The sequence below is a fragment of the Emys orbicularis genome, chromosome 7, assembly GCF_028017835.1.
Source record: "Emys orbicularis isolate rEmyOrb1 chromosome 7, rEmyOrb1.hap1, whole genome shotgun sequence".
Taxonomy (NCBI): Eukaryota; Metazoa; Chordata; order Testudines; family Emydidae; genus Emys; species Emys orbicularis.
This window is the reverse complement of record NC_088689.1, coordinates 81,527,587-81,597,227: the sequence shown is the minus strand read 5'-3', so window position 1 is coordinate 81,597,227 and position 69,641 is coordinate 81,527,587. Positions and strand designations below refer to the sequence as shown.

At 58.8% G+C, this 69,641-nt stretch overlaps 1 protein-coding gene across 1 annotated transcript; it reads left to right on the top strand.

The window, feature by feature from the left end:
- The first annotated feature begins 36,520 nt into the window (after positions 1-36,520).
- On the top strand, positions 36,521-69,400 carry SLC38A3 (solute carrier family 38 member 3). The gene is made up of 15 exons (XM_065407679.1): positions 36,521-36,624; positions 38,311-38,395; positions 40,989-41,104; positions 51,573-51,646; positions 53,601-53,693; positions 53,950-54,031; positions 57,780-57,862; positions 58,658-58,716; positions 62,114-62,290; positions 62,897-62,976; positions 63,995-64,095; positions 64,592-64,716; positions 65,438-65,582; positions 67,528-67,631; positions 69,296-69,400. The coding sequence occupies exons 1-15, from the start codon at positions 36,521-36,523 to the stop codon at positions 69,398-69,400; spliced, it is 1,533 nt and encodes a 510-aa protein (XP_065263751.1).
- The last annotated feature ends 241 nt before the right edge of the window (positions 69,401-69,641 follow it).

The window sequence follows — 69,641 nt, the reverse complement described above, 5'->3', positions numbered from 1 at the left end:
GGGGTAGGCACCACATAGCCCCCCAGTGCTCCCTGGGCATGGGGAGGAGGTGCTGGGACAGCCCCTGCTGTCCCGGGTGCTGGAACGCCATGGCTGTCTTTGCAGCTCGCCTAAGAAGGAAGTCGCCATCTGTCCATGTTCTCCCAGCCTTCGCTTCCCCTGCCCCATGGCTTCTGCGTGGCACGGGGCCCCCGCCCTCCTTCCCTCATCCTCACACTTCCGAGTCCCCCTCGCAGCCAGGCTGCGCCATCGACTAACACAGCTTTCTTCCCTGTCGGGTGGGTTTAGTGCCTTGCGGAGGAGTGGCACTAGGTTAGTGAGGGCTGGCGCTTAGAGCAGGGGGGCCTGGGGCCCAGGCTGCCAGGGTTCAATTTCCCACTCTGCTACTGATTCACCATGTGATCGTGGACCAGTTGCTGCCCTGCTCTGTGCCTCAGTTTCCCTATCTGTAACATGGGGTGATGGCTTCTCCTGCCTTTGCCCGTGGTCCAGGGTGGGGCCTGCGGAGGAATACAGAAAAGCCCCGCCCATAACCTACCTGGATGGTACTGCGATCCTGGGCATGGGCTGGAGGGAGCGTTCTTGTCGGACCCCTGCCAGGGTGGGCTCAGGCACTGAAGCATCACAGCAGGTTACCCCTCTCCTAGCATGTATCTCTGCAGAGCTGGGAGGGTCTCGGAGGGCTCTTCTTCCCTGGGAGATTGGGGCATGGCCCAGGGCTGGTTCTGGAGGCCAGCCTCTCTCCCCCCCCCCCCCCGAGAATCCCATTGCTGGAGTGGGTAGGGTTAGGACCTGCACCAATGGTGGGGGCTGGCTGGAGTGTGACATGTCCCATGGAATGGGGGGGCTCTGCCCTGCTTCCAAATAGGCCAGTGTGGCGAGATGCCAAGGGAGCTCCAGCGGCTGGGAGACCCGGCTCGTCGGCTGGACCGGGTGTGGGATGCACGGGAGCCCCACAGCCTGGCTGGGCAGTGAGGGGTTCAATCCACCCCCCAACACACCTGCTCCGCACTCAGGCTTTCTGTGACACTGGTAGCAAAGCCCTGGCGGGTTTGCCCGTGTGGGTGCTTTGCCGCGCAGATCACCACGTACGAACCCCGTGCGCTGGGCTGGCCTCGTCTCTTGTTCAGCGGCTGCAGCCACGCGTGCACGTCCCTGCTCATCAGCGCACCCTCGCTGATTATCCAGAGCAGCTGTGAGCTCTTTTGCGGCTCCCTCCTCCCCCTCACTAGGATTAGATTTCCTCCCCAAGGGCAGCTCAGGACACTGGGAGTGAGGCTGTGCATCCAGCCCTTCCCCAGGCGGGGGGCCAGCCCTTGGCCACGGCTCCTTCCTTTGCTCAAGCATGGGGGAGAGGTTGGGACACTGGCCCCCGCCCCAACGAAACTCAGTGGCTGCGAATGGGTTCGCTATTAATCCCCTGGTGGGGAAGCTGGGCAGAGACATCCAGTGTCATGGCAGGGTGACAGTTGGGGGCTGGGAGCCAGGACTCCTGGGTTCTCTCCCCAGCTCTGGGAGGGGAGTGGGAGCTAGTGGTTAGAGCAGGGAGGGGAAGAGGGGGGGGCTGGGAGCCAGGACTCCTGGGTTCTCTCCCAGCTCTGCTACTAGCTCACTGTGAGATGGGACGTTGCAAACTCCAGTGGAGGCAAATGGTCAGGCAAAGCTCTGTAGCGTTCTCTGCATCAGGGCTTGGGCCCGTAGCTGTGGAAGCTGCTTGGGGCAGGGACTATATCTTGGTGTGTGTTTCACACAGCACTGAGTGCACAGTAGCAGAAAAAGCCCCTACCCGCTGCGTGGCTCAGTGGAACAGCTCCACTGCCATCTCTCAGGGATGGGGAGGCGTGGGTAGTGGGCGATTGGGGGAAGCGCGGCACACCCTTCTGGGGAAGGGCCTGTTAGTTCAAGTGGTGCCTGTGTTCCGTGTCCCCCTCCATGCCCGGCCTCCAGAGGAGATGGAGCTGTCACAGCTCAAGCTGTAGCAGCTCCTTCTTTGTGCTCTGGAGGTCTCAGGGTGCTGGCCAGGTGGGTGGCTGTCGCCCAGAGGAAGGATGGTGGCTGATCAGGGAATGAGGTGAGCTGGCTGTGCCACTGACTCCATTAGACCTTGAGCAAGAAACACACAGGCTCAGCTCCCTGTCTGGGCAAGGGGGGGCAGAGCGCTGCCTGGCTCCCAGGAGTGTGGGGCAGACATGCTGCAGAGGAACATGCCCAAGGTAGAGGCGGGGGGAGTTCCACCCACAGTGGATAAGGGGGACAAATTTTGTCTGCACCGAACAGCTGTTTGCAATTGGAGCAACCATCCCCCAACCCAGCTGTGGGTCACTGTGCTTCTTACATGCCTAGTTTGGAGACCAAAGGTCCTCCCGTCCCACCCCTCTAGATCAGTCACCAAGGGCCAGGAGCAGCAGAATTTTTCCAGCCCCAGTGGGTGAGTGGAGGGCAGAGAGCCTGGCCCGGAGCAGCAGTGACTGGCTCGGAGCTGGCTCCAGACCAGTCAACCACACAGAACAACCCACACTCGGGCAGGATGGTCCGGTGGCAGGGAATGTGTGAGAGCGTTAGGCCCAGCGCGTGTGACAGTCACTTCCGACTGTGTCCTCACTGACTGGAACCCAACTCAGGCACAGCGGCTGGGGAAGGGCTGAGATGGGGGCGTTCCTGGGTCTTCGTTTCTGCTCTAAGGACACTTTGCAACCTACTCAGGCCAGGATCCCGGCCCCAGGGCATTCAGTCTAGATTAGCTGGAGAAGTTAATGGGGGACTTCTGACAGCCCTTGGGGGGAAGGCACCAGGAACCCCATGTGCTCATAGCTCTGGACAGGGACTCTGCAGACCTGGGTTTTGGCCCCAGCTCTGCCACAGGCTCCCGTGTGATGTCAGTGCCCATCTGTGCATGCGGTTATAGCCCCTCCGGTCTCCCAGCCTTCAGAGCACCTGGCATGGGAGCAGCTGGATGCTGATGGGGGCCTGTAATGCTACTGTAATGAAATAGTGATCAAGGGCCCTGGGGGAAAGGGAGCTCTGCATGATTTATAGAGGAGTTGGGCTTGACTGGCGCTGATACCCGGACAGCAGCTGCTGAGTCACCCTGGCTCTGCTGCAGCCTGCATGTGCTACCAAGCTAGGGACTGCATTCTTCCAGCAAAGCAGCATTTACCTTCTCCCTCCTATGGGGGGCGCGGGTACCTCGCCTCCCCCCATGCCCGATGGGCCCATGGGTGCCAAGGGGTGAGGGAGAGCTCCGTCCCATGAGCCAGCAGGGGGCGGGATGTCGGTGGGAAGAGGGGGACACTTTGTTGGAGAAGGCGTGTTGAGGACAGGGGCTGCAATTTGCCCTGGAGCAGTGGGACAAGGGCAAAGTTCATGACCCAGCTAGACCCCACTAAAGCTCTAGTTTGAGGAGAAAGGTGGGGGCCAGGCCTCAGCTGGTCCCTCTGCCCGGACTGGATTGCACCTGAGCATGTGGGCGAGGGCAGAGGGAGTGACCCGAGCAGCTGAAAAAACAGATTCAAGTCTTGGAAGACAAGAGAAACCCAGCCGGGTCTTAGCGCTGCACCGGGGGATGGCAGAGTCGCCGGGGAGCTGGGAACGCAGATGAAGGGATGAGTGTCCCAGTGCCTGCTGGAATGCGGAAGTGGATCTCTGAGCTGGTTCGCCAGCAAAGGGAGGCGTTAGGATGTGTAGATGCCAGGCGGGCTGCCAGGTAGATTGCAGCCCCAGGAGCAGGAGAGGCCTAAGCATAGGCGTGCGCACGGGGTGTGCTGGGTGTGCCCAGGCACACCCTAATGCAGGGGTGGGGAAATGGCCCCACTCTCCCGGTGCGGCAAGCCGCGGGGTCCGCACTCCCAGGCCAGAGTGCCCGGCCGAGCACAGCAAGCCACCGGCCCCTCCCCTGCCTTCCCCCCTCCCCTGGAACCATGTCGCCGTGCACGCAGCGCTCTGGGGGCTGGGGCTGCGCGCTCCCGCAGGGCAGTGTTTGGCTCCGCGGGGAGGCAGACATGCTCCCCACTCATCCGGAGCCATGCCGCCACGCACACAGCATTCTGAGGGGCGGGGCTGCCCGCTCCCATGGGGCAGCGTGTCTGGCTCTGCACGGAGCAGAACATGCTGCTAGGAGCCTCATGGTAAGGGGTCTGGGGTCGGGGGGGTTGGATAAGGGGTGGGGGCAGTCAGGGGACAGGGAGTAGGGTGGGTTGGATAGAGGGTGGGATCCCGGGGGAGTGGTTAGGGGCGGGGGTCTCTGGAGGGGGCAGTCAGGGAGCAGGGGGGGTTGGATGGGGCATGGGAGTCCCGGGGTCTGTCAGGGGGCGGGGGGTGGATAGGGGTCAGGGCAGTCAGGGGACAGGGAGCAAGGAGGGTCCTGGGGGGCAGTTAGGGTGGGGGGTCTCTGGAGGGGGTGGTCAGGGGACAAGGAGCTGGGGAGGGTTGGATGAGTCGGGAGTTCTGGGGGGGGCTGTCAGGAGGCAGGGGTGTGGAGAGGGGTTAGGGCAGGCAGGGAGCGGGGGGGTTGTATGGGTTGGGAGTTCTGGGGGTCCTGTCAGGGGGTGGGGAGCAGTTGGATAGGCGTGGGAGTCCTGGGGGTCTGTTTGGGGGCAGGGGTGTGGATAAGGGTCGGGGCAGTCAGGGGACAGGTAGGGGGTAGGGTCCTAGGGGGGCAGTCAGGGGACAAGGAGTAGGGAGGCTTAGATGGGGGTGGGGTCCTGGGGGGCAGTTAGGGGCAGGGGTCCCAGGAGGGGGTAGTGAGGGGACAAGGAGCAGGGGGGTTGGGGGTTCTGAGGGGGGCAGTCAGGGGGTGGGAAGTAGGAGGGAGTGGATGGGGGCAGAGCGGGGCTAGGGCGGGGCTCCCTGGGTGCACACCCTAATGAAATGTGCTGCACACGCCTATGGGCCTAAGGTACCAGCATTGGCCAGCTGAGCCGTGGTGCTGTGCAGTCCCAGTGCTATTTATCAAGGGCTCTGCTAACACAGGAGTCTAACTGGAGCAGAGCACTCGTGAAGGCCTGGAGTGCCCTGGGCCCAGCCTCTGAGCAGCTTCCCCCGTGGGGTTGGCCCCAGCGCCAGGGAGCTGGCAGCTCTAGGCTTCTCCACGGGGAGCTGTGGTCTCTTCCAGGCAAAGGGTGTTTGTGGCTCGAGCTGTCTGTGCACACTGAGTGCTTGGAATCCCCAGAGCTTTCAAACACAAGCTAGAAATCCCTTTAGCCTGGGTCCAGCACTTCCCCCAGTTCAGTCTTTGTTCCTCAGGTGTTTCCAGGAGTCCTGGTGTGGGGAGTGAAGAACAACAGATGATGTCACTCCCTGCCTTATATAGCTTTAGCATATGGCGGGAACCCTTTGTCCCAAAACTCAGTTTGTGGGGAAACACTGACATCCCAAGATGGAGTCCAGAGTCATGTGGTCTCCTCACATGTCCTTGCTGAGTCATAGCAGCCATTACTTACAGACTTTCTGGAGCATTCTCGTGAAGGCTCACCAGGCCGGGGATAAGCTTCTCCTAAGGCCTACTGTTTTTCCTAATGGCCCATTACCCTGAATACGCCCTTCCCCACCAGCTATCTAGACTGGAAGTATCCTGCGTAGTGGGCAGGTGTAACTACATGTGAAATACAGATACATAGTCAATCTTCATAACTTCAGATACAAAATAATACATGCATACAAATAGGATAATTGTATTCAGCAAATCATAACTTTTCCAATGACATCTTACATGAACCATCTTGCATAAAATGCATCATAATTATGCCATAATCATATAATAATATCACTATGAAGAATATGGGGTGCAGTGTCACAGCAGGGAGCAAAACAGCCTTGCTGATTTGGTGTCCCCCGTCCTCATCTTGTGCTGGTTTCACACCCATGGCTGTCATTGCACTGACTCCTGAATCACACCGGAATGAGCTCGTTATTGGCCTATTTGTTGGCTGGGTCTAACTGAGTAAAGCCGCTGCCCGACTCCCCTGATTTTATGGCCCATCTTGTAATATTTGGTGTTTCTTTTCCTCAAAGCCCCAACTCCTGGAGTCCTGGGATTAGGTCAGAATCTCAGCTGGTATTTTTATAAGTCAGTAAGCGACTGGCCCTAGTGGAGAAGAGCTAGAGAACGTGACCCCTAAAGGGTCAAAACTGGGAGGGGAATGGAAAAAGCCCAAAATGGATTAAATCTTTAAATTTCCTGGCGTTTAAGCCAATCTCGTAACTGTGGTAACAGAGATTCCCCCTCTCCCCCATCCAGATAACAACCTTTCAGAGCGAAGGCACTGATCAGTGTTTATGCTACTGCCCAGCTGGACTTTGCCTGAATCAGAGCCCAGCCCAGCTGCCCCCAGCGCAATGGAAAGACTCCCATTGACTGCACCGGGGGTGGGAGCAGGGCTATGGCTCACTGCTGGGTTACAGGCAAGACCCAGGATTAGGGGCTCTTGGGGGGCCAGCTGAGCCCTAGCTATGGACAGAACCAGCCAGTGAGGATAATCCCTTGCATTTCTCTAGCACCTGCCTGGCACGGCACATCTCAAAGAGCTCATAGCTCCTGGAGACCAGGATTGCTGACCCACCACCAAAATGCAGCCACCTCTGGGCAGCGACCCATCAGCTGGTTTGCAGCACTCAGCAATGCTGCTTGGCAGTCTAGGAAGAGAAGGGGAAGCCTGGTCCCACTTGAAGTTGCAGGGAGTGTAGGAGGCAGACAGGAATGGGCTGGAGTGGGACTTGGTGAACACAGCTTTGGGGGAAGGCCCCTTGAACGGGCGGGGTTGCCAGTCTGTACAGGAATGGGCAAATGGGCAGGGTGGGCCAATGGGGCTGCAGTCACACAGATCCAAGGGTTATAAATCCCAGTGCAGGGGCAACACACAGATTCCAGCCCCTGTGTCTGCCAGGGGCTGAATGAGCAGGGGAAGAGGGGCTGCCCAGCAGTTGGTGGGGCGGGTTCTGTGTTTACACTGGCTTCCTGCAGCAGGTGTGTGTGGCTGGGGGAGGGTGGGTGTGCAGCTTTCCCCCTCAGTCCTGTCGCACTGATCTAATTGCTTGCACATCAGACAAGAAATCACATGAGTTGGAGCTTTGGTTGTAGATGAAGCAACGTGTATTGCTACCACTTAGGAAAATTCTTCCCACGGTCCATCAAAGACGCGAGACCACCAGCTCACTCATCTGGTCCACACCAAGGTCACCATTGAAACTCAGACGCCCTGCGATCGATTTTTATTCACGTTTCCCTTTTCGTTCCCTTTCTGTTCCTGTGGCCTTCAGGTGCCAGGGGATCATTAATAAGCACTGGAGTTTTTCATTACAGATCTCAGAGTGCTTCTCGCAGGCAGCTAGGCCCACCAACTCCATTTTACAGATGGGGAAACCGAGGCACATAGGTGAAATTATTTGCCCAGGATCACTCACCTGGCCAGTGCAGAACCAGGAAGCTAACACAGCTCTCTGAGTCTCTGGCCACTCTGCCACGCTCCCTTTGGCTAGCTTGTCTCTAACCCTAACACATCTGCTAAGGGGACCGGGGAAGAAGGATCCCCCCCCCCCCCTTGTGCAATCACATTAGGGTGGCAGCGCCAGGGGAAAGCAGGGCTGTGACCGCTACTCCCCTGATGCCAGCCAGTGTCCCAGGATAGGGCTGGAAGTGCCCTGGTTCACCCCCTCTGATTATCCCCCCAGGGCCACAAGGGGGAGCCCACGGAAGATGGGCGTCTCAGAGGCACAGCGCCTCCTAGTGCACTGACTGCAAGCACTGCACCTGCACGCTGCCACTAACGGCACAGTGTAACAGCCTTCAGTAGCACTAGGGTGCATGTGGCAAGTGTTAGAGCCTAGAGGTTAAACAGCTGGGCTGTCTAAGCCATGAGGTCAGATGCTCCCGAAGCTTATTTCTCCATCCATGTGGCTGGCGATTCATTCTCAGGCCACTTTGACAGAAAAGAAGTAATGGAATATTAGCAAAGAAGCCAAGGTAGAAAACTGACCACGAGGAACATGGGGCTCTCTAGAGTGGCTCAAAGCCCAGATCAGTCTAGGACGCTGTCCTGTCTCTGATGGGGGCCAGCGCCAGCTGCTGCAGAGGAAGGTGCAAGAGACCCCCTCACGACAGCTATGGAAGAATCGGTTTCTTCCTAACCCCATTAGTTAGAAGTTGGCCTGAAGCATGAAGGCTGAAGGGAGGCCTCCAGTGCCTGGAGCCAGCTGGCTGAGGGGCCTCAGTTGTTTCTTTAGGAATGACTTAGACACCTACCTAACTCCAGGCGAGGTGGATGATCCCTTTAGGGCACTCAGGTGGGCACTCCAGGTTCAGTTTGCCCCTCTGCCAACTGAGAAGGGGTTTGACCAGGGACCTCCCCTTCCAAGACTCTAGCGTTTGGGCTACAGAGCGAGTCTAGGGTTGCCAGTTTCTGGTTTTTGACTGGAACACCCGGTCGAAAAGGGACCCTGGTGGCTCCAGTCAGCACTGCTGACTGGGCCATTAAAAGTTCAGTTGGCGGCACAGTGGGGAGCAGCCAGCATGTGCCTCAGGCTCCTAGGTGGAGGGGCGGCTGGGGGGCTCTGTGCTCTGCCCCCGCCTGCAGGCGCTGTCCCGAGCACTGGCTCCGCAGCTCCCATTGGCTGGGAACTGTGGCCAATGGGAGCTGCATGGGCAGTGCCTGCGGGCGGGGGCAGCGCCCAGAGCCCCCTGGCTGCCTCTCCACCTAGGAACCAGAGGGACATGTTGCCGCTTCTTGGGAGCCGCCTGAGGTCAGCGCCGCCCGGAGCCCGCACTGCAATTATCCCTCTGGCTCCAGTGTGGACGTACCTTCAGCTTCTCTCTTTCTGTCATTTCCTCTTGGTTCCCAGCAGCTTAGCTCTAACCTGGCCAGCATGGGACCCCTGGCTTTTCCCCCAATCCCTCTCCCTAGCCAGCCCCCTACCTCCCCATCCCATGGGAGCTCGCCCCGCGCTCCACAACCCGACGCTACTTCCTCCATGCTGTTTCTCAGATCCGGCTTTCTCTTCGGGTCCCAATGCCGGCTCTCCCGTCTGGATGCCACCCCTCCTCTCCTCATGCCCGTCTTCCCATGGTCTGTCCACATCACCCGCTCCATGCCGCCACTGGCTCCCGCCATCTCGTCTTGCCCTGCTGGCCCCTTGTCTCCGCCCGTGCTGCCAGCCTCACCCCCTGCCTGCTGTCTCGCCAGTGTCTCCAGGCTCCCTCTCCCACTTGGAGCTTTGAAAAGGTCCTCCGGAGCGCGGTCACTGAACTGATCCATAAAGCTCCAGCCCTCACCTCCTCCAGCCCCCTTGCCAAGACCCACTGCTGCCACCCCACCCACAAGAACTCAGACAGAGGTGAGGCTGCAAGGCAGCTGGGCAGGAGATCGGCAGGCAGCCAGTCGCAGCTTTATGGTAACTAAGTGTTTTGTTTGAGAATTGGGAAACATGGCCATAATATTTGGGGTCAGGAAGGAATTTCTCCCCGGGTCAGATTGGCAGAGACCCTGGGGACTTTTCGCCTTCTTCTGTAACATGGGTCACTTGCAGGTTTAAACTAGTGTAAATGGTGGATTCTCTGTCACTTGAAGTCTTTAAATCATGATTTGAGGACTTCAGTAACTCAGCCAGAGGTTAGGGGTCTGTTACAGGAGTGGGCGGGTGAGATTCTGTGGCCTGCAATGTGCAGGAGGTCAGACTAGATGATCATGATGGTCCCATCTGGCCTGAAAGTCTCTTTGTCTCTGAGAAACACTGGGTCTCTTCTTTGGAGGTAAAAATTCAGCTGGGGATATGAGATTTTTTTGGTTTGGGTTTGTTCTAATAGTTCCAGTTAGCACTCTTCAGCGGTAAATCTCAAAACACTTTACAAAGGAGTTCGGTGCCGTTATCCCTGTTTTACAGATGGGGAAACTGAGGCACAGGGTGGGGACATGATTTGCCCAAGGTCAGCCAGCAGGCCCTTGGCAGAGCCAGGGACGAGAACCTGGTCTCCTGAGTCCCAGTCCAGTGCTCTATCCACCTGGCCATGCTGCCTCCCTGCTGTAGACCATTTTTCTGCAATGTGAAATCAACTCTGCTCAATCTCTGACATGCAAACTCATCCTGTTTGATTGGGGCTGATTTGGCATCTTTGTAAGTTCTTCATTGTGGGGCTTGTGCAGTGGTGCTGGAACACTTTTAATAGTGGGGGTGCTGAAAGCCAGCCCCCTTACCCCGTCTGTGCCCTCCCCCCAGCTGGGGCTGGGAGCAGGGCCGTATCTCCAAGAGGGAGGGACCGAGACAAGGGTAAGGGGGCTGAGGCTGTGGCCACAGCTGGGGGCAGGCACAGGGCCAGCAGCCAGGACCCTGTGTGCCGGCATGCTGCGTAAAACCTGGGGGTGCTGCAGCACCCCCCGCGCCCATAGTTCCCATGCCTATGGGCTCGTGGTGTTTACCCGGTCGGCTAAGAGGCCTGTGGAACCGGTAATCGTCCCGAGTCGCGTTGTCTGAGCTCGTGACATTCGCAAGCCGGTCTAGCTGTGATAGGCAGAATTGGCAACCTGCAGCCACCTGACAAATCATGAGATTGGTGGAAAAATCATGAGACTTTTCAAAATCATGTTTTTAAATTCTTATTTTTCCCTTTTGGTTCTGAGCCCTTCAGGGGCAGGGGTCACGTTTTTGCACTTTTGCTCTGTAGCTGTGAGGGCTAGAAATATTTCCAAAAAAGAAAATGGAGATTTCCTCAGTCCGAGAATAACAAGAAGCAACGAGCTTAATCTGCAGCAAGGGCGATTTAGATTTGATATTAATCACATGACTCTGGGAGCTGGGGCTTTAAGAAAACCACACCAAGTAGCATGACTTGGGGTTAAATCCTGAGAGTTTGCAGCACTGAGTGGGCCAAGATTTCCAAACTGGAGTCCCTAAACTTCAACCCTGAGGGGGTGAATATTTCAAAAATCTGTAAGTCCCACTGAAGGGCAAAGTAACTAGGCATGTGAAGGCTTTTTGCTCTAAATCCAAAGGTAGGCACCTCAATGTCTTGCTTTTCAGAGGTCCTGAGGCCCCCACCTCACTAACTGCGCCCGTTTAACTCAGGGTCCGTTTAGCATGTTTGAAAATTGGGCCTCTTGCCTGGGTGTCTAAACCTGGATTTTGGACGGTACCCAACTTTTGGAACCCAGCGAGTCAACAATCAGCCATATTCTTCCACCTGTCGGAAGCACTGTCTAGTGGTTAGAGCACTGGGCGAGTCTGAACTCCTGGGTTCTTCCTGGCTCTGGGTGGGGACTGTGGCCCGTGGGTGAGAGTGCAGGACTGAGAGTCAGGGCTCTGGGAGGGAGTGTCAGCTAGTGGTTAGAGTAGGGGGGCTGGGAGCCAGAACTCCTGGGTTCTATTCCTTGCTGCTTGTGTGACCTCAGGCAAGTTCTGTTCAGCTCTCTGGGCCTTGCTGAGCTTCTGCCCAGCCACCTCCTTACGCCAGCGACAAGTAGGCACAATGCAGCCTCCCAGCCCGCCCGTTTGGGGAGACTGAGTCAGAGAGCAATAACTCCCAAACGAAGCAGTGGCAGAGACAAGAATAGAACCCAATGTCCTGGGCTCACTGCACACCCACGCAGCATGCCATGGTCAAACCCGGTCAGGTAATGAGAAGTTGCAGGCATTTCCTAGACTCTACTGACCACGTAGGCCAGCGCTTGGGTACCTGGCCAGCCACACGCAGCCCCCAGCAGCTGGGCAAGTGCCTGGTGCTAAAGCCGGATTACTGCCATTAATGTTTCTGCTTCCCGGGCCCCAGGGCAGACGGATTATCAGGGATTCAGCTGTGACGAGAAGGGAGATGAGTAAGTGGTTCTCCCTCCGCAAAGCTGCCCCTCCGCCTCCTCCTGAGCTCTGCCAGCCTCCGGGAAGGGGACCAGCCGGGGGCAATAGCATGGCTTGGCCAGCAGCGCCTACTACCGAGGCCAAACACTCCATCAGCTGCTTCTCTGCACCCCCCCGGTGAGCAGTCCAGATAGAGAGGCTGAAGGGTGCTGCCACCAAAAGCCAGATGCCACCTGTACCCTGTGCCACTTGTACCCTGTGCCACCCTCCCCAGCCCATGATCCCTCAAGGTAAAAACGACACTGCCTTGTCTCCTCTAGGCTTTCCTAGCCCCCACAGTGTAAAAACAGCCCTGGATTGGGCAGCAAGGAGGTGGCCTGTGTGTGTGTTAGATCTTGTCTACATGCTGCAGGCTGCACTGGTTTAGCTTAAATCAGTTCTCAAAGTAGTGCAACTCCCCCTCCCTTCTTCCCTCCCCCCCCCCCCCCATGTAGATGCTCTTGTTTCAGGTGGGCTGAAACAGGTTCCTGGCCAATTGCAGCTAAACTGCTATCGGCCTCGTTTAAACTGAAATCAGAGGCTGCGCCCAGCTCTTTGCAGCGACCAAAACCAGGGCCGGCTCTGGCTTTTTGGCCGCCCCAAGCAACAACAAAAAACGGGGTGGCCAGAATGGCAAAGCAAAAAAAAAAAAAAAAAAAACCTGCGGCGCGGCCGGAGCGCGGGTGCAGGGGGACAGGCTGGGGGGCGGGGGAGGGGGAGGGTGCGGGTGGGAGAGAGAGAGAAGGGGGCGGCCAGGGCTACAGCAGGGGCGCTGCCATGCGGCCCCTCCCGCTGCGCCGCCTCCTGCCGCCTGCCGCGAGGGCTCCGCTCTGGTCAGCGGAGAGGGAAGGAAGAGGACTGCCCTGCAGGGCACTCCGGTTCTCCGCGCCGCCACCCCCTACAGGGCGGCCGGAGCGGAACAAGAACAACAACAACAAAAAAGCGGCCGTGCCGCCCTAGGATTGGGCAGAATGCCGCCTCGAACAATCTGCCGCCCCAAGCACCAGCTTGCTCAGCTGGTGCCTGGAGCCGGCCCTGACCAAAATCCACCCCTGAAGCCAAGGCGCTGTGTGTGTAGACAAAGCCCAGGTGGGTGCGTCTGTCTGTCTGCGCGGGGCTGAAGGCGACTGCCCTGTGCTACTTACTGGCTGAGCAACCAAAAGCTGCTCTCTGGGATCCAGCGATTCCTGCTCCAGCTGCCAGCCCTGCCAGGTTCCAAGCCCAGCAAAACTCCGAGTTTTGTTGCTGCTCTCCAGCTGCTGAGGCAATGCCAGTGCCTGTGTTAGTGGGAGCAAGGCCCAGCACTGCAGGGGCTCTTGGGAGTTGCCCGTGCCCAGCTGCTCGCGGCGGCGAAAGAGCAGGGCAGGTGCTGAGCCAGCGGCCTGGAAGGGTTGGGCTTGTATAGATAGCTGGGGGTTAAGAGACACTGCCCTGATTAGCTTTAGGGTCCTTCTTCCTCGCTGCTCCCAGCGCATTTTACCAGGGGAGGGGCAGGTATCACCACCGGTGCTGCGGAGCAGGGTGGGGGCTTGGCCACAGCGCAGCTAGGAACCCAGGTGTCCTGGCTAGTGGCTTGGTGCCCTAGCCCCTGGCTGCTGCCACTCCACAGCAAGGAGTCCAGGCTGAGCTGGGCAGGGCGGGCACCACCTGGCTGGAGCCCAGCCTGAGCATCACATCAGAATCAAGGATTCTTTTAAAGCCAGCGATGAGGGTGGGATTTAAATATTCCAGCCGCACTCTCACCCCCCTCCGATGATAGAGCGCCTTCCCAAAGTGGGCCAGAGCCATCACCTCCATTTTATAGAAGGGGAAACTGAGGCACAGACGGGCCATGACTCTCCCAAGGTACCCCAGAAGGCCAGAGCTAAGGATAGACCCACAGTTTCCTGATTCCTAGCCTGGTGCTCTCTCCGCTAGGCTACACCCTCCCCTCTGCTGGAAGTGGAGGTTACTTTGATAGCCTGAGAGAAAGAGAGGGTGGCCTGGCACTGGCCTGGCACTGCTGTGCCCAGCGAGGCTGCCGTCACCCCAGCCTGGCCGGGGCACCCCGGCAAGACCCACTGCCCGCAAGAGCCAGATCCCTGAGCCTCGGGCTCCGCTCCCCCTTCGCTCCCACTGCCTCCCAGCTGAGGCAGGGCCCATTGAAGCATGGGGCAGTCACACCTAGGGGGACATTTAGGCCACACCTCCTCACCCCAAATGACCCGTCCCGGCAAGATCCCCAATCGACCCCCTTGTCCTGGCTCCTACGCCTGGGGCCGGGCTGCCTGGGCTGAGGCCTTCTCTGCCCAGTGGGCCATGCGGCACTGCCAAGCGGGTCACTGAGCCCTGCCAGGGCTTAGGGGAAATCATGGCTTTGTTTGTGGAGTCTTCCCTGCGAGATGCCACGCAGCCTCTGCCAACAGCAGCCTGGGAATCAGGGCTAGTGAGTAACCGCCCACGGGACGTGCTCTGACGGAAATCTTAGGGGGCCAGGAGCCCTGGGGAGCAATGAGGGATCCATCTGCCCACAGGCATGTAAGGACTAACAGCCACCCCAGCTCAGACCCATGGTCCTAGCCTGGTGTCCTGTCTCTGGCAAGTGGCTGGTGCCGGGTGTTTCAGAGGGAATGAACAGAACAGGGTGATTATCCAGTGACCCATCATCTGTCTTCCAGTCCCAGGTTCTGGCAGTCAGAGGCTCAGGGACACCCAGAGCATGGGGTTGCATCCCTGACTACCTTGGCTAATAGCCATTGATGGACCTATCCTCCAAGAACTCATCTCATTCTTTCTGAACTTAGTTATAGTTTTGGCCTTCACACCATCCCCTGGCAAGGAGTTCCACAGGTGACTCTGTGTGGTGTGAAGAAGTCCTTGCATCTGTTTGTTTTAAACCTGCTGCCTGTTAATTTCATTGGGCAACCCCTGGTTTGTGTGGGGAGTATCTAATTTAAGGCATTCCAGAGCCCTAGTTGCCCCCTGAAGCCCTCGTCCCAGGCCATGTCCCACATTCTTTAGGTTAAGATGAGAGGGGCAGTTCACCCATCTGGGAGCTATTGTTTCAGGCTCTCTGCAGACTCAGGCCTTCTCTATACCTAAAAGTTTTGCTGCTTTAACAGCCTTCCCATGGGAGTAGTGGGGGAAAGGAACCTACCTGGGGTGAAGGTGGAGCATAGTAAGTTTCTGGATGGGGTGATAGGGCAGGGTGGCCTGTGACACTAGCGGCTGGACTTGATCCCAGCTGCCCTAGAAGCACTGGGTCTGCCTTCATTGTAGCTGGCCTGGGCTTTTACCTAACCCCTTCCTGACCCCACACAGCCCCTCTGACCCGAGCCTGGTGGTGCTTTGAACCCAGGCTAGCTGGTCTGGCTGGGGGTGGGTTAGAGCCCAGGGGCTGCTTGCACTGGGGCAGTGAGGACGCAGGCTAGACCACTCCCATGCTGCTAGTCCTCCAGCGCCTCCCCCCCACCCCCATGTGCCCAGAGGAAGACAAGCTCTCCCGTGCGTCACTGGGAACAAACCCCAGAGCGGCTCAGCTCCCTGCAGCCCAGCAGTGCAGGCAACGTCCCCCAGAAATCCTAGCAACCCCCACACACAGGGTGCAGGGTGCAGGGCTTTGCCGGGGGGCTGCTCACACCTGGGTTGGGTTGAGCCAGGGTCTCAGACCTGGGCTAGGCTCAGATCCAGGCACCGATCAGCTAACTCTGCAGGGAAGACATCTCCCCTAGGAGCGCACTGAGCAGCTGGCCGGGCATACCAGCACTCAGCAGCGGTGTAGAGAGGGGAAGAATTATCCAGCACCAAGAACTAGAACATTAGCGCCATTGAGGGCCTGGCCAGCATCCAGAGAACCAAGGACTGGTCACCTTTAGCTCATTGGCTTAAATCCACTGGGCCCTCACAGAGGAACTGAGGCAGAAAGCAGGAGCTTTCCAGAGGTGCTAGGGGACAGCACCTGAGCCTGGTTCAGCAGGGAGAATGAAATGGGGGAGCTGGTACCGCCTGGGAACAAAGCGACAGCATGTGAAGTGCGAATGGAGGGCAAGCGAGCCAGGGCTAATGAGTTCAAACAACAAGCTTTGTGTGGGATTATCTCCCTGCTATGCACTGAAACAAACTGTCCGGGCCATGGTGCACGGTGTGAGTGTAGGTCCGGGAGGGGAAGCCAGGACGCCTGGGTTATATTCTTGGCTCAAACTCCCCATGTGACTTTGCTTGCTCTGTGCCTCAGTTTCCCCATCTCTGAATGGGGACCCAAACACTGCCCTGTCTCACGGTGGAGTTGTGAGGGTTAATGAAGCACTTTCCCCCAAAAACAACAAGGAGTCTGGTGGCACCTTAAAGACTAACAGACTATCTGTTAGTCTTTAAGGTGCCACCAGACTCCTTGTTGTTTTTGTAGATACAGACTAACACGGCTACCCCCTGATACTTTCCCCCAAAGATTCATTCATTTTAATGCCATTAGGAATCATTAAATCATCTAGTCTGACCTGTATCTCACTGACCTGAGAGTTTCACCAATTACTCCTACGCTGAAGCCAATAACCAGTGTTCTGCTAATGGGTGCCTACTACAAAACGATCTAGCCTTGATCAAAGAGATGGAGAATTCAGCATTTCTCATGGGATTAGTTCCACTGTTCAGCCACCTCCACTGTGAAAAAATTGTTCCTTATTTCTAAATTGAACTTGTCTGGCTTTAACTTCCCACCCTGGGTTCTTGTTCTATCTGTCTCCACTCGAGTGGAGAGCCCTTGAGTTTCTGGTATTTTCTCTTTGAGATCCTTGGGTGAGAAGTGCTAGGAAACAGGCAAAGCTTCTGAATTAGAACACGGTGAAGAATGTTTATGTGAACGTTTTATTTGGCTGAAAAATGGGGGCTTGTCCAAAGGGAAAACCTTCTCAAAAAATAAAAAAATCATTTTGGTAAAAAAAATAAAAAATTCAGCTGTAATATGTTTGATCCCATAGGCCATAATTCCCCCCCCACACACACACACACAGTCTCTCACTTTTTTGTCTTTTCCTCCCAGTGTGAAAAAAAGTGAGAAAATATGTGGGGTGTTTTATTCCCCATTAAAACTTTTCAAATTTCTTTGATGAGTGCAGAATAGTTTCATTTAAAGTTAGGTCACTGAAAAATGAAAAAAAAATCCCACCTCCCCCAGCAATGCATTTTCCAGGGTTTTTTTCTTACATTTTCCCCGAAACACAGTTACCATTTTTCTGCAACTTCCAGTTGAAATGAGTGGTCTGGGAGGGCCGTGTGTGCTGCCACTCTCTCGTGGATGGGAAAAGAACTGTTCCACCGTGTGACCTGGGCGCCGTGTCTGTCTATGAGGATGGGGTGTGGATAGTGCAGACTACAAAGAGAAAAGCCCTTTTGCCACTGGGGAAAGTCCCACATGTGGGGAGCTGGAGAACTTCTGAAAACCTGGCCCCGGCTGTGGGTTTGAGCATTTGAAAATCTGGCTCTTAGAGTTGAGTTCTGGCTTGGGCCGGCTCTCAGGGACCCTACAGACATTCAGGATAAATGTGGTGGTAAAAGGCACCTCTGGGCAGGGCTGGATACAACTTGTTGCATCTGCTTATACCTGCGCCTAATGGGCCCAAATCTATGAGTACAGAGGTAGCCATAGGCCAGTGAATGGTGGGGAAGAGACAGCATTGTGGAAACATGCAGCTGAGGCCAGGTAAAGCTTCCGAATTAGAACATGGTGAAGCATGTTCATGTGAACATTTTATTTGGACTGGCAGGGAGTGGTAACCCATCCCTGTTCTGTTCCTGGCTCCATGGCCTTGAGTAAGTCACACCCCTGCTCTGTGCCTCAGTTTCCCCAACTGAGGGGACATGATTTTTCCCTGCACTGGCATGAGAAACACTCATTGTCAGCCCTGGCAACTTGAAATAAATTAAGCCAAAAGCAGGGGTGAGGCTGAGCTGTGCCCAAGGGCTGGCGACTCATCAGGGACTCCCAGCCAGCACCTGAAGCCACGGTTGTTACCTGCAGTGAAGCAAAGCAAACCCCGAGGCTTTGTCCAGACTCGGATTTGAGGGGTGATGTTCGCTCATGCCAGTTGCCATGTGGCTAGCACACGGGGGGGCATGGATCACCTGCTCTGCTCCTCTGGGCATCTCTCAGCCGGTCCGTACCCTGCCATGGCAGGGCCTCGGGCAGTGGGAGCCCCGTGGTCTCGCCTCTGGCACAGCATAGTCCCCTGAGGACTGAAATGTTTGGTCTCACTGATGTTCCTGGGCTCAGGAGCCAGTGGGGTCAGTGGCCCAGGCTATACGGAAGATCAGACTGGCCGATCTGGTGGGCCCTTCCACCCTGAAACTCTATGGAACTGACGACAGCCCAGCTATGCCAGGCAGGAGGGAAGCGGTTCAGCACATGCTAAGGGCTAGGCGGGAGGTTCCAGGTGTGTTAGTTAGCATGTGTTAACCTCCCTCCTTAGGTTGCAGGCGAGACGAGGCCCTGGGGGAAGTCAGGCCTTGTCCTGCACCATTGACCCCAGTCTGAAACTGGGCAGCAACGCCAATAGCTTAAACTCTTCTGGAGACCAGGTTAGGGTTACCATACGTCCGGATTTTCCCGAACATGTCCGGCTTTTTGGTCCTCAAATCCCCATCCGGGAGGAATTTCCAAAAAGCCAAACATGTCTGGGAAAATAGGGAGGCATGGTAAGGGGACCCCGAGTGCGAGTGGCTGCAGCAAAGCCAAAACTAACAACTCCCCCGATCTGCCGGGGCACGGAGGCGGCGGCGGCATCTGAGCGCGCAGCCGCCTCCTCCCCGGGCTCCAACTTTCCCGGCTCCCGCCGCTCTCCACCGTGGCAGGGGCCAAAGCAACTTCCCCAGCGCAGCAGCAGCTGGAGCCCGGGGGGCGGGAGGGAGGAGGGGGAATGCGGGGTGCTCAGAGGAGGGGGCAGAGTTGGGGCGGGACTTTGGGGAAGGGGTTGGAATGGGGGCGGGGAAGGGGCGGAGTTGGGGCGGGGCCGGGGGCGGGGAAGGGACGGAGTTGGTCTGGGGGCTGGGAGGGGGCGGGGGCAGGGAAGGGGTGGAGTTGGGGCGGGGCCAGGGCCCCCGTGGAGTGTCCTCTTTTTTCACTGTTTAAATATGGCAACCCTAGACTAGGTGTCACTTGGAGCCGATTTCATCCTGGCCTAGCCAAGTCCGGGCAATGCATGCTGGGCCTGCCGGCTTGGCCCCCTGGCTTAGGGGAGAACTTGGCTGCACTCTTAGCCTCTCCCCCCCTCAGCAAATAATCCAAACACGCTGGGACGGGGAGCAGGTGCTGGGCACAGGGGCGGCTCTATGTTTTTTGCCTCCCCAAGCACGGCAGTCAGGCAGCCTTCGGTGGCATGCCTGCGGGCGGTCCGCTGGTCACGCGGATTCGGCGGCGTTTCTGCGGGTGATCTGCCGGTCCCGCGCCTTCAGCGGACCTCCCTCAGGCATGCTGCCGAAGGCTGCCTGGCTGCCGCCCTCACGGCGACCGGCACGCGGCCCCCCGCGGCTTGCCGCCCCAGGCACGCGCTTGCTGCGCTGGTGCCTGGAGCCATCCCTGGCTGGGCGGCCAGGCCCGGCCAGAGGCACTAGGGCTTGTTCCAGGGAACGGCAGCTGTGGGAATCTCTCAGGGAACGTGCTGTGCAGGGAACAAACAGATCAATAATGTGCAGGGACTCATGGGCTTTCGGCCCCCCCATCCCCCACCCGCTGGTGACGAGGGGGAATGGGCGCTGCATGAGGGCTGGTGATGCCACTCACACCTAGGGCAAGCCTGGGGAAACCAGGGGGCAAGGCCCAGATTCCTGCTGTGGCCCATGGGAGTTGGGTGAGGATCTGGGCCAACATCAGCCTCTTGTTCAGTCCTGATGGGCCACATCCAAAGAGCCCCTGAGCCCCTCCTGGCACTTCTGTGAGACCTAGGGGCCTGCTCCAGGCTGGTTCCAAGGATCCCACATGGCCACTGTGCTGGGAGCTGGGGAAGGGGGTTTGCGGGAGACCTCCCTGACATGGGAGCGGTGCTGAGCTGCCCTTCCCGGCAGGGGCTGACAGCGAGGTTTATTGAAATAATTCTCTGCTCACCTTTCAGCTGCATGGGGGAGCCCAGGGCTGGGCTAGCAGGGGCTGCGGGTCGGAAGTGAGGGGCACCGGCAGAGCTGGGGCAAGAGCCCAGGGCTGGGCTTACAGGGGCTGCGGGTCGGGAATGAGGGGCACCGGCAGACCTAGGCAGGGGGGGCCCAGGGTGGGAAGAGCAATGGGGGGCTGCCAGCTGGGCCTGAGGATCAGCAGCGGAGCTGTGGTGTCTTTGATCATTTCAGGGAGAACAAGGCAGGACACGATTCTAACCCACATTCAGAAAGGCGACTTTGGGGAGCAGTGCTGCGTGTGGGGGGTGTCTGGACAAAGCTGGCCCAGGGCTCCCGCCGCAGGTCAACAGCACCAGCCCTGCTGACGAAGGCTTTGGAGCTAAGAGTTAATTATTTACCAGTGCCCCAGAGCTCCCCGCCGAGATCTGGCCCCATGGCGTTGGGCGCGGCCCGGGCACAGGGAGAGACGGACCCAGTGCTGAGAACTGACAGACACGCAGCATGCAATGATTATCCCATTGCACCGAGACCCAGACCTGCAGCGGGGTTTAGGCTCCTAACTGCCACGAGTTTCCAGGGGAGTTAGGAGCCTCAGGATCTGGCCAAGGACCCAGAGGGAGGCTGGGAACTGAGCCCCCAGCCCTGCTGCCACCCCAAGGCCAGCCTTCCTCTGACAGCCTCGGGCCCTGGGCACTGGGGGCTCGTTCTCCCAGGAGGAGAGGAGGAGGAGGTCGGGGGCTGGGGCTGAGCTCAGTGCAAATGCCTGGATGGCTGGGGAGATGAAAATAGCGGAGCACCGTTACGAGCAGTGGCATGTGGACCAGAGCAATTGTCTGGGGAGCGTTTTCCTCTCAGAGCCACGGGCCATGGAGGGCGATTAAGTAACAACCCTGGCTCCTTTGCCAGAAGTTCCCACCATGTCCCCGCATGGGGCACCTAGAACGGTCACCTGGGGCAGGGCGGTGCTTTGGGCTGAGCTCTTAACGTGCCCGTGGGGTTTGAAACGTCCCTTGCTCTGTGACACACACCCCAGAGCAGTGGCGGGCAAACTTTTTGGCCCGAGGGCCACATCGGGTTTCATAAATTGTATGGAGGGCCGGTTAGGGGAGGGGGTCGTGGCCCGGCCTCCACCTCCTATCTTCCCCCCCCCCCCCCCCGGGACTCCAGCCCCATCCAACCCCCCCTGTTCCCTGATGGCCCCCCTGGGACCCCTGCCCCATCCAACCACCCCTTCTCCCTGTCCCCTGACTGCCCCCGGAACCCCTGCCCCTGACTGCTCCCTGCCGCCCCATCCAACCCCCCCCACTTCCTGACTGCCCCTCCGGGACCCCTGCCCCCATTCAACCCGCTGTTTCCCCCCTGACCACCATCCACACCCCTGCCCCCTGACCACCACCCCGAACTCCCCTGCCCTCTATCCAACCCTCACTGCTCCCTGCCCCCTTACTGCGCTGCCTGGAGCACCGGTGGCTGGCGGCGCTACAGCACAGAGACCGGATCAGGCCTGGCTCTGCAGCTGTGCTGCCCCAGGAGCTCGCCGCCCCACTGCCTAGAGCATTGCGCTGGCGGCGGAGCGAGTGAGTTGAGGCTGCAGGCGAGGGGGAACAGCGGGGGAGGGGCTGGGGGCTAGCTTCCTGGGCCAGGAGCTCGGGGGCTGGGCAGGACGGTCCGGCGGGCCAGGGCCGCCCAGAGGGGGGGGCAAGTGGGACAATTTGCCCCAGGCCCTGGGCCCCGCAGCGGCCCCTACGAGAGTTTTTCGGGGCCCCTGGAGCGGGGTCCTTCACTCGCTCCGGGGACCCTGGAAAACTCTCGCGGGGCACGGGCCCCCGGAGCTTCTTCCGCTCCGGGTCTTCGGCGGCAATTCGGCGGCGGGGGTCCTTCTGCTCCGGGACCCGCCGCCGAAGTGCCCTGAAGACCCGCAGCGGGGGGTCCTTCCGCCCCGGGACCCGCCGCCGAAGTGTTGGGTCTTCGGCGGCAAAGACCCCAGGCCCCCTGAATCCTCTGGGCGGCCCTGCCACGGGCCGTATTTTTCCCACCCCTGCCCTAGAATTTCCCACCTACACATGACACAGCTCGGCTGCCCACCTGGCGTCACATTGTGAGGAGCAAGCAGAGACACACGACGGCTCAGATGGACACAGATACACCCAGGATTTCATAAGCCACCCAAACACAAACTATCTGTCTCCCACACATGCTACGTGCTCACCCAGCCGCACCATTTCATCTACCACACCAATGCAAAGACAGCCATATCCACCCCGGATGCCCCGGCCCAGGGAAACAAACTTCCCCACACCCAGGTGTGTGCCACACCCAGAAATTCAATTCCACGCACCCTCCCGAACATAGCTACTCTCCCCCCCAAATACAAACACGGACTCAAAGCCTCACGCACGTGCAAAGCACACGTACACAGCTCCAGCTCCACACACCGAGTTAGAGTCATTGGCTGTCCCACAGCCTCTTATCTCAAGGCAAAGCAAACAGGTTTCCACCTCCGGTTCTGTTCCATCTATTTATTGATTTTCCTCCCTTCCCTCTCGCCCCTTGCGACAAACCCTTTTTTAATGGCTGTTTAAGACCCATCAGCCTCTCAGGTGACATTCTCTTTTCCACATTCACATCGCCAACCAAACGCCTGCGTGAATTGCATTCTGAGAAGGCTGCCAATGAGGGAACAAAACTCCCCTCCCATGAGGCCCAGCTGGACAGTGAAAAGGGATCTGGTCTCATGGCGAATTTCACACAGACTTGGGGTGCGGGGGGAATCGGTCTGTGCACATCACATTCACCCTGGTGCATTTGAAATAGGTCTCGCTGCCCCTCACTTGCTATTCAGAGAGGTCTGTGGGGAGGGCTGGTATTTCCTGAACTGCTGCGAAGAAATATTATCGTAACCTGGGAGAAGGAGCTTTTACTCAGACACTAAACAGGAGCATTTGAGCCGTGAGCGCTGTGGGAAGGGAGTAGCAATGACAGCTCAATCTGCACCTAGTAAAACGTGCTCCTACCATATGCCCGGGGATGGAGGTTGGCATAAGGGGCCCAAGGAAAATAATATGGGGGGAGGAGACTAGGACAAACAGGCCGAAGCCCGAGAAGGGGAAATGCGAGGCAAAGATCAGAGGAACGGCCAGTGAGGTGTGCTAGGATGCGGAAGAGTGGGGAAATTGAAGCACTGGCCTCTGTGTCATGAGCTCTGGGGAAGGCACCCGGCTGTGACTGGGATGGGCGGTGAATAAAACCTGGTTGGGGAGAAGTCCCATTGCTTGGGTCACATGAAGCTAGACTGGACAAAAAGCCACATGGGCATCCCGAGGTGGCGCTGTTCCATGGAGCCTTGTGCGTTGTTTTGGCACTGGTTGAATGGTGGGTTATTGGCAGTTGTGTGATGTGCGTTCATCCTGGGGGAGCTGTTGCAAGCAGCAGGGGAGTTTTGCTCTGTGCTTTGATCTCTGTAAGCAGAGTCAATTCCTAGGGCGGAGTTGCTTCCAGAGCCATGGGCACTGGTGCTTGGGTTGAGCTTCCTTCGCAAGGGCCTTGCCTGCCTGCCGTTTGGGCCCACCACTGTTCCAGGCCTGGCGTATGGAGCAGAAATAAACAGTGGCACTAAGAAAAATCCCAGACTGCATCAGTGACACTGGGGAAACCCACCTGCAAGGCCTCAACCTTGGCAGAGGGCAGCGGTGTAACAGGGCACAGCCCTGCAGCGGCAGGGGGATGGTCTGGCATTTTTCTGCCCCCTTCTAACTACCCTGGGCCTTATCCTCTGGAGGGGAATCAACGGAGTGCCCCCCATTCATGCCAGCGGGAGACCCAGCCCTTTGACTGCAGAGAACAGGGGCTTCAGAGAACATCTAGAACCTGGCCTCAGGGGCTGTGTGGTCGCGTGGCAGACAGCTGCCAGGGAGGGGATGAGAGTCTGGGTGGGGCAGCCGGGGACACGGTTAGGTGGGGACGAGGAGCAGTGGGGAGGTGGCACCGTGGCACAAAGGGGAGGGGAATGGGGTGGTTTCGCTGCCTTGGGCTGCTGCTCTGAGAGCAGTTTTGGTACATTCATCACCTCCCCAGGCCTAAGACATGTTCTGCGGGGAGGTGATTACACACGGGAACAGCAGCCCTCGGCACACGGTGGGTTCTCCATCCCATAGCATCTTTCAATCCAGCAGCTGATGTCTTTCCCCAGCTCAGCCAGACATCAGACACGTGGGGCAGGAACCTCTGGCTGAAATTTGCTGCCTGTGGTGGGCAGGTCAGAGTAGATGATAGTTATGGTCCTCTCTGGCCTTCAAAATCTCTGAAGTTGTCAGCAGAGCTGCGGTTTGCCAGGCTTTGTCTGCTGTGTCCCTGAGGGCTGCTGTACTTTCACTAACACTGAGTGGCTCTGTACAGAACAGCTAGAAGCTGTACTGGATTCCCAGGCATATCTGGAGCCGGGGTGGACTTCAAGGGAATGTTGTTTTCTTTAAAAAACAAAAAACAAAAAAACCTCGGCATATTAGCTTGGAAATTCAAAGTTAAGGCTGCCTGAATAGCCTTAACTCTGCCCTTGCCCCACAGAAGACAGCGTGGCCTAGAAGCTAGGGCACAGGACTATGAAAAAGGAGGTGTGGCTTCTATTCCCAGGGCTGCAATAGATTCATAGTTTGATGTTGAGCCAGTCACCTGGCACCTCCGTGCCTCACTTTCCCTAAGGGGGATATTCAGGGGTGGCCGGATGGGGCTGGGCTAGATCAGTCCCACAGGGGAAGGAAGCTTCTTCTTTTCTAGGGCCAGCAGTAGCTGCTGCGGGGGCTCGGCCCAGGGCGGGGGGATTTTGGTGCTGGTGCTGAGAGCAAGTGAGAGCAAGAAGGGGTTGGTTAGGCAAGACGGGTGAGGGGGCAAGGCTGGAGTTCTGAGCTTGGGAGGGGTTGAGCCTGAAGTCTGAGGGGGGAAGGGTTGGATCTGCCTGGGTGGGGTGTTACCGGGCATGGCCAGGGGATGGAACTCTTCAAAGCTTCCCAAATCCCAGCAGAGTCACCCCTCACCCCCGGCTTCCTCTTCCCACTGGCCTCCCCGGAGAAAGCCTGCACAGCCTGAATGCGCCAGCCACAGCTCGGATTTGGAACCTGTCATCCAGCTGCTCAAACCCAGTTGGCTACGGCCGTGCCAGGCGCGGTGCAGAACACACCCGCCGTCCTGGGCAGCTGTGGTATTTCACCTGCACCGTGTGGGCAGGGGCTAGCATGGGTGCCGATTGCTGGGCTCAGCTCTTCCTCCTGATGCCCTGCTCTGGGTCAATCAGGAATCGATGCAGGGCAGCCCTCTGGCCCGGGCCAGGCAGGAGCTCGGCCCCTGCTCGGGTGCACCTGGCTGGCCTGGGAGTCTCTGAATCCCTGTCGGCAGCTCCTGGGGTTGCCATGTTGGGCTCTGCTTCTCCTGGTTGCTTTGGCAAGGGCCTCCCCTGAGACAAAGGGGTAACTCAGCTGAGTGTCCTGGGGCCCCCGCGGCCCTGACACAGCTCCGGGGGCAGCAGTGGAGTTCCATCCGGCCCATCCTCTCTGCCCATCTCTTTCATATCAGCTGAGGCCTCAGTCTCCCCCTGCTAGGGCTAGCGAGGCACAGGCTGTGCAATGCTGGCTGAGGGAGCATGGGGAGAGGGGCTCGCGGGGGTGTAAGGTCTGGAAATCGCCCCAGAGAGCCGGTTCCTGCGGGCCCCTGGCCCAGTTCTACACTACCATGAGACTCCAAGCGGTTGGGAAGCATCTGAAGTCCTGGCCCCTGGCCTGGGTGGGGAGTGTGAGCTAGTGGTGAAAGCAGGGGGCCAGGAGACAGGACTCCTGGGTTCCATGCCCAGTTCTGCCCCAGACTCTCTGTGGGGCCATGGGGAAGTCACGTTCATGCTCGTTCACCCTGTATTAGGAATTAATTTGCAAACTGGACACCATTAAATTAGGCTTGAATAAAGACTGGGAGTGGGTGGGTCCTTACACAAACTAAAAACCATTTCCCCATGTTAATTTTTCCCCTACTGTTACTCACACCTTCTTGTCAACTGTTGGAAATGGGCCATCCTGATTAACACTTCAAAAGTTTTTTTTCCCTGCTGATAATAGCCTTAATTGATTAGTCTCGTTAGAATTGGTATGGCAACCCCCATTTTTTCATGTTCTCTGTATATATATATCTTCCTACTGTATTTTCCACTACATGCATCTGATGAAGTGGGTTTTAGCCCACGAAAGCTTATGCCCAAATAAATGTGTTAGTCTCTAAGGTGCCACAAGGACTCCTCGTTCTTTTTGCTGATACAGACTAACATGGCTACCCCTCTGAAACCTGTATTAGCAGTATCAGCTCAGGCCAGGGACCTGGCTACACTGCAGCCATCCCAGCAGCGTTGTCTGCTCAACGGGCTGCTGCAGTCAAGAAAGCAAAGGAGAAGGCAGGAGGTGTAAGGCATGGGGCGGAGAATGATCTGGAGAACATTCTGACACCTTGGTGTGATCAACGGTGCGGCTTCGTCTGGGTGCTGCGTGCCGATCCGGGTACCCCAGCTCCAAAGGGCAGGGCAGAGCTAGAGAGGTGCAGAGAAGGGTGATGGGAAGGACCCAGGGCCTGGCGAAGCTCCCCTACAGAGGGCCATTGGAAGGATTGTTCCCTTAGAAGGGAGATGGCTGAGAGGAGACATGATACAAGCATATAAAATAATGACTAGTCTAGGGAAGGCAGAGCTGGAAGTTCCCAGTCTGGTAACCCAAGGGCCAGGCGATAGGCAGTTATATTAAAAGGTGGCACATTCAGAACTGAAGAAAGGAAACACATTTTCACAGAATATGCAATTAGCCTGTGGAACTCACTGCCACAGGAGGCCACGGAGGCTGAGGACTTAGCACAATTTGAAAAGGGACTGAGCATTTATAGAGAGAACACGAATGGCCAGAGTGACCCTAAGGACCACACACATTCTGACAGGGCTGTTGAACCCCCTGATTCGGGATTTAAGCCGATCTCTGACCATCGGAGACCAGGATGAGACCTGTGTGGGGGCAGACTATCCCACATCTGCTACTCCAGGGGCCTTACCCCTCCCACTGACACAGCTGGTGCTGGCCGCTGTCAGAGACAGGCAGCTGGGCTGGACAAGCCTCGGCTCTGATCCAGTCTGGCAGCTCCTGTGTGCCTTGGTTTCCCCATCTGGCAAAGGGGAAGAATGCTGCAGCCCTGGGTGGCTCTGAGGCTGAGGTCAGGTTCTCTGGAAGCCTCAGGTGGACAGTGCTGTACACACACTGAGCTTTGTCATCCCCTTCACATCAGCCTCCCCCCGTCTCTTTACATCTCCCACCCCTCCTCTGCAAACCAATGTGGCTATTGCCATAGACCCTCTGCTGGACCGAAGAGCCCTTCCCAAGCCACCTGCCACCAAGCCGAGAACTTGGGGGCGGAGGAACCGATTGGGCTGAGGGACCCTCCCTCCCCTTATGCCCCCTCTGCAGCATCACCTGCCTTACCTGCCCAAGATGGAACAGTGCATGCTGGGACTTGTAGTCCCCAGGAGCCGCGCCAGCACGTTCACCAGGAGAGTGGTGCGTGCAACAGACTCCAGTTCATACCAAATAGGTGCAGGGCTTGTGCTCCGGGCATGGTGCCAGGCAAGGGCCCTGGTGGGCAAAGCATGGGCAGTTCCCTGGTCTGTGCCCCTCACTTGGGAACAGACAAAGCACCTGGTCTCCTGTCAGGGCCGGCTCCAGGGTTCTGGCCACCCCAAGCAGCAAAAAAATAAAATAAAATAAAAAGCCACGATCGCGATCTGCTCTACCGCTGCCGCTTCAGTCTTCGGTGGCAATTCGGTGGCAGGTCCTTCCCTCTGAGAGGGACTGAGGGATCCGCCGCCGAAGAGCCGGACGTGCCGCCCCTCTTCATTGGCTGCCCCAAGCACCTGCTTGCTGGGCTGGTGCCTGGAGCCGGCCCCGTCTCCCGTGCAGATGAGATCAGGGCCGTGTCCCCAGTGAATGGCTTAGCCTGCAGGTGCTGCTGCATCCCCCCGGAGGGGTGGGCTGTCGACTGACAGGCGCCATTTTCCTGGAATGTTTGCAAGCTCAGATGTCCCAAGCATGACTCACCCGCCCCCTAATGAGATCTGGACAGAACGGTCTTTGTGGCCTCGCTTCTTAACCTGACGGCCTGGAGTCGGTCTCTTCCCAGAGCCTGCGTTCACGTGGGTGGGGGAAGGTGGGAGATGGAACAGCTCAGATTCTAGCAATGGCTAGCCAGACAGGGAAACTGAGGCAGCGAGCTGTGAAGTGTTGTGTGCAGGGTCCAGAACAGAAGCCGGATCTCCCCACCCATCTGTGACTCTTTCCCATGGGACCACCTAACAGAAGCAGAGTCTCTAATGATAACCAATAGTTCTCCCTTGGTTTGAACTTGGATTTGGGGGCGAATTTGGGTTCTTCTCAGGTGACTTTCCCCGGCTGGAACGTGTAACGGACTGCCCGGCGTGCACCAGCGCAGTGACACCTGAGGTGGTTTTAACAGCAGGGTTATTGCAAGTTGGTTTAAAATCATTGCCGCTCTTTACAAACCCAGCCACAAACACCCTGATGCTCCTCCTCAGCCTTTAGTATGACAGAGGCAGCCTGTCCAATGGTTAGAGCAGGGGCCTTGGGAGTCAGGGCTCCTGGGCTCCGGTCCCAGGTAGGGGAGGGCCAAATGGGAGTGAGTGGAATTGGGAACTGGCACAGAGGGTGGCAGTGCCACTCAGATTTGGTGGCGGGGTGGCCGGGCCAAATCGGAGCAGCACTGTGACCATGTGGGACAATCACAAAGTCTGGAGGGGGGCACTGGGTCCACCTTGCAGGAGGGGAGCTGCCACTGTAGGTGAGTGTGGCATGGGTTCACCCTCCCCTCCGTCCTGGGCTGGGTTTAGGGGTGGAGTGCAGGGGTGTTGCTGTGGGTGGTCGGTGCCCACTTAGCAGGGCAAGGAGTCTGGGGGTACCCATTGCCTTGGCAGGCTGCAGCCACCCCTGCCTGCGTCAATTTCTCCCTCTGGAAAATGGGGTGAAGTAATCATTACCTCTGGGGGGTCCTCGTCCGACACTCTTCAGGATCCTTGCAATTACAGCTGATGGCGGGGGCTCTAAACTCCAGAGCTAAAAGAACAAGACAAAAGCTGAGAAAGGGTTGGAAAATATTAGCTAGACCCCAGGGCACATTCCCGTGTCTGCCTTTTCCAGCCCTTTCCTGGCTGATTAATGGGCTTGTTTGAGTCCTTCCTCAAGTGGCTTTTTAATCACCAGAAGCCTGAGCTCCAGGTGCCAGCTAGGGCGGGTCCTTGGCAGCTGCTCTGCATGAGCATAGACTAGCTGAGCAGGGTGTCACTGGCCAGGAGGCGGGGGTGGCCAGATGGTCTGGCTGGAGCAGATGTACCTGGAGTGGGCCCTGGATGGCACAGGGACTGGACGCAGGGAGCTGGGGCGTTGTGTCTTCGGGGCACTGGCTCCGATGCGGGTGACTGGAAGCTCTTAGCAGCTGGTGGCTGCCTGGCGATGTTCGCAAGGTGAACGGGCTGTCCCAGCTCCTGACAGACAGGGATCCCCCTGGTTGTGCCCGTCACCCATGCTGGCACTAATTGCCCCTTTGTTGGAAGTGTTAGCTGAGGACCGAACAGACCATGGGGGTATCTCAGGGAGGGATGAGGTGCAGGGGCCATGTGCCTGGGGATAAAGATGGGCCCCTCCACCTGCTGCCCAGCAGCTTTGTTCCACCCCAGAGGTAGCTGCATTTCAGTGGCGACTGATGCAGTCTCAGTAAGTTGCTTGTGTCGTCTCCTTTTTACATTCCTAGAGTGCTTTGGGATCCTTTATTTATTTGTATGACAGCAGGGTCTGGGCACTGCAGCGCGAGGCAGCCCCTGCCCCAGAGAGCTTGCCAGCTGACTAGCCGGGACAAGCCAAGGAAGGATTATTATCCTTGTTTGCCAGGTGGGGAAACTGAGGCATGGGGCCTGAAGGTCCCACAGGGCATCTATGGAAAAACCAAGAATGACCCCAGATCTCCTGCCCTCCCCCCGTCTATGGCCGTCACCCCAAGTCACACACACCCCCTTCGCTGGGCTGAAAGGCCCCAGGGCAGCCGCAAAGTTATTTTAATTATAACCATATTTTCCAAAGATGTTTGGCAGTAACAAACCCACAACGCCCCCTCAGCCCGAGACGGGGGGCAGGGTGGGGGCTCCCCCTTGCCGGCAGCCAGCAGCCCATAAAGACGCTCTGTCCATGCGAGCCGTTTCCCAGCGATTGGCGGGGAGGGGTGCATGGTCCCACAGAGGGAGCATTGTGCTGCCTGCCAAGGCGTCCCGCGCTCCCGGCCCCAGAGCCCACCAAGGCCTTGTTTCCAGTTCCTCTCCCTTCCTGCCCCCGCTGGCTGGCCTGGAGCCCCCCCCCCACACTCCTGGGCTGGCACGGAGGCTGGCTGCTGCCAGCCCCAGCAGGGAGACTTTATTAATCCTCTGTCTCTCGTTAGCACTGAGCCATTTCCATACAAGCCAGGGCATGATGGGCGCTGCTGAAAGGGGGACACACAGGGTCTCCCCTTGCTCACAAGAGGAGGGGGGCGTTATTCTTCCATTTCCCCCTCAGCCCTCAGCTGTCAGTCATTGAAGGGACCCATCCCAGTGGTGTTTGAAATGCCAGACCCTGCTGCCGGGCCGGGCCACCCCTGCCACCCCTGCCCCTTACACCACCCAGGTGCTTCCCACCCACTGACCTCCAAGCACTGTGCAATGGAAATATCCCCAATCGTACAGGTGAGGAAACTGAGGCACAGAGCAGGAAGGTGCATGCAGAGCCAGGAAGCCTAGAAACCGGGAAGCTGAGCAGGAGCAGCCCGCACTAGCCCGGAGTGAAATGGGCTGACCAGACAGCAAGTGTGAAAAATCGGGACAGGGGGTGGGGAGCAATAGAAGCCTATATAAGAAAAAGACCCAAAAATCGGGACTGTCCCTATAAAATCAGGACATCTGGTCACCCTAGAGTGAAATGGGGGGCAGAGGAGAGGGGCTGCCCTGGCTGAGAAGCCAGAGACTGGCAGCTCCCTCCACTTGTGAGCACTCCGCCATGACCCCCCACTCCCCCACCCCGCCCCTCTCCAGAGTCAGACCCTGAGCCAGGCCAGCAGCTAACATAGGCCCAGCTTGGCAGTTGGAACCGTCTGTCTCCAGCTCATGCTGGTAGCTCTCACCCTGCGCTACCCGTGCCCCTGGCTGTCTGCCGGCCGTACTGCCCCCTCCCACCTACCCACAGCTGCCTCTCCATCCCCTATGGAGTCTGACAGGCAGCTGGTCTTGGGTGTGCCCACAACACAATGACAGGATTGGGCCCCTCTGGCGAAAGAGGTGCCTCCCCCTCCCCCACCCCCGCCTTGCCTGGGAATCCCGCTTTGGAGTTCTGGCTCCAGTGAGGGCTCCGAGCTGCCTGTCCGCCATGGGCTGAGAATAAGTACGGTAAGACGTGGGAGGCGCCAGACGCTATGGTGGTGGGCACCAGGTAAGCATCACAGACAGGCAGGCACTCCCACCTTGTGTCTGGTACTTGGAGCTGTTTGGCCAGCCGGAAGCGGAATGAGCGGCCCAAACCTGGGGGCGCTGAGCTCTCTGCCGTGCTGGCCATTGTCAGATCAGCCACCCTCTGCTGCAGCCCCGCGTCTCGCCCGGGCACTGAGCTGTTCTGTTATGGTCACTACACGCTCTGCTGCCTAGGGGGACCTCACCTGCTGCCCTTATGTGCACAAGGCTGGCAGCGTGTGCCGGGACCCTGGAGCCAGGAACTCATGCGCCCGGTCCATACCACGCCCAGCAGCGTCACCGTGTGAACGGTCAACGGCAAAGAGCCAATGGAAAGCTAATTGCTGGGGGCTGAAATTGCTTCATGCTTGTCCTGCCTGGGGAGACCCTCGCATGAAGGGTCCTGGGCCATGCAAACAGTATTGTTATTTCCATGCCCAGCACTTTGAAGGCTGTCGGGATCTCTCGCCCACTGCTGAAATGCAGCCATCCCTGAGGTGGCCCATGGCAGCTGTTTAGCAGCGCGCAGCAACACCACATGAGTAGTTTGGGGCCAGGAAGTGCAGCAGGCTCCTGTATCCAGCTGAAAGTGCAGGGGAGACTAGAAATCCAGCTGGCAGCTCCCCGGACACTGCAGATCCCCGCATGCAGGGCAGCCAGCGGAGCAAGACACAGCGTTGCCTGCTGGGCCCCGGCATCCCCTGGAGCTGCACCAGAGAGGAGAGACGCCCAGGCCAGAGCTTGGCCCTTAGGGCAGGGTTGGGAGGTGGATTTGCACCAGACCCAAAGCTCTGTGGTGTGGGGATGCCCAGGGCTGGCGCCTCAGTTTATCAGCAAAGGAGAGGCTGCCCTGGACATAACTGCTATCTCGGCTGGGGTGCTGGTCATGCCGCCATTGGATCCGATGCCCCCTTGCCCTGCCCATTGTGCTGTCATGCACCCCAGCCCTGCTGGATGCCCCTGAACCAGCCAGGCACTTTTCAATGGGCAAGTGCACCCTGTGGTGTTGGGGGTTGGGTCTTTAAGGGCTGAGCTTCCCAGACAGAGTGCATGTGGGGCGTTGAGAAGCTCAGTCCCAGTCTCCACGGCACGCTGTCCGAGGACAGCCCCTTTGTGCAAATATTACAGCTAAAGGGGCTACTGACTGTGCGGCTTGGTGGAAGCATGGTCCTCGCTGATTAATAATCACTGTCCCCATGACAGCAGGAGACCTCCAAGGGCAGCTACGCCCCATGGACTGACCCTGCCCATGGGTCACCCCCAGGGTTTGCACCCAGAATCTTTACCATCATTGCACCGGTTGCTAGTGCTGGAAATAAAGGGGTCGCTCCGTTAGGTGGTAGCTGTAGTAGGCTTTTATCTTTCAGCAGCCCAGTCATGACAAAGGGCTGTGACATGCCCTTTCCCAAGGTGCTGGAACCACTGCTTTCCACCCAGCTAGCTGGTAGGATGGGATCAGCGGGGAGGTCAGGGCAGAGCCATAAGAATGGCCAGGTTGGATAGGATCAATCATAGAATCATAGAATATCAGGGTTGGAAGGGACCTCAGGAGGTCATCTAGTCCAACCCCCTGCTCAAAGCAGGACCAACACCAACTAAATCATCCCAGCCAGGGCTTTGTCAGGCCGGGCCTTAAAAATCTCTAAGGAAGGAGATTCTACCACCTCCCTAGGTAACCCATTCCAGTGCTTCACCACCCTCCTAGTGAAATAGTGTTTCCTAATATCCAACCTAGACCTCCCTCACTGCAACTTGAGACCATCGCTCCTTGTTCTGTCATCTGCCACCACTGAGAACAGTCTAGATTCATCCACTTTGGAACCCCCCTTCAGATAGTTGAAGGCTGCTATCAAATCTCCCCTCACTCTTCTCTTCTGCAGACTAAACAAGCCCAGTTCCCTCAGCCTCTCCTCGTAAGTCATGTGCTCCAGCCCCCTGATCATTTTCGTTGCCCTCCGCTGGACTCTCTCCAATTTGTCCACATCCTTTCTGTAGTTGGGGGCCCAAAACTGGACACAATACTCCAGGTGTGACCTCACCAGTGTCGAATAGAGGGGAATAATCACTTCCCTCGATCTACTGGCAATGCTCCTACTAATACAGTCCAATATGCCATTAGCCTTCTTGGTAACAAGGGCACACTGCTGACTCATATACAGCTTCTCATCCACTGTAATCCCCAGGTCCTTTTCTGCAGAACTGCTGCTTAGCCAGTCGGTCCCCAGCCTGTAGCGGTGCATGGGATTCTTCCATCCTAAGTGCAGGACTCTGCACTTGTCCTTGTTGAACCTCATCAGATTTCTTTTGGCCCAATCCTCCAATTTGTCTAGGTCACTCTGGACCCTATCCCTACCCTCCAGCATATCTACCTCTCCCCACACCTTAGTGTCATCTGCGGACTTGCTGATGGTGCAATTCATCCCATCATCCAGATCATTAATAAAGAAGTTGAACAAAACCGGCCCCAGGACTAGGGTGACCAGATGTCCTGATTTTATAGGGACAGTCCCGACATTTGAGGCTTTGTCTTTTATGGGTGCCTATTACCCCCCACCCCCTGTCCCAATTTTTCACACTTGCTCTCTGATCACCCCACCCAGGAACGACCCCTGGGGCACTCCGCTTGATACCGGCTGCCAACTAGACATTGAGCCGTTGATCACTACCCATTGAGCCCGACAATCTAGCCAGCTTTCTATCCACCTTATAGTCCATTCATCCAATCCATACTTTTTTAACTTGCTGGCAAGAATACTGTGGGAGACAGTATCAAAAGCTTTTCTAAAGTCAAGATATATCACATCCACTGCTTTCCCCATATCCACAGAGCCAGTTATCTCATCATAGAAGGCAATCAGGTTGGTCAGGCATAACTTGCCCTTGGTGAATCCATGTTGATTGTTCCTGATCACCTTCCTCTCCTCCAACTGCTTCAAAATGGTTTCCTTGAAGACCTGCTCCATGATTTTTCCAGGGACTGAGGTGAGGCTGTAGTTCCCCGGATTCTCTGTCTTCCATTTTTTAAAGATGGGCTCTATATTTGCCTTTTTCTAATCGTCCTGGAACTCCCCCTATCGCCATGAGTTTTCAAGGATAATGGCCAATGGCTCTGCAATCTCATCAGCCAACTCCCTCAGCATGCATTAGATCTGGCCCCATGGACTTTTGCATGTCCAGCTTTTCTAAATACAGCTCTACCTCGATATAACGCTGTCCTCGGGAGCCAAAAAATCTTACCGTGTTATAGGTGAAACCACGTTATATTGAACTTGCTTTGATCCACTGGAGTGCGCAGCCACTCCCCCCCCCCCCCCCCGGAGCACTGCTTTACTGCGTTATATCCGAATTTGTGTTATATCGGGTCACGTTATATCGAGGTAGCGGTGTAGTCCTTAACCTGTTCTTTCACCACTCAGGGCTGTTCACCTCCTCCCCATACTGTGTTGCCCAGGACAGCAATGTGGGAGCTGACCTTGTCTGTGAATGGTCCGTCTTGCGCAGTATCCTGTCTCTGAGCTTCTGGGAGAGTGGTCCCCTCCTGGCTTCTGGCAGTCAGAGGTTTAGGGTCACCCCAAGCATGGGGTGGCATCTTTAGCCATCTTAGCCAATGGCCACTGATGGACCTATCTTCAATGGACTTACCTAGTTCTTTTTTGAACCCTGTTATATTTTTGACCATCACAACATCCCCTGGCAATGAGTTCCGCAGGTTAATTGTGTGTTGTGTGAAGAAGTCCTTCCTCTTGGTTGTATGAAACCTGCTGCCTGTTCATTTCATCGGGTTACCCTTGGTTCTTGTGTTGTGGGACAGGGTGAATAATGCTTCTCTACTCACCTTCTCTTCATCGGTCATGATTTCATCGACCTTTCTCACGTCCCCCGTCAGTCATTTCTTGTCTAAGCTTTACAGCCCTGCTCTGTCTGGCCTCTCCTCACATGGAAGCTGTTCCATACCCTGGATCATCCTTGGTGCCCTTCTCTGAACCTTTTCTAACTCCGTTCTCTCCTGGGATTAGCAGTCCTGGGCACAAAATTCCAGGGGTGGGCGCTCCAGGGGGTTATACAGCGGTGTGATGGCAGGGGTGCTGCTGGCAGCTGGAAAGGGGCTCACTCCACAGATGTGCTGGCCTTCCGGGTGGGCGTTGGCACAGCAGGTGGGGGTGGTAATAATGCCACCCTGGCACAGCCTGGGTTTGGAGTGCTCGAGGGTCCCTGTAGGCTATCCAGAGCTCGCCTGGCAGCCAGTACAGAGCGTGCGCGGGTCAGATGGGCTCAGCTGGAGGCTGGGTGAGTCGCCGCTCCCAGGTGTTTTTCACAGTTGTGCCCAGGTGGAGCCCATCAGGATGACCCAGCGGAGACGGCGTGAATGAGGGACTGGCCATCTAGGGCCGTCTTTGAGTGCCTCTCACAGCAGGGAAGCGTCCTCCCCCCACCCAGGTGCCACTGGAAACCCGTGGTACCAAGCAGATTCTCCTCTCTCCCTACCCCCCCTGTAGAGCTGTGCCCAGCACAGGGTGGGCGGGGGCAGTGCCGTGCTGTGCTGTGCACTGCCCGGGGAGGGGAGCGTGTCTCCCGGTGATGGGAGACAGCTCGTCAGCTCTCACCAGGCCCCAGTGAGATTTCCTTCCAGTGCCCATGGGGAAGCCCCTGGGTGTGTCAGCTTCGAGCTGGTGGCCCCTTAGCAGCAGGCCCAGGAAGGGTCACTGCGGACGCCCCCCGTGCCATAGCCCTGGGCAGATGCAGGACCCTGTGGTTAGCCTGGCTCTGTGGCTGCCGGCTGGGAAGGGAGGGCAGCTGGATGGCAGCAGACTGGTGGGTGACCCCACTGGCATTTCCACGTGCCCAGGGGGAGACCAATTTAGACCTGGAAGCCAGCCCAAGGTGGGATTTCGGGCAGGTCAAGCTCCGAGCCCGTGGCCCGGATACATGTTTGTGTTCCCAGCCCCACTGAGCCCCGATCTGTGCTCTGCCGCCTGGCCCAGCCCCATGGGGAGACGTCGTTCTCCAGGGTCTCAAAAGGAGTATGACTGACTTTCCTTCCTTCCCACAGCCAGCACCGTCGCCCCAGTGAGTCCGGCAGAGATGGACCCCACAGAGATCCCCATCCAGACAGAGCTGGTGGAGCTGGTGCCCAATGGGAAATATGCTGTGAACGCCTCGGCCATCCCCTTGGTGGGGAATGCCAGGTAACCCCAGCACGTGGGCAGAGGGCAGGGGCTTGCCTGGCTGGAGCCAGCTGAGAGACAGGGTCATTCTGTCTTCCTGCGCCGGCAGGGGATGGGTTAGGAACCCTTGCCAGATCTAGGCACAGTGAAGGCAGGTGCCATGCAAGTGTCCCCTTCGCAGCTCTGCCAGTGCTCCTCACTCCCGACCTGCAGCCCCCCTGCTAGCCCAGCCCTGGGCTCCTCCACCCCCCAACTCTGCTGGTGCTCCTCACTTCCGACCTGCAGCCCCCTGCTAGCCCAGCCCTGGGCTCAGGGCTGGCTTTAGGCCGATTCCCCCAATTCCCCCGAATTGGGCCCCGCGCCTAAGAGGGCCCTGCGCCCTAAAGAAGAGCGCCTAACTTAGGTGCCTTTTTAATTTTTTTACTCACCCAACAGCGGTCTGGGTCTTCGGCGGCACTTCGGCGGCGGATCCTTCACTCGCTCCAGGTCTTCGGCGACATTTCGACGGCGGGTCCTTCAGTGCCGCGGAAGACCCGGAGCGAGTGAAGGACCCATGCCGAAGTGCCACCGAAGACCCGGACACTGCCGGGTATTCAAATCGGGCCGCGCACTTCCTAAAGCTGGCCCTGCCTGGGCTCTCCCCACCCCGCAACTCTGCTGGTGCTCCTCACTCTCAACCTGCAGCCCCCTGCTAGCCCAGCCCTGGGCTCTCCCCAGCCCCTAACTCTGCCGGTGCCCCTCACTCCTGACCCACAGCCCCCAGCTAGCCCAACCCTGGGCTCCCCCCCACACCGCATGCCTCCCACTCCTGCCCCATGACCCCCCCACACACACAGCTCTGCAACAGGCAGCCAAAAAAACAAAGTGTGGGGGGGCTGATCCCTGTCTAGGGTCTCGGTGGAGCAGCCCCTTGGATCCCGTACGAGAACACCCCATTGCTGGGCGTTCAGAGAAGAGCCAGAAGGACTGAGAGGCCGGCAAGGCGGATTGATGGGGAGCCCGGCTGAGCGGCAGCGTGGGGGGACGCAGGCAGGCACGGGGGGGGGGGGGGGCTAAGCTGCATGGGCAGGTCCTGCTCCAAGCAGCATGGTGCAGTCTGACCTCAAAGGGCCAGCTCCAGCCTGAGCCTGGGGAAGAATTTGCTTCTAAGGAGGAGAATGACGGGACCACACACCCCAGCGCATTTGCTTCTAAGGAGGAGAATGACGGGACCACACACCCCAGCGCAGCCAGGAGCAGTGGGAGTCTATTAAGACTGGACACAGGAGAGCTGGGATCTGCTGCCCTGCGGGGTGATGCTGAGGAAGTCCCAGCCCCTCTCTGCCTCGGTTTCCCCAGGGGATCCTGGTGCTCACCCTGCCTGGAGGGGATTGTGTTTGTAGGGCACTTTGAGCCCCTTGGAGTATTGGTGCTGGAGGAGGGTGAGGGATCGGTGCCAGTCACTCAGGGACCCTCTGCTATACCTTCCCCCCCACCCCGGGGTGCCAGCAGAGATAAGGCTCCCCAGGGGCAGGCTGGAGCCTCCTGGCCAGCGGAGCGCCCTGGAGTGGGAGCTGTGGGAGGTGGAGGAGATGGAGTGGCATGGCCCTGTTCTGCCTTGTAGCCTGGGAGGTGGCATGGGCAGCCCAGGTGGCGCCAGGGAAAGGTAGCACTCCACTACGGTGCATGGTTTATGGCTCTTCTCTCCCCCACCCCACCTTACTCCAGGTTTGAAGAGCCCCAGCCCACTGTGGCGGAGATGGAGGAGTTCCTGCCCCAGGGCCCTGACAAGAAGCAGACCCACTTCACGGATGTGAGTCCAGGCAGGAGAGTGGCTGGTGGGGTGACTGCAGGCCAAGCACCTCCTCGTGCTGCTTGCCAAGAGTCTGGCCCTCAGGCAGGGCACAGACCCACTGCCCTTCACTGCAGAGCAGGGGCAGGGCAGGGGAGTGGGAGTTGGGAAATCCAGGTCCAGCCCCCTGCCACCATGAGCTGCCCCCTGAGCTCATTCCCTGGGGCACAGAGAGAGCTGGAGAGATCTCCCGGGTTCTTTGGTTTCACCATAAACCTCCAGTTTAGCATGTGTGACCCATTTGCCCTCTAGTGGCTGGTCCACCTAAAGGATAAAAGCCTACTACTGCTGCTCACAGCTTGTGCAATTTTTCCCTTAGCTCAAGTGATCAGAGCTCTTGCATTTAGTGCTGGTGACCCCTGGGGGTGGGCAAGTGGGCTTGTTACATGGACTCGATGGCTGCCCTTTTGGCCTGCTCCCTAGGAATTGAGCCGGGTGCCAGGCTGCCCTGCAGGGGCCCAAGAGCAGGGCACCAACCCTAACTGGCTGTGAGTTCTACACTTAGATTTCACCAAGTGTGAATTCCTCAGGCGCTAGAACAGACTAATCCTGGAGTCACTGACCATCCCTTTGGGCGCTCCGATCTATCCTGCCACCCAGGCGAGTCTGCCTTTGTCACAGAGGGTCCCTCATGCCAAGGATCACAGCAATAGTCAGGTTACTCCCAGTCCCAAGGGACCCGTCACTTACCCCAGGTCAATTGCACCTTAGACCATAGGCACCGACTGGAGCACCCACAGAAAAAAAATGGTGGGTGCTGAGCAGCCTCCCTAGCAGTGCCTCCCGCCAGCACCTCCCGCCCACCGGCGGGCCCTGCCAATCAGCGCTTCCCCCTGCCCTGCAGCGCCTTCCACCCGCCACAATCAGCTGTTCCGTGGTGTACGGGAGGCACTGGGATGGATGGGGGAGAGGGGAGGAGCGAGGGTGGAGCATGCTCAGGGCTGGGGACGGGGAGGGCAGGGAAGCGGCGGGAAGAGGCAGGGTGGGGGTGAGGTTTGGGGGCAGAGGTGGAGTGGGGGCAGGGTCTAGGGTGGAGCAAGGGGGCGCACCCCCCAGCACATTAGAAAGTCGGCGCCTGTGCCTTAGATCTCACCCATAGACAGCGCTTGTAGCCAGTCCTGTAATAAACTCTCTAGCGCAGTGATACTCCGAGTGAGGCTCGGGAGCCGCAAGTGGCTCTTGAACGTGTCTCCTGCGGCTGTTCACAACGCATGATGTTAAAGCCCCATATGATTTCATTATTAACCAATCCAAGTTAGTAACCAATCAGGATGCTTGTATTGTGTTATTAACCGACTGTAGAATACTTGGCCAATCATTGTACTGTGAGAATAGTGTGTGTATATATATATATAGTCAATGAAACAAGGAATTCACATGACTGGGGCCCTTTTGGAGCATGTTGCTCGCTAATTTGGCTCCTGACCGGCTGAGCTCGGAGTATCACGGCTCTACAGATGTATTGACTAGGAAAAGGAAAGAGAAGAGCTCTTTGAGAGGTTAAAGCAGCTAAACACAGACACACCCAAATTAATTCCAGTCTTATGTTTCAAAAAGTAATAGAGGCTTCTCTGCTAAGCAGGCTCTATCTGTCCTTTGTGGCTAACCCAGGCTAAGCACTGGGAATCTCTTGCTTATGCCCAGTAATCCTTGCCCCTCAGAGTCCAAGCAGCATAAAAGATCCAGTTCCTCCTTGTCAGGGCTTTTTATTCCTCCCCCGGTTCTGCTTCGAGATGCAAATTCAGCTGCTGGGAGGAATTCAGGAGCCTGGCTCCTCTTGGGGTAGGGGGCAGCAAGCAACAGAAATCTTTTGTCCTCTGATGTTCCACTTTTGTCCTCTGGTGTCACTGGGCTTCCTTGGTTGGGCTGGAGCTGACAACTCCTGTTCACGCTCCATTCACACCGGTTAGTGCTTCTCTCCTGTCTGGTGGTTGCCAGTTTCAGAGCGAACACTTCACTGTTACCTCCTAGCATGGGACAAAGGTCTTATAAACCAGATTAATGCTGGCAGCGACTCACAGCATTCCAGCACGTCCAACCACTAAGCCCATTTGTATAACGCTAATACCGAGGTTAATAAGGCTAACGCCCAGGGAGTCAGGCTGGCTCCAGCTGTGTGCTTGTCATGGGTCAGTTGACACCTAGGGCCTTGGCATGAGCTGGCCCCTGATGTGCCAGTATCACAGCGGGGCCTTCTAGATATAAGAGCAGGAGCAACTACAGCTGGCGTTGAAGAGCCAGGCTGTGGAAGTGGGGCTGTCACGGAGGTGCCCAGAGGGGTGCGGCAGCTTAGGGCAAGGAGGCAGGATATTGAGGAAGAGGGATTACAAGGGAAATAACAGCCCCTAGGAAGGAGGAATGTACCCTGGGCAGTGATGGAGGTGCTGGTACCAGTAGTAGCCCAGAGGGTTAGCTGGGGTGCACCGAAGGCATCGCTCTGTGTAAGTGGCTGGTACTGGGGGGCAGGGGACATGGGGGTATTTCCAGCTAGGGACACAGGGGGCTGGGCTTTGCCCAGCCACAACGCATGACCCTCTGTGTCCCGTCTGTGCAGTTCGAAGGGAAGACCTCCTTTGGCATGTCCGTGTTCAACCTCAGCAATGCCATCATGGGCAGCGGCATCCTGGGTCTGGCGTACGCCATGGCCAACACCGGCATCCTCCTCTTCCTGTGAGTGAAGCTTTCCACACACCTCGTGCCGGGGGGTTGGGCGCGGCTGGGGGGTGGGGGGGGGGGCTGGCCCACACTCGGGGACTGAATCTGCTCTTTGGCCTGTGTGGGTCCAAATGGGAAAGGACAGTAACTCCTAGCCGGGCATGGCAGCAATGTGAGAGCCTGGGCAGGTGGGTGGGTGGATACTAACCCAATGATGAGAACGGGGGTGTATGGGGATGGATGGATGGATGGATGGATGGATGGATGGATGGATGGATGGATGCATGGATGGATGGATGGATGGATAGAGGCTGGTGTGTGGGGAAGGATGGATGGATGGATAGATAGAGGGGTGTGTATGGGGATGGATGGATGGATAGAGGGGTGTGTGGGGATGGATGGATGGATGGATGGATAGAAGGGTATGTATGGGGATGGATGGATGGATGGATGGATAGAGGGGTGTGTGGGGATGGATGGATGGATGGATGGATGGATGGATGGATGGATGGATGGATGGATGGATGGATGGATGGAGGGGTGTGTATGGGGATAGATGGATGGATGGATGGATAGAGGGGTGTGTATGGGGATGGATGGATGGATGGATGGATAGAGGGGTGTGTGGGGATGGATGGATGGATAGAAGGGTGTGTATGGGGATAGATGGATAGATGGATAGAGGGGTGGATAGAGGGGTGTGTGGGGATGGATGGATGGATAGAAGGGTATGTATGGGGATAGATGGATGGATGGATAGAGGGGTGTGTATGGGGATGGATGAATGGATGGATGGATGCATGGAGGGGTGTGTGGGGATGGATGGATGGATAGAAGGGTGTGTATGGGGATAGATGGTTAGAGGGGTGGATAGAGGGGTGGATAGAGGGGTGTGTGGGGATGGATGGATGGATAGAAGGGTATGTATGGGGATAGATGGATGGATGGATAGAGGGGTGTGTATGGGATGGATGGATGGATGCATGGAGGGGTGTGTGGGGATGGATGGATGGATAGAAGGGTGTGTATGGGGATAGATGGATAGATGGATAGAGGGGTGGATAGAGGGGTGTGTGGGGATGGATGGATGGATAGAAGGGTATGTATGGGGATAGATGGATGGATGGATAGAGGGGTGTGTATGGGGATGGATGAATGGATGGATGGATGGATGCATGGAGGGGTGTGTGGGGATGGATGGATGGATAGAAGGGTGTGTATGGGGATAGATGGATGGATGGATAGAGGGGTGTGAGGAGCGTGCGCTGTGTGGACACGCACACTCAGTGTTCGCACGCTGGGGGTGTTGCACTTGCTGTTGGCAGCTGACCCTGCCTGAGCTGCCCCGCAGCTTTGTGGCCATGCTGGCTGACAGGAGCAGGGATGGGCAGAGGGCCCGTGGGTGGCTGGCCCAGCTGGGATCCCAATGCCGTCGGTGATCCCACTGGCACAATGCTGGCATGTTGGCAGAGACAAGAGCCCACGGTACCCTCCCGGCCTCCCACTGCCCCAGAGCAATCAGCCAGACATGGGGGATTCCCCCTGGAGACAAACACGGCAGGGGCCAGACATGTCTCCGCCCCAGGAGCTGCGATTGACACCCCTCGGCACAGCACAACTCAGTGCACTGTCTGCTCCACCGCCAGCTCTCGACACCCCACCCCCGACAGGCCCCAATTCCCCTCCCCCACACAGATCTGCCAAGGGCCAGCGTCGCGATATGCAGCCAACCCCCAGCTTGACCCATCCTGCACCACATCCGACCTTGCCAGAGCCCCCAGGACAGCCCAGGCGTGGGCGAGACCAGCTCATGGGTGAAGAGCGGCTGGCTGAGGCTGAAGCCGAGCGAGCTGGGGGCGGTGCTGGTGAGCAGAGGAATCACGCTGGAGACTCTGGGCCACGAGGCAGTCTCCCCCAGTGAACGGTTGATGCCCCAATCAGTCGATTCAATCCGGGGCTCGGGAGGCACCGGGCTCCAGAGGGAGGGAGATGGAGTGAGGCCGAACTAGAGAGGAATCAGCGAGAGACACGGAGGAGCTGGAACGGGCGTGCCGGTGCGACCCCAGCTGATGCCCGGGCAAGGACCCCCAGGAAAAGGGGAAAAACCAGCCGAGCCCAGAAGCCGGAGGGTTGCTGTGGGAGGGGTAGGACTGCCAGGAGCTCTCTGGGCGAAGAGGTGCGGGAAGATGGGTCACTGCCAGGCAGGGAGCCCTGGGGAACAGGGCTGTGGCCAGGGATTGCAGGACTGCTCCAGACTTGGAGGCCAGACTCCTGTAGCGGGGAATGTTGGACCTTTCAATATTTGCTGTGGGAACTGTGGGAGTTGTGTGTGGAGCGACGGCCTGGGAGTTGATTGATACATTGCGTTCGGAGGCCAGCTTTGAGTGACTCTTCCTTGCATGGCGGGACCAGGAAGAGAAACTGAGGCTGGAGACGCCTGTCATGCTGCACCCTGCTGCTGGAGGGCACTCTAGGCGAGGTTGCCCTGTCATGATGACCTGGCCGGAGTTATTCGCACCTCCGTCATCTCTCAGCTAGAATACAGCTGCACACCAGAGCTGGGCGCAACGCTTGCAGCACTCAGAGAACCTCAGCTGGTATCGAACGCAGCCATGCACCAGTGAGATGGGCTTCCGCTGGCACATGGAGCCCCTGCCTCTGCCCGAAGGTCCGGGGGAGATCTGGGCGCAGCACCGCCGCTTCTGTGGCCCAAGGACCCCTTCTCCCCAAAGCAGCGTGGACAAATCAAACCAAATGCTGCCCAACCCAGCCCCTCCGCAGTGCATGCAGCCCCCGCTCCCCTGCCGCCCGGGGAAAGGTGAGAGAGAGCAGACCACACACAACAGATGCCAGCCACATCACCTGCTGCACGACTGACCGGCACTCAGATGCTGTGGCAAGGAGGCAGGATACCCATCTGGAACAAAATAGAATTACAAGTCCCGGTTCCTTCCTGGCCTGGCATTTGCCCCTTTGATTTTGCCCATCGGTAACATGTGTTACCTGGCAGTACCTGGAGAGGTTTGTGTGCTTTTCCCACCACCAGTTTGGCGCTGTGTCCCCCGCCTGTGCTGACAGTTCCCCTTCCATGCGCCCAGACCAGACGGGGGCGTAGATACAGGTTAGCTGATCTCTGCAATTCCCAGGCCTCCTGATTCAGCGCATTGTTAGACCCATCAGGACCCCCTGCCACTCCCTTTGGCATGGGCCACGCTGCCAAGGCTACAGTTTTGTCCACAGGCTTTCTCAGTCTGGGCCGGGAATGGCTGACACTTGGCCGTCATGGCTTTCTGGTGGGCCCAGGAGGGCATCACAGTGCAAACACACACACCGGCTTACAGGGGAATTCGCAGCCGTGTCTAATAGACCCCCTCCCCCCACTCACACTCGCGCACATGGACCCAGATGCAGATTCAGACCTACCTGACAGACACACACTCCAGACCAGTCCTGCAGAACCGCCTGGTGATAAAACCAACCAGGCTCCACAGCACTCAAGTCAAGGTCTACGAGACACCTCTGATTCACACCTGCTGAGCACCTGCTGCGGTGGTGGATGCTGAGCCCTTCTGAGCAGGCCCACCGGCTTGCACACCCCAGAATCAGCCGCTACTTTGGAAACGGCTCCCCATAATTTGCATGGCCGTTCCCAACTAACATATAGAGCTGAATAGAGAATCGTCTCCCTGTTATCAAATTCTGTAGGGGGCGTATAAACCGGCTGCCTGTGTCCATGCAATTCGCTGAGCCTTCACCATCTTCCCCAGCTGCCAGTTCTGGGAATGTGATCACACGCCTCACCGTATGGCTACGATTCTGTGATAAGGGGATTTCCTAAAGCCCCAGCTCCTGGAGTCAGGTGATTAGGGGGCAAATCTCTGCTTGCGTTGGGAGAAGAAGGATGTTTCTGGCCCTCCCGTTTGCAGGGAAATGCTTGAAAACTGCCCCCAATGGCTCAGAAAACGGAAGGCAGGGGCATGTATTGCTGAGACACCCGGGGGGGTTTAAGCCAGCCTTGTGTTTCCAGCAGGTGTGTTTGGCATTACACGGCATCAGAGCCAGCGATCGCCCTCGACACCCCACACACACACTCTGTGGGGTGCGAGGATCCCCCAGCACTGAGAGAGGAGCAATCAGAGGGCCGGCCCAGCACCCTGGGGTGCCCACATAGCCGCTATGTGGTGCGTAGCTCTGCTGGCTGCTCTGCCTAGCTGCCCCAGCTGCCCAGGTCGCCCGGTCAGCAGCCGCCTGGTTCTCTGCGGGGCTGAGGAGCTGCTTGGCGGCTGGCAGTGGTGGGTGAAGGGGGCGGCTGCCTGGCATCCTTTGCTTCCCACTTCCTTGTTAGGCTGCGGCCTTAATGAGGAGCTGGTGGATCCGCCCTCCTGTTCCCCGCTGGCGGGAGCAGCAGGGCCGCCGGCAGCTGTGGACTTACCCCAGGGTCGTTGCTGGTTGTGGCACCACTCACAACTGTTCAAACAAAGCAGAGAGGGCAGCCAAGGCCTGGCTGGCTCCAGGGCTTCCTGCAGCTTCCGAGAAGCCGATTTTCCATTGACCGATAGAGGTGGGAGGTCCCTGCAGCCAGGGAGGGGAAATGACCCAGGAGGGCAGCTTTCCAGGGCGCCTTCTGCCATCCTGCGGGGCTGCAGGGCGCTCCCCAAGACCCAGCCCCCTTGTGCCAGGCGCTGTACGCACCCCCAGCCAGAGCTGGCATCAGCCCCAAGGGGCAGGCCAGCTAAATGGACAAGGATGGGATGGGGAACTGAGACCCCCTAGCCACAAAGTTTGTGCCACAGCTGCCCACTGACCCCAGATCGGCCACAGCCCAGGCCGGGGATTAACCACTAAGCCATCCTTCCACTGCTGGGTGCCTCCAAGCACCGCCGACCCCCAGTGTCCCATCCACTGGGCAGTGGTCGGTGGGCCCCAGAAGCCTTTCAGCGGCTGGTGTTGCTCTGTGCAGCCCCTCAGAAGGATCCCCCAATGCCGGCCCCGGGGAAGCTGTCACCCACAGGGCCACGTGCCAGGCAGAGGTGGAAGGCCTGCCTAGCTCAGCCCCTGGCGTGGTAATAAACTCCGGACTGTGTGACCGGAGAGATTAGCACTGCTGCTCGCCTTTGGGGCCGGGTTGGATGGCACTGGGAACACGTAGCCACGAGGCCACCCAACCAGCCTGGCACTGCGGGGTGACCTGGGATCACTGCCCCTCCAGCTTCTGGCGGGGGGGTGTCTGCGGGTCACGAGGAGCTGGTGCTCATCTCGGTCACATGTCCCTACAAGCAGTGCCCTGTCAATCCCGTGCCCTCCGCATGGGCACAGTGTCATCCGCCTTGTTGTTGGCAGTGCCAGGCTCCAGTACAGGGGGAGGAGAAGAGTGGGAGTGAGTGCCAGCTGGGCAGGATATGAACAAGTGGCTGGGGGGGATGGGGATGGAGAGCTGGGGGGCACCGATTGGGCAAGATGGGGATGGGGGGGGCACTGGCTGGGCATGGCTGGGTGGGGGCCATCGGCTGGGCAGGATGGATATGGGCAGCAGGGGGAGGGTACCATCTAGCTAGCTATCATGTGCCCATCACTGTGGTATCCGGTCTGCAGCAAGCTCTACTGTCCTGTCTGTGGGGTTGGCTCTGTGGAGGGAGTTCCTTTGAGGCGGGATGACACCCCAGGCCAGCTGCTTTCATGGACCCTGGTGCTGAGGCAGGTTAGCGCAGGCACGCCAAACCGCAGTCCTGAGCGCCCTGGCTGGAGCCTTCAACCAACTCATCCCTGAGGGCAGCCCCCTCCAGAGCCCAGGAGTACCTGCTCCTGGGACAGTTCTGCTACTTACTAACACGTTCGGCTAGGACTCAGCGAGGCCTGGCTCCATGGTGTCTGGCCCTTCCCAGAGCCCCCGGCCTGAGCCCCTGGCCATAGCCTCCTGGGTTTGCATTTAAAACAACCACAGATGCGCTGCTGCTCATGAAACCTTCGCAGGCGCCTGGGAGACAAGTCCTGCTTTGCCCTCCTCTTCCACGTGTGTCTCAGTGCACGTAGCACGGCAGCCTCCTGAGCAGAGTCAGTTGGCCCCGGATTCCTGCACCCATGAAACAAGCGAGATTTCAAGGGAGATTCCAAAACCACTGGAAATTTTCCAAAAAATGAAATTCTGGAAACCCTGGTTTAGGGCCATCGAAACATTCCAATCTCCATTGCAACCTTTGAGAAATGGGGTTCATTCTGGTTTTGCTAGAAAATGAAGCGGTATTTCACAATGAAAAATCAGCAGTCCCGTTCGGAGCTTTTCAACCTTTTTTTTTTTTTTCCAACCATTTTTTTTCTAAGTGAAATTTCGTCCAAATCATTATGATTTCACAGGAAATGTCGGTTTATCAAAACGGTATTTTCCCCATGGAAAAATGTTTCGATGGAAGTTTTCCAGCAGGCTCGTCCCACAAGCCCCGGGGAGTGGTGCAGTGCCATAATCTCCCCTTGAGAGATGGGGAAACTGAGGCACAGAGCAAGCCAGAGAGAGACTCAACTACAGTGGCCCATCCAGTTGATGAGAGAGCTGGAAATAGACCCAAAGTCTCTGCTACGCCCACTGTTCCGTGCCAGTTCCCGGTTACTCACGGCTGCTGTTCGGGGCGAGGACCACGCCTGCATGTGCTTGTACAGTATCTGGTGCAGCAGGGTCTCGGCCCTGATTGGGCCACTCCAGAAAGGAGCAGCGTCAAACTGCAGGGGGTTGGAGTGGATCCATGACTGTTTGCATCCCGCTCAGCCAAGAGAATAGAGTTTGCTCTCTCGGTTTCACTTCCTGGTTCCCATTCAAAAGGTCCAGGCTGCTGCTGTGGGGAAAATCCATCTCCTAAAACACATGGAGGCAACTGGCCTGACCCCGCAGCCCATTCCTGCTGGCTGCAGAGGGGTCACGCCTGATTTCTCTTGGAGTATGTACGCAGGGAACAAACCTGTTTCTAGCCCCATGGGTTTTCTAGCCCCCACACTTTAACAAAACCAACATTCAGGACTCCCTGGTGGGGATCTGTGCCGTGAAATGACTGAGGCTGTGTCCAGGTTGCTGATTAGCTATGCAACATGGCAAGACACGTGCGCTCAGCTCTCCGCATCACAGCAGAACTCAGGTGGATGTTGGGGCGGGGGGGGGGGTTCCCTTTACTGATAGGAAAGTGTTTTTACACTGGAGTAAAACCAGGACAAACAGATCCAGAGACGAACCTCCAGCTGATGGAGAACCCTGCCATCCGCGCTGCCCGGTCCCCCCTAGCTACGAACTCGCCCCAAGATTCTGGGGATGGCAGGAGAGAAAAGAAAATCTCCTTCCCTAGGAGACTGCTGAGGAAAAGCCCATTCAAATGCAAACGACGCTGGCAGATGCCTTGTTACCTAGCGGGACTAATGACAATGGATCTGAGCGGAAAGTAAAAGGGCATTAATTAGCCAGGACCTTATCCTGTTCTTAGAGCCATGCACCAGGCTGGGCGAGAAGCTGTGAAAAGGTGGTTAGAGGGATCGGCTTATGACATTGCATGTGAGTCACTCAGGCGCTGTGCCTTGGTTTCCCCATTTGTATGGGGGGTAATGGAACTGCCCTACCCCAGGCAGGAAGGCTGTGAGGCTGAATACCCTACAGAGCATGAGGGTCTCAGATGCTGTGGCTGTGGAGGGTCAATCAGAACCAAAAACCCAGATCTGTATTTCAGGCCCCAGTCTTATGACATCTGGCTGCAGTCCAAATGCCCCATCCCACTGCCAGGCTGCCCTGGTTCCTGTTACACGTGTCAGCGTGTCCATGCTGCAGACGGGGAAACTGAGGCAGACAGGGGTGGTGACTTGCCTGCCATCACACAGTAGGCCAGAGCCAGGAATAGGATCCTGGTGTCCTGCCCCACGCCCTCTGTCTCCTGTTTTAAACTCAACCTGTCCTGTTCTTTGGGGCCAGACCAGCTGAGAGCTGCCCGGTGTTCCCAGGTCTGGAATGTGGACGAGCGCTCCACTCTGGCTCTTCCTTACACGCTGGGAGCAGCTCTCTCAGGCATTGGCGCATCAGACAGCGCCTTGTTTTTAGTGCGCTCTGGCCGGAGGCTGGTTTGCTGGCTCCATTCTCCCCGACACAGCTGCCAGCAGCCCCCAGGCACATGGGACACCATTGGACTCCTACGACACAAGGCAGAGACGGAGCCGGCCTTCTGCATTGCCTCTGCTGCGTCCTCTGCTCGGCAGGTCCCAGCCCATTATAGCCTAGAGGCTTTGCCCGGTCCCCGCGGCCTGAGTGATCTCACTTTGGAAGCCAGAGCCAACCCTGGTCCTCGCCGCTCTCCCACCACCAAGCATGCAGGGCTCCAGGGGGAGGCTGGCGCCACGTGGCATGACCTGGTGAAGTGGCATTTTACCCAGGGTGATCTCAGGCATTCCAGAGATATCGCGATGCCCTTGTCCTGGCGCAGGTGTGGGCGGTTTGGGGCCCTTTTGTCCAGTGCACCCAGGTGACATAGCTGTCCCGAGAGCTGGGCAAGTCCTCGTGTGGATAGGACAGCAGGATTCTTTGGGCATGGATCCATCCGGCTCGGAGCGTCCTAACCTCCCCATGGCTCCGATCTCATCCCAAAACAGCTGCATCCAGCAATGGCTCTGTGGCAGTGGAGGATCCGCGGCCCCCCTCCGACTCCTCAGGAAAAGCTCCAGGTCCCCGGCTGGCCAGAGGGAACCACAGGCCCTTCCAAAGCAAACACAGCAGGCTGCAATTTGAAATGACCATAAACAGGAGGAGAGAGGCTAGGCAGGCCAATGCCTGGGAACATGTAAATAGCTCTGGGGGTAATGACGTCTCCAAGAACAGTGCCGAGGAACAGGGCCCCCAGGCCACCCCAAACCCCGGAGCGCCTCCCAGACAATCGTGTCTATCTCCTGCTGCCCAGCAACGGACTGTCTGGTGCCTTCCCTGTACCACGGAGGGGGTCAGAGCTTGATTGGTGGGAGGTTAGATTGTTATGAATTCATTGCAATGGGGTTGTCTCAGTTGATTTGTTTCAGGGTGATTTTAATTGTTGTTTTTCTAGGTGGGTGGCTGCTTGGTTGTTTGAGGAACTGGGTGGGTGGGTGAGCAGTTGGTTGAGTAAGTGGGTGGGTGTTTGTTTGGGTAGGTGGGTGCTTGATTGGCTGGGTGGGTGAGCGGCTGGGTGGTTGGTTGGTTGGTTGGGTGGCTGAATGGTTGTTTTTTTGAGTGGGTGAATGGTTGATTGGTTGGCTGGATGGGTAGGTCGGTGAATGGTTGGGTTGGGTGGGTGAATGGTTGAGTGGCTAGGTGAGTGTTTGATTAGCTGGGTGAATGGTTGATTGGTTGGGTGGCTGAATGGTTGTTTCTTTGAGTGGGTGAATGGTTGATTGGTTGGCTGGATGGGTGGTCACTTGTTTGGGTGGCTGGGTGAGTGTTTGGCTGGGCGGTTGGCTGGGGTTTGTTGTGTAGCAGAGTTGTGAGTGTTGTTCCTATGGTGGAAGGGCTTTTTCAAAGAGGTTGGAGGTGTTTCCTAAAGCCGGTTGGGCTCTGGGCTCACCCCCCCCCCCCCCATGATCCAGAGTGCTTTGCTCCATCCCTCCCACGCTTCACCCTCTCTCCCCCCGCCCCTCCCCCCCGGGCTCTGCATTGCCCCGAGTAGCCCAGCTGGCCCCAGGGCTCACAGATGGAGATTTGGCCTTTAGGTTGGCTAGGGCTCACTCTGCTCCTTTCTGGGAAGGTGAAGCCCGAGGCCACAGACTAGCATCAGAAGTGACTGGCTGCAGTGGGCTGCGGTGCAATAGGATCCACTGCTCTCTGGCCTTCAGAAACACCCCAGGACGGGCACAAGGACAATGGGGGGGGTGGACGTGGGATGAACAGGACGTGCATTTCATTGACTGGGGAGAGACCGCTCCTAAAAAACACCCAGCCCTTGACTCTTGGCTGGGTTCCGCAAGGTTAACAAGGGTTTTCCAAGCCCCCACCCCCCATTATGCCAAGGCAGCTGCAGGCTCCAGGAGCCACTGACCGGCAGCAGCTTCTCCACTCTCCGCCCAGCACCGCGAGCGGGTGGGACCCCGAGACGCGGATCGCACAGGCCGTGGTGCAGCTGGAGCCCTGCCACAGGGCAGGGAGAGGGGCTGGCTGGAGCCCGCACTGAACCCAGTGGATTTTCACCGGGGACTAGCAGGGCCCTTTGGCTGGTGAATCCTCACAACTCCCCTGTATCAGTAACACGGTCACACCCTCTGCTTCAGAAGGGGAAACTGAGGCACAGAGGGGCTGGCGGCCCAAGGTAATGGAATGCCAGGGGTTCCACTCCTTGGAGAATCTGGCCCTCAGAGACCCCCAGGCCACACGGTATGCCAGCGCCTGTGACCCCCAGGGCTCTGGCCTGCCAGCCCTCAGCTCTCTGTCCCAGCAGCTCCCACCTCAATGCAGCCTCCTAGGGCTCTGCTCTTGGCTCACTCATCTCCCGTCTCATTCCAGCTTCCTCCTGACCACAGTGGCCTTGCTGTCCAGCTACTCCATCCACCTGCTGCTGAAGTCCTCCGGGATTGTGGGTAAGACCCCTGCAAGTGGGGATGGGAGGGTCATCTCCAGGCCCAGCTTTCCCATTTGCACCATGTAATGAGGCTGGTTCTGGCGGGACCCAACTGAGAGTGCCAATTCAGGACCAATTGCTTAAAACAGGGCAGTTACAGCCCAAGGCTGGGGTTTTTCCACCTCTAAGGCAAACCAAACCATCCAGACAGTGAAGACTTTGGTCTCACCCCACAGGCTAACCACAAGTCACACAAGCAATTCCCTTAGACACTCCAGTTTCCCAGTTTCACCACCAGTGCCACTCGTTATGGGGACAAATGGTTATGAAAACCAATACCCCAATAAAAGAAAAAAGGTTCTCCTGATCCCATAGGACCAAGCCCCAGACCCAGGTCAAGATACAAATCAGATCTTACCCACAAATCACGCTGTTGCCAATCCTTTAGAATCTAAAATCTAAATGTTTATTTATAAAAGGAAAAAGATATAGATGAGAGTTAGAATTGGTTACATGGAATCAATTACATACAGTAATGGCAAAGTTCTTAGTTCAGGCTTGTAGCAGAGATAGAATAAACTGCAGGTTCAAATCAAGTCTCTGGAATACATCCCCAGCTGGGATGGGTCATCAGTCCTTTGTGTAGAGCTTCCATTTGTAGCAAAGTCCCTCCAGAGGTAAGAAGCAGGATTGAAGACAAGATGGAGATCAGGCATCAGCCCTTTATAGTCTTTTCCAGGTGTAAGAACACCTCTTTGTTCTTACTGTGGAAAATCACAGCAAGATGGAGTCTGCAGTCACATGGGCACGTCCCTGCATACTTTGCTGAGTTACAAGGCGTATCTGCCTTCCCTCAATGGGTCAATTGTATAGCCGATGGTCCTTAATGGGCCATCAAGCAGGCTAGGCAGAGCTAACACTAATTTGTCTGGGATGTTTCCCAGAAGCATAGCATAAGTTTGAAATACAGACAGTATAGAGCCAATATTCATAACTTCAATTACAAAATTGATACACACATATAGACAGCATAATCATAACCAGCAAACCATAACCTTGTCTTAGATACCTCATTTGACCCCCTTTATACAAGATGTGGTACCACTACAGGACTTTGGTTGCAACCATGTTCTATATGGTCCCAGTTCAAATCAATAACGTGACACACCAGGTTCCCACTCCCCCCACTTGTTACTTTGCACCCCCAGCCCTGTGGGTGGACTGAGGCTGACTGACCGCCTGCGGCCGGAGGGGAACGGCCTTTGCATGGCCAGGTAACCACACTGCCGTGTGCTCCCCGCATGCTAGGTGCCAGGCGGGGACAGCGGGGGCACCAAGCTCATAGCGTTTGCCCCACTCGTGGGGTTTTACGTTAAGTCTGGAGGTTGCAAAACGGATCATCCCCGAAGCACGTTGGCTCTGGCATGGCCCAGCGCCCTGTCACTGCAGCCCACCTCAATGGGGCTGTGCCTCGGGCAAGATCAGGCCCTGGGGGCCAGGGGCCAATACACTGGGGGGCAGGGGTGCTCAGCTCTCAGCCTAGGGGGCCCAGGGGCTAGAGCATCGCGTGGGTGATGCAGTCGTCTCCCAGTCCCCTAGTGCAACAGGTATGGGGCTCCATCCAGGGGAGCAGTCGTGTTGTGGGACCAGGTTGCCTGGGGTGCTATGAGGGGGAGGGGTCGTGTCTTGAGCCTGAGGGTCCCTGGATGCTGTGGGGGGAGAGGTCGCGTCGTAAGGCTGGGGGTCCCGGGGTGCTGCAGGGGGAGGGGTTGTGTCTTGGGGCCGGGAAACCTGGGGTGCTCTGGGGGGGAGGGGTTGTGTCTCGGGGCTGGCAGAGCTCCCTGCCCGCCCCCCGCTAGCCATGGGCTGAGGGCTGAGGGCCGGCATTCCTGGGCACTGCTCCCTGCTGGCATCACCCCGGTGCCTGGCCCCTGCGGCTCCTCTCACCCTCCGACCTCCCTCCCCCCCTGCAGGGATCCGTGCCTATGAGCAGCTGGGCTACCGGGCCTTCGGCACACCGGGGAAGCTGGCCGCGGCCATCGCCATCACGCTGCAGAACATTGGAGGTAGGTGGGGGATGGGCAGAACCCCTGCCCCATACAGCACAGAGCCACAACTGGCAACCTGGGGCACCCACAGGAGGCTCACCCAGCCAGGGCACCATCTGGCACACCCAGGGCACAGCCAGGGGGTCGCCTAGGCTTCCCCCTGGTGTAGCTGTGGGGAGCGCCTGGCAGCGCTGCGACTGGGAGAGCAGCGTCTGCTGGGCACCAGTAATGTGGCTGTGCCGGGGCTGCCCCGCGGCCCCTCTGTTCCCCGCAGCCATGTCCAGCTACCTGTACATCGTGAAGTCTGAGGTGCCGCTGGTGATCCAGACCTTCCTCAACCTGGAGGAGAAGAGCACGTGAGTCCCCGTGTGCCCGTCCCCCCTCTCCCCCGGCTGGCCACAGACCCCTGGCCCCATGCTGGTGCCCAAAGCGGCCGGGCCCTGTGCTTGGCCACACACCGGCCATGCTCCAGCCAGTGCCTGGGGTCCGTGTCATGTCCGGGGGCCCCTCGGAGAGCTCGGGAGGGGAGCAGGGGCCCAGAGGGTGATCCTGAGCCCCCCAGCTCCAATGGGGTGGTAGGGGGATGGGCCCGGTGGGGGAGGGGGAAGGGGCAGCCGAATCTGCAGCATCCAAGTCCCCCCACTCACCCACCCAGCCAGGGATCCCCTCCCAGGGCGTCTCCCCAGTGCAGAGAGCCCAGGCACCACATGGCCCGGGGGGGCACCAAGCACCTCTGACAGCCACTGCTCCCTGGCTCCAAATAGAAGGGGATCCCTGGTGCCCATCCCTTGTTCCCGGGAGCAGGTCCGGTGCCCCAGCCAGCAGTAGAAGGGACGTCCCGAGGGCCCCTGGGAGAGCTCAGGGGGTGAGAAGGGGCCCGGCAGGGGTGGGAGCTACCCGAGGCCAGCAGCTTGAGCCAGCTGGGGGGGCAGGGAAGGGACACTGCTTAGGGGAAGACCGCAGCGTGGGGGGGTTGATATCCAGATGCTAGTCACCACTTGCGGCCAACCCCAGCTGGGCCGGACCCAACCCCGCTCCATGGGGGGGGGCCAGAGAGAGGCTTTTGCATGGGGAAGCGGCCAGCCCAGGACACACCATGACTCCTGGTACCCAAGCCCTGGGCTCCCCTGCACAGCTCTGGGTGCCCCTCAGTCCCGACCCACAGCCTCTGCTATCCCAGCCTGGACTCCTCTTCCCTCTCCTGTCATGGCTTTGGGTGCCCCTCACTCCCAACCCGCAGGCCCTGCTAGCCCAGCTCTCGGGTGGTGCTTGGCTGGGGACTGGCATGCTTTAGGGGTCAGATGGCGCGAAAGCTGATCTGCCCCGTGACCTGTGCTGAATCTGACCCACAGCCTCTGGGGGAGAATGTTCCATGTGACTCCAGCCGCCTCCTCTTATCCATTGGTCCGTCTCCTGTCCTCCCCGGCACCTCGCCCCTCTCACTCCACCTATCTGCTTCCCTGCCCCCAGCCCTGCCCTCCCGCCTCCCCGGGCTGATCTCCTCCCCACCATGAGGCAGGCCGGCTCTGTTAGCCCCCTTCCCCAGTTGGGGAAACTGAGGCACAGCATGACACCAATCTGCAAAGCCAGCTTGCCCAGGGAATCCCAACCTGGGACTTTCACCCAGAGGCCACCTGCGCCTCCTGGTGATCGGTTTGTACCAGGCTGTGTCTGCACCCTCCTGCCATGCTCACAGCTCCCTCCTCTCTGCCACGCTAGCCTGGCGCTGTCTCTCACCCTCCTTCCTCGGTGCATTTCCTTTCTCCCTACTTTCTGCCTGTACCTCTCTCCTCTAGGCCACTTCCCCCTGCCTTGTCTCTGGCTTCCCCCAGGCTCAGCTGTGTCCCACGTCCTGTGGCAGCCGGGCAGATCTGGCCTCCAGCCCGGCACAGGGATTTAGCCGTATTTAGTCACTCCTATTTTAGCTTGATGCCAGAGCTGAATAAGCCTTCGGTGTCGGATTAAACCAGCAGGAACGTCCAATCCCTGCTTCCCCTTCCCATGGGCAGAGCCAGCTCCCCGCTGGGCACATGCCTTCCCTGGGGTGTGACTCTCCATGTGGCACCAGGCTGGGACGGCTGGCACCTCCGGGCACTGAGGGGTTAACGCAGTAGCTGGTGAGGTCGCTGCGGGTGTCACTACCACTCCAACGTCTGTGCCGGGTGCCAGAGCCTGTCTCCCAGTGCCTCTATCGGCCCATCCGGCTTCCCACAGGCCCGTAGAGGCAGCTCCCTGCCTGGCACCCATGAGGCCAAAGGATGGGTCACTCCAGGCACCCTGAGCCTGTCTCTCCCCTGGACGTTACGCGGAGACTGGCTGGACTGGAGCCACCCAGGCCCAGAACTCTGGGGTGTTTGGATCTATACTTTTGCACAGGCACAGCCTAGCGAGGGCACTGTTGGGCCTGGCAGCCACTCACAGGCCTGATCCTGGCACCAGTCAATGCTCAGACTGTTCCAAACAGCTCCACGTGCACCCAAGGGCCGTGCCCCACCCTCCCCGCAGACCCACACAGCACTAGCACAAATCCCACCGTTCACGGTGCTGCTTGCTCAGGGAAGGAATGGACCAGGGGTTCTAGCCAGGAATCACGGGCTGGGGAACTCCCCACTACTTGATGCAAATGGTTTCAGTGCCTGGCACTGTGAGCTGGGCTCGCTGCAGCGACAAAATGCTGGATTCTGCTCTGAGCCCGGGGTGGGGCGTTAGTGGCACGTCTCCTGGCGCACCGAGGGAGAGAAGAGATGAGATCCAGGCCCATTGAGTAAAACTGCCCACGATGGGCACTGCAAACCATTCCCATGGCAACGCTGTCCCCACAACCATCGCTACCCCTGCGATGGGCAAGTGGACCCAGCACTGTGCTACAGTCCCACCCAGCGTGAGTGCCCATCACCACAGGCCTCAAGCCTGGTTTTCAGCCCATGGGAGCAGCCACGGGCGAGGACAACAGGAGGTTGCTCGTTCCCCACACGTTCCTAGGGATCTTCTCCTGGCTTCCCCAGTGGGGCCCTGACCCCAACACCAGGGACCCTCCTGAGCTGGGCGACCCTGAGCCAGAGAATGTTGGGTCCCACAGAGGAGCCTGGAACCCCATCGGGGGGAAGCGGGGGAATTAGCTGCCCATGGGGGTGAGCAAGGGGGAGCTGCAGGACAGGTCATTTGGTCCAGGCCAGGTGGATGCCCGGAGCTGGAACGGTCCCTGGCGCAGTCTCCGCAGAGCCGGCTCAGTGTGGCCAGGCTGAGCGCCAGGGCACGTTAAAGGTCCCAGTGTTCCCTGCACAGAGTGAGCTCTGTCTCCGGCCCAGCCGGGCTCTGGCCACATCTGAGTAGGGTGGGGAAGGCAGACGTGGCTCGAGGCAGAGCCCTCCCAGGGGGCAGCGCAGGGTGCGGCCATGTGTCTGGGCAGGGGCAGGCAGCCAAGGGCATTGCTGTTCCGGTGGGCAGCCCAGCACTCCTTCCAGAGGGCAGAGAGATGGGATAGCAGGGGGCTGCGGGTCGGGATTGAGGGGCACTGGCAGAGCTGGTGGGGAGGGGAGGATAGTAGGGAGCTGCGGGTTGGGATTGAGGGGCACTGGCAGAGCTGGTGGGGAGGGGAGGATAGTAGGGAGCTGCGGGTCGGGACTGAGGGGCACTGGCAGAGCTGGTGGGGAGGGGAGGATAGTAGGGAGCTGCCCACCCTGTGTGCCCATTGGGGGGGATGCTCAGGACCAGGCAGGGTTGACCCGTAACTGCCCCCCATGCAGGCTCTGCTGATGCCAGGACGTCTTGGCGAGACTCAGGACCCATGAGTTGCACTCTTGGAGTGAGCAGGGGTGGTGGGCAGAGGGAGACTCTCCAGGCAGCAGGGCTGCAGCAGGACCCCGAGCTGGTGCAGCGGAGGGGGCAGCTGATGGGCACAGAGAAGGAGCAAACTGGGGTGGGTGTTGGCAGGGCCGGTGGTGTTGGGCACCCAGAATCAGTCCCGGCTGGTCCTTCCCACTGAGGCAGGGGGGTTGCTGGCCCAGGCTGGGGGGCGGGTATTGACCGAGGCGCCGTTGTCAGTCCCAGGGCCCCGCTAATTCCCCAGCGCTGCAGGGCCTGACCCGGCCTCTTGTCTCGCAGGGACTGGTACCTGAACGGGAACTACCTGGTGATCCTCATCTCCCTCACCATCATCCTGCCCCTGGCCCTGATGAAGCAGCTCGGTGAGTCGCCCGTTCAGGGCCAGGTCGGGGCTGGCAGCTGGGGGGCGAAGCGCGGGGGGTCCAGGGTACCCGAGAGAGGGGCCTGTGCTGCATTGTGGGTGCCCCCCCCCAGCTCTCCTGCATGGACGGATGGGCAGCACATCCCCCACCCACCCCGGCACAGCAGGACAGGCGAACGCTGTGTGGGGCGGGCAGGTGGAGAGTTGGGGGAAGCTGGGAATAGAGCTGGGGTGCAGCGGGGGCTGGGAGCCAGGCTGCTTCAGGCCGGGGCGGGGGGAGGACAGGGGGTGGGGAAGTGAATCTCAGGGGGGAAGGAAGGGAGATAACAGGGAGGGGAGGGGTTTGGAGGGCAGGGTAGGCCCAGCCTGTGACTGGAGGAGGGGAGGGACAAGGAGGCCAGTGGGGTCTGCCTCTCGCCAGGGTCGGGTGGGCGCAGGTATCTGTGCCAGCCTCCTCCCTGCTGCCCCTCGCCCCGCCAGGGCTCACGCCCCCCCCACACACACACACCCCATGCACCTCACCCCTTGGAGCCCCATCCCCATATGGGTCTGGGCCAAGGGCACAGTCCAGCTGGGGGACTGAAGGCAGCAGCCCGGGACATGTCTGGTGCCCATAGCTGATAAGAGGGGCAGCTGGTGCCCATGGCTGGATCTCTACCCATCCCTCCCAAGCAGACTGAGCCCTGAGCCTCTGCGCCCCAGACCCCCTGGTGCCAACCCCATGAGGGCCAAAGACGATGGGCCGGGACACACACAGCTCTGCTTGTGCCCACCCCCTGCTCTCCTCTCTCCCCAGGCTACCTGGGCTACACCAGCGGGTTCTCCCTCAGCTGCATGGTCTTCTTCCTCATCTCGGTGAGTCTGCCATGGCCCTGGGGGGCACCAGGACCCTCCAGAAGGCCCAGCAGGCCGGATATGCCTAGCCACCGCTGTGCTGCAGCAGCAATGGCGCCTGCCCTCCCGAGGGGCACACGCCCTGACCTGGGCATGGCTGGAGCTTCCCTCTGCACGTCTCATGTGCCCACTGAGCTGCTCTAGATTCCAGGTCCCGGGACTCCCCGGAGGTTCAGGGGGGAAGCCCCGCCATTGGCTTCCTCCCCCACAAAGGGGTCACCGCTCTGCAGAAGGACCCGGGATGTGGGGCCTGGCACTGACTGACAAGGGGCCCCGTTTACCTTGCCCCTAGTCCTGGGTGGCCTGTGCCCTGGCTGGAGCTCGGGATGCTGCCGCTGGGGAGGGATCGGGAGTGCGGGGGCCACACAAAGGGCCTGACTCCGGGTGATGGGCTCTGGGGACTGACGTGGGAGCACAGGAGATAGGCGGCTAAGTGCATGAGGAGCCTGGTGTGATCTCAGCCCTGGCATGGGGAGCTGCACGCCCGTCTTGCGGGCGCTGAGTGCCACGTCTTTGTCTGGGGGCGGGGGAGGGTCTGGCTGCAGCTCCACGTGGGCAGAGACCAGCCGCTCTTCCAGCTCCCCTCACCAGGGTCCTTGGGGGAGCAGCACAGCCTGCCAGCTCGGGGGAGCTGGGTTTAAAGCTGGCGTAGCTCCCGGGTGGAATGGGCCTTTTCTAGCGGCCAAATGGCCCCGTTCTGCACTAGCTGAAACACTGCAAACTCCACTTCAGAGAGGCCCTGGGCTGGGATAGCAGGGGGCTGCAGGTTGGGAGTTAGGGGCACTGGCAGAGCTGCGGGGGAGCCCAGGGCTAGGGTAGCAGGGGCTGCGGGTCAGGAGTGAGGAGCACCAGCAGAGCTGGGGGGAGCCCAGGGCTAGGATAGCAGGACCCTCTGCTCCTGTTGGCCCTGCGCTGCGGGTTATTAGTGACTCCAGCAGGGGCAGGACGGTGCCAGGTGGCTCAGCACTTGCTCCCGTGGCTGCCCAGAGCTCCAGACACCAGCTGGGGACTGAAGGTCTCTGCTTTGGGCTGCAGAGAAGGGGCCGGAGCCGCTGGGCTTGTCATGGCTGCTTGTGGCCCCAGACAGGGGCCCTGGTCCCTACTGGCCCATCAGCTGGTCCCAAGCAGACCCCTCGGGGCCTGGCCTGGCAAGCAAATGGTTTTATTTCTAGTTGAAGAAGCCTAGACCCAGGGTGGAGGGGTGGGCGAGGGCTCCGGGGCAGCGGCTGGGAGAGAATGCTGAGCCTTCAGGGACAGCAGCACACACGGAGAGGTTCATGCACATGCACGTGGAGAGATTCATGCATGCGCGCACACACGGAGAGGTTCATGCACACGCACACGGAGAGGTTCATGTACGCGCACACGCACTCATGCACATGCGCACATGGAGAGATTCATGCACGCGCACAAGGAGAGGTTCATGCACGTGCACATAGGCACACACACTCATGCACGTGCACACGGAGAGGCTCGTGCACACACACGCTCATGCATGCGCGTGCACACACAGAGGTTCATGCACGTGCACACAGGGATACATACTCATGCATGCGCACACACGCACACGGAGAGGCACAGACACACTCATGTATGCGCACACACGCACACGGAGAGGCTCGTGCACACGCACACACGCTCATGCATGCGCACACACTCCTGCACACCCACGCTCATGCACGCACACACATGGAGAGGCACATGCACACATGCACACGCACACATGCACATAGAGAGGCTCGCGCACACACGCTCATGCACGCACGCACACGCACACTGAGAGGCACACATGCTCATGCACGCATGCACACGCACACTGAGAGGCACACACACACTCATGCACGCACGCTGAGAGGCACACACACACTCATGCATGCACACACCCACATAGAGAGACACACGCACACTCATGCACGTGCACACAGGCACACAGAGAGGCTCACGCACACACACACACGCTCATGCACGCACGCACACGCACACAGAGAGGCACAGACACACTCATGCATGTGCGCACACGCACACAGAGAGGCTCTTGCACACACACATACACACACGCTCATGCACACGCACACAGAGAGGCACACGCACACACACACAACCTGCGAGATATGAGAATTCTCTGCCCGTCACCAAACCCTGCTGTGACATCAGGCCCTGGAAGGGCCAAGCGGTTTCGAAGACATCGTGGGGTTTCCGTTGCTCGTCTCGCAGGCAGGCGGGCTTGGCTCCAGCACCCACAATCCCAGAGTGTGTCTGAGACCTGAGGCCCAGTGACACTGAGCAGCCTCAGTCTGGTCCAGGGTTCAAGGGGGAGGAGGATACGTTGCCGAGGGCTCAGAGATGAGCAGTGAGGAATGGAAAGGACTCGAAAACCTGCCTGAGAGCGAGAGACGCCGGAAGCTCCGTCTGTTTAGCTTAGCGAAGAGACGGTCAGGGGGTGACTGGAGCCCAGTCTGTGGGTACCTGCGTGGGGCACAGATATTTAATTGAGCGGAGGAAGGTCTAACAGGATCCAGTGGCTGGAAGCTGAAGCTAGACACCTTCACACTGGAAATGAGGCGTATGTTTTAGCAGGGAGGGTAACTAACCACTAGGACCATTTACCCAGGGGCGGGGTGGAGTCTCCATCTGTGATAACTTTTAAACCAAGATGGGATGCTTTGCTCGCAGCTCTGCTCTGAGGATTACTGCGGGGCAGGTCTCTGGCCTGGGCTATCCAGGAGGTCAGACTGGTCCCTCCTGGCCATAGATCTAGGAATCACTTTCTCTCTCCCCAGCTGGCGGAGGGGCGGGAGGTAACAGTGTCCCTGGGGGAGAGGTGCAGTTAGACATAGGCGGGGTTAGGGTCAGAGTGTGGTAGGCCAGAGCAAAGCCCACAGACAGAGAGCGGGGGCGGGGGGGGGGGTGTCCATGGTGTCTCTACAGTGTCCCTTGAAATTTGCCAGGCCTGAAAGTTACGAGCGCCCCGGGAGCCCTGTCTGTGCCCAGGGGCTGCGAGGGGGTCTCAGGCGCTGGGGTGTGGGATGAATCACACCCTTCAGGGGACCTCGGACCAGCGTGGCTGGGGTCCAGGGTCATCTTCCCGCTCTGGCAGCCCATGGGGAGCAGGGGTTTCCGGCAGAGCAGAGAAGGACCCTGAGGGTTGGACTGGGAAGGCCTGGCTGGGTTGGTCAGTGATGCAGGCGGATGGGCCGCTCTCCCCTGCCCCATGATCTCCCCCTCATGCTTGGGCAGCACCCGTCTCCTTCGCTGCCTTTCCTTCCAGGCTCAGAGCTGGGGCTGAGCTGCTGGGGGGCCATGGGCAACACTGGCAGGGCCAGGCGCTGACTGGGTTTTCCGCCCCCTTCCTGCCCAGGTCATCTACAAGAAGTTCCAGATCCCCTGCCCCCTCCCTGAGCAGGACGGCAACGGCACAAGCAACCTCAGCGACGCCCAGGGCAGCACCAGCGACTACCAGAACGGCTACCCGGTCCTCCAGCCAGCTGCTGCTGTGGCTGCCTGCTCCGCCAGCCTCTTCACACTCAACTCCCAGGTACCGCACGTGCCAGGCCACACGGCAGGCCGGCCAGGATCCCGGAGGAGCCCTGCTCTGGGTGCGGGTGTGTTCTGGGAATGCTATGGCCATGCCCCAGCCCTGCCGCTGACCCTGCTGCCATCTGGCCAAGCCCAAGGGTCACTAACCATGCCTCAGGCCCCCAAAATGGTAGGACTGGCTCCCAAGCCGTGAGACTTCACACAGTCCCCTGGGTTTTCCCTTCGCCTCAGGGCGCCTGCGCCATCGGGTTGTGCTTGGGCCACTTTTCCTCTGGACCCAGAGATGCTCTTTATTTAAAATGCGCACTGAGCTTCTCCCCAGCTCACGTGCCTCCAGGAGCTGGGGCTTGGTGGGACCCAGACTCAACTGGTGGGAGCCGGCAGTTCTGCGCTGGAGGTTGTGAGCCCAGCACCCTCCCCTGAGCCCACCTGCCTGCTCCACTCCCATCCTCCCCATTCATTCCCACCGCTGGGTCATGCCCAGTCGCAGGGACCCAGACCAGGGGCGCTGGGCAGCTGGGGTGCTCTGGGTAGCTCTCTGTAGCCGGTGCCCTGCACCGTTAGCCAGCAGCCCTGCTCCGCTGACCCTTGGTGTCTCCTGCAGACAGCCTACACCATCCCCATCATGGCGTTTGCCTTCGTGTGCCACCCCGAGGTGCTGCCCATCTACACGGAGCTGAAGGAGTGAGTCCTGGGGGGCCGGGATGTGGCCAAAGGCGGGGAAGGAGGTGGCCCCAGGACCCTACCCCATTGCTCCCTAGAGGGGCCTGAGCCAGTGTCGCTCAGTCCCTGAACCCAGGGTAGCTCCTTCATAGGCAATGGGGCGACTCCAGGGGCCAGCACCAGCGTGGCCAGGATCCACGCCCAGGTGGGCCCCTGCCTCTTGTGGCTGGACCATGTGCCCCAGCCAGGAGCCCCATTGCTGCAAGTGGCCTCTGCTGCCTTGGGACTCCCAGATCTGGGTTCTGCTCCAGCGGGTTCTGGTGCCACCCCTGCCTCATTGCCCAGAGTGACCTGCCCTCTGCCTTCTGGCACCTGGAGCCCAGGCACGGGGCCGCTGGGGGCACCCCCGGCCATTCTGGGGACCCCCGATCCGTGTCAGCTCTGCAGCTCACGCCCTCACCTTGCCGGCCTCCTGGCTGACAGACCCACGTGGGGCAGGGACCACCCACCGTTCGCCTGCCCCTTTCTACAGCAGGGCCAGTGGTAAGAGCAGCTCCTGCCTCCCGTCCTGTCTCTGTGTCAGACCGGCGCCCTCTCCTGGCATCAGAGAGCCCTGCACACAGCGAGGGTGGCTACTTGGGCAGCTGAGATGCTCACAGGACACAGCCTGTGAGGAGCCCTCCGATGCTTGGTGCTCCAGAGGCAGGGAGGGCGATGGGGCGCTGCTCCCCAGCCAAGCCAAGCTGGGGACCCATCCGTTCTGTGCTGCCAGGCACCAGCTGGCACCACGGGGTTTGCCCCAGGAACGTGCCTCTCCCTCGCCAGTGCAGGGCAAGAGGGACCCAGCTTAGTAGCCTGGCAAGGCCTCGGTATCGAGAGCCTGGCTCCGCAGCCGGGGGGCCATGGGTGCCATGCCCAGGACCAACAGGGAGGGGCCCAGGCTGGGAAGGTTGAGAGCTGTGGCCTAGAGGAGCCATGTGGGTGGTGGTGGTTGCTGCCAGCGGCCGGCAAATCTAACCCTGCTCTGGGCATCCTGCAGCCCCTCCAAGAAGAAGATGCAGGGCATCTCGAACATCTCCATTGCTGTCATGTATGTCATGTACTTCCTGGCCGCCCTCTTCGGCTACCTCACGTTCTACGGTGAGTGCCCCCCCAGGCGAGACGATCCCCACTCCCCCGAAGGCCAGGAGCGGGCCCCTGTCCATCGCTAGCCCCAGAGGGATCCAGCCGGTGCCTGCCAGAGCTGGGTTACTGGCTCCATTGGCTGCACGGCTCAGAGGGCAGGAGCCATGGGGCTCACGACTATGGGGCTGCCCTCTCCTGCCCAGGTACCACCAGACCCAGCCCATGGCAGGAGCCGTGGGGCTCACGCTATGGGGCTGCCGTCTCCTGCCCAGGCACCACCGGACCCAGCCCATGGCAGGGCCCCTCCAGTGCGATCCACCCAGCAAGGTCTTGTTGCTGGGCTCCCAGTCTCTAGGGCTGACCGGTTCTGTTGTCACGCACAAACCCAGTGCCGCACCAGGCTGTTGCAGAGCCATGTTGGCCGGTTTCCCCGCGGGACAGGTCTCCCCTTGGGCCAGCGGGATGGGCAGGGCTCGCCCTGGGCGCGACTGACACGGGTTGCACCCCACAGGCCGGGTGGAGTCGGAGCTGCTGCACACCTACAGCTACGTGGACCCCTTCGACGTGCTGATCCTGTGCGTGCGCGTGGCAGTGCTGATCGCCGTGACGCTGACTGTGCCCATCGTCCTCTTCCCGGTAGGTGACGCCACCCGCCAGTCACAGGGGTGGGTGGGGGGACAGGGCCTTTTCCCTGACATCAGGGGTTGTAGCTCCCTGTGCAGTGCCCCACCCTGGGAGACACTGATGCCGTGGTCTCGGGCCCCTGCATGGCCTCAGTTGACACAGGCTGGCCGCTTGTGGGCAGTGCCAGCAGAGGCTGGATGGGCCTTGGCGACTGAGGGCAGCCCAGTGTGGAGCCCTGGCACTGCGTGGTCCTCGTCGGGTGCCTGGAGTTTCTCTGGCTGGGCCTGGCCCTGCATGGGCTGCGGTGAGCACGGAAGGGACACGACAGCAGCAGGAAATGGACATTTATACAAACTGCAGGAAGGGAGCTGGGGGGCCAGCCAGGGACTGGGGCAAGCGGGCCCCAGAGACCACAGTGATGGGCACCATACTACAGGTTGGCCCTGGCGGGTGTGAGGTGGGCGAAGCCCAGAGGCCATGGTGATGGGCACCATACTACAGGGAGGCCATGGCAGGTGTGGGGCAAGTGGGGCCCAGAGGCCATGGTGATGGGCACCATACTACAGGGTGGCCATGGAGGGAATGGGGCGAGAGGGCCCAGAGGCCTTGGTGATGGGCACCATACTACAGAGAGGCCATGCGGGTATGATGGGCCCAGAGCAGGCTGGGCTCCGGAAAGGGAACTGGCTGTGGGCCCCATGCTGGGCACGCAATCTGACCCTCTCCCCTCTAGGTGCGCCGCGCCATCCAGCAGATGCTCTTTCAAGGCAAGGACTTCAGCTGGGTCCGTCACACAGCGATCGCTGTGGTCCTGCTGATCACCATCAACCTGCTGGTCATCTTCGCCCCCTCCATCCTCGGCATCTTCGGCCTGATTGGTGAGTCCTGGCACGTGCCGCCCCCACGGCGCTGCAGGGAGCCCAGCGCTCCCCGCACCAGCACCCTGTAGGCTGGGAAATAGTGTCTGGTCTGTCGTGCCAGATTCCCAGCCCCCGGGGCGTGAAATCCACTGCTCTTCCCTAGCGCAGGGCTAGCTTCCCACGCACGCTGCCCCCTGCTGGCCTGCCTCAGCCCTGGACTGGAGGGACCTGTACAAACACAGCTCGGCCACACAAGGGAAGGAGTGCCGGTGGGGAAACTGAAGTACTGAGCGTGCTTTGCACAAGGCCACAGAGTGAGTCAGTAGCAGCACTGGGACTGGACCCCAGTGGTGAGGGAGTTCAGTCTCCACAGCTTGGGAATCCCTGCCCTTGCTGTTACAGGGGAGGTAGCATTGCCTACTGGGTAGGGCCTGGCCTAGCAATTTGGGTGACCTCAGCTGGGTCACGTTCCCTCTCTGTGCTTCAGTGTCCCCTCCCAGCCTGGGGCTGTCGGCTCCATCCCCCGCCCAGCCCACAATCTCTGCCCCATAGCGCTATCAGTATGGCAGGCCCATTGGTCCCTGCTTCAGCTGAGCCCCCCACAACTCCTCTCAGGAGTGGCCCAGACAGGCAAAAGGCCCCATCTCCCTTTGCTGCTCCCCTCTGATCATTGTAACCACAGGGTTTAAATGCGGCACCGGCTGTTCTCCCTTGTCCCTGGACTCTGGAGTCCTGGCCTGGCCGCTGTGTTAGCTCAAAGCCTGAGGGCTTCTCTTTGTTTGCAGTTTGGGTGTTTTTTTAATTCCTGTTCTGCCTTTGCTCTTGTCATGCCAGATCTATGCCTAGTATCAGGGGGTAGCCCTGTTAGTCTGTATCCACAAAACCAACAAGGAGTCCGATGGCACCTTGAAGACTAACAGATTTATTTGGGAAAAAGCTTTTGTGGGTAAAAAATCCACTTTTCAGACTCCATGCATCTGAAGAAGTGGGTTTTTTACCCACAAAAGCTTTTTCCCAAATAAATCTGTTAGTCTTAAAGGTGCCACCGGACTCCTCGTTTAATCTGTTCCTTGGATCCCTGGCTGGCCCCACTCCGCGAGGGGCCCCGGGGCAAGGCTGGCACGGCTAGCCCCACTGTTTCCAAGGAAGCTAATTGAGGGGGAAAGTTTGGCTCTAGCCAGGTGTGGGGCTTGGCTCAGGGGGTCAGGTGGCTGTGGGGGGCTAGTGTGACAGGTTTATGTTACCAATTTGCTCGGGGCGTTAGGAGATTAGGCTGAGGCCTCAGGATTGTTAGGGGAGGAGACGCAGGAGCACACCAAGTGACTAAATTTTAAAGCTTTATTAATAAAATAATAAAATAACAGAGGGGAGTGCTGGGGTTTTTATGTTATTTAGAGGAAGAAAGAAAGCATTAGTGCCCCAAGCCTTAACCCATTTTTATACTTACATTTGTACTACCCGAGGCTGGCCAAGCCTGGGTGTAATGTAAGAAGAAGAGGGGCAAGGGTGGATGGGAGTTTTGTTTTGTGCACAGGTTGTTTGGGGTTTGCTGTTGATTTTTAATTTGCTTTGGCTTTTAGGAGGGTTTTTAAGTTTTGGGTTTTTTTTAGCTGCATGTGTTTTGGCTGCATAGAGTTTGTTTGAGCACTGTGACCTTGGACTGGAGCCCGCATCTTATTTTTGGACTCAGCTGAGAGCTGAGGCATTGAGTTAACCCGTTTTGTTTTGGTTTTTTTAGCCTTTTGCAACCTGCAAACAAAAAAAAAATATTTTACACTTATACCTTTAACCTTTTAACCCTTTCCAAAATGCCTTGCAATGCTTGCAACAGCATTAGCAACATACAATGCTAATTTGCTTCCCCCCAAAAAATCCTAAAATAAAAAGCCATTAAATTATAACATTGGGAGCTGCTGGCTGCTCCCCCGCACCCCTGTACCCATTCTCTCCTGATGTTCTCTAGGTGCCACATCAGCCCCCTGCCTCATCTTCATCTTCCCGGCCATCTTCTACATCCGCATCGTGCCCAAAGACAAGGAGCCCCCGAAGTCCACCCCCAAGATCCTGGTACGTCCTCTCCAGCCAAGCTGACTGTCAGGGGGAATCATGTCGCTAATGGGCGCTGAAGAGGGTGGCCCTGGGCCAGCGTTGACTCTGCTTTTGAGGCCCCCTCCAGAGGCCTCCCACCTGACTCTCAGGGGTGCTGGGCGCTGACCCCCCCCCCACTGAGAGGCCATAGGACCAGCAGGGCAATTGGCACAGCTGAGGTCATGCCTCCCTGCCAGTGTGTTTCAAGTCAGTCACCCGACATTAATGGCCAACAATATTATGAAAACATGGGCCTTAACTTCCAGAGTCCTCCCTTCTGTGTGTATGGGGGGGCACAATTTTAGGGGGAACTTTTAGGGGTGGCTCTCACTTTAGAAGCAAGGAGGTCGCATTTATAGCATGGGAAGCTCCTCAGATGTCATGTGGATACAGCCCAGGAGTCCTGAATCTGAGACCATCACCACTAACCACTAGACCCCACTCCCCTCCCAGAGCCAGTTCCCTTTAAGCTGCATGGCCGCACAGCAGGCTATTAAGGGCCATGCAGGCGCGCAGTGGGGAGAGGCGTCTCTCCTCCGGCCCTGGGCTGCTGAGGCGAGAGAGGGCTGGGGGGAGTCGAGTCCTCTCTCCCCAGAGCAGCCTGCACCCCAAACCCCTCATCCCTGGCCCCAGCCCAGAACCTGCACCCCCAGCCAGAGCCCTCACCCCCCCTGTGCCCCAACCCTCTGCCCCAGCCTGGAGCCCCCTCCTGCACCCCAAACCACTCATCCCCAGCCCCACCCTAGAGCCTGCACCCCCAGACAGAGCCCTCACCCCCCCACCCCAACCCTCTGCCCTAGCCCTGAGCCCCCTCATGCACCCCAACCCCCTCACCCCGGCCCTACCCCAGAGCCCTCAACCCCAGCCAGAGCCCTCAACCCCCCGCAGCCCAAGCCCTGAGCACCCTCCCACACCCCGAACCCCTCATCCCTGGCCCCACCCCAGAGCCCTCACCCCCCACACACACACCAACCCTCTGCCCCAATCCCCTGCCCAAGCCCTGAGCACCCTCCCACACACCAAACCCCTCATCTCCAGCCCCACCCCACAGCCTGCACCCCCAGCCAGAGCCCTCACCTCCTGCAACCCAACCCCTTGCCCCAGCCCTGAGCCCCCTCCCACAGGTGGGCTGGGTCGAGGGCAGAGCTGTGTGTCTGAGGGTCACTGGTGGGCTGGGTCGAGGTCGGAGCTGTGTGTCTGAGGGCCAGAGGTGGGCATGGTCTGGGGCAGAGGTGTGTGTCTGAGGGGCATGGGTGGGTGGGGTTGGGGGTGGAACTGTGTGTCTGAGGGGCAGAGGTGGGCATGGTCTGGGGCAGAGGTGTGTGTCTGAGGGGCATGGGTGGGTGGGGTTGGGGGTGGAACTGTGTGTCTGAGGGGCAGAGGTGGGCTGGGTCGAGGTCGGAGCTGTGTCTCTGAGGGCCACAGATGGGCAGGGTTGGGGGCGGAGCTGTGTGTCTGGGGAGCACGGGTGGGCGAGGTTGAGGGTTGAGCTGTGTGTCTGAGGGGTTGCGGTGGGCGAGGTTGGGGGCGGAACTCTGTGTCTGTGGGGCGAAGGTGGGTGGGGTCAGATGTTGGAGTTGTGCCCAGTGGGCTGAGCCCGCCCCGGGGCTCATGTCTCCTGCCCCCTGTCTCCTCCCTTGCAGGCTGCCGGCTTCGCGGGCCTTGGCGTGCTCTTCATGGTCATGAGTCTCAGCTTCATCATCAGCGACTGGGCGATGGGCGGCGCCAAGAGTGGGGGCAGCCACTAGAGGGCAGCAGGAAGCGCCCTCCCGCCCCCACCCCACACCCTGGGAGATGGGGCTGTCTGAGCCATGCTCCCCTGCCCCTGTCCTGCTGCTAGTACTGTCCAGCGACCCGGTCCTCACTGCTGCCGAGCCAGGGACATGCCCGGGGCCCTGCAGCACTACTGGGATTTCCCCAGTGCAGGCAAGCCAGCCCTTCGCAGCCAATGAATGTAGCATGGGGGGGCCGAGCAATCCCCCAGCTGGG

Excerpts from the sequence above, each read along its gene's own strand:
- SLC38A3 (XM_065407679.1), top strand. The coding sequence starts at position 36,521 with ATGGACCCCACAGAGATCCCCATCCAGACAGAGCTGGTGGAGCTGGTG. Across the intron at positions 36,625-38,310 it reads CCCTTGGTGGGGAATGCCAG|GTTTGAAGAGCCCCAGCCCA; the intron begins GTAACCCCAGCA and ends ACCTTACTCCAG. Across the intron at positions 53,694-53,949 it reads CACGCTGCAGAACATTGGAG|CCATGTCCAGCTACCTGTAC; the intron begins GTAGGTGGGGGA and ends TGTTCCCCGCAG.